Source organism: Myotis daubentonii, chromosome 17 (assembly GCF_963259705.1).
Source record: "Myotis daubentonii chromosome 17, mMyoDau2.1, whole genome shotgun sequence".
Taxonomy (NCBI): Eukaryota; Metazoa; Chordata; class Mammalia; order Chiroptera; family Vespertilionidae; genus Myotis; species Myotis daubentonii.
In genome coordinates, this window is record NC_081856.1 from 46,595,291 (window position 1) to 46,667,379 (window position 72,089).

The window sequence follows — 72,089 nt, forward strand, 5'->3', positions numbered from 1 at the left end:
AAGGCAATCGAATGTGCCAGCAAACAGGAGAGCTCTCTCTCTAGTCCTGACACCATCAGCTGTGATGTTAGCAACCTGCTATTAGGGGCGCCTCTTTCTTTGACTCCTCTTTCTTCTTTGGGAGGAATAGATACTCTAGAGAAGGGCCCTGCTGAGTGGAATTCCCCATTTTGACTGCAATTAGGGGTTGTGACTTGATTGATTTGGAGGCTCTCTGAAATGGAGCAGGATCAACACAGTTGCACACAAAACAAGGCATAATCCATTGGGTTAAATTAACGTTAAATCAGAGATGATTGGATTAATTGCTATTACATTTTATCTTCCGTGCACATGTGCAGTTGGCAGGCTTTCAGAGCCTTTTAAAAATTATCTTGGAACGAGACGGAAATGGTACAGGTGCAAATGATTTGTGCACTGGGTCTTTCAAGTACACAGTGGGCTCATAAGAAGGTGCGGTTTTTTTTCCAAATCATATTTTGGATGTGATTTACGAAAAAAAAAACAAAAAACTGTGCCGAGAATAAACTTGGCATCACTACACAGAAGCTATAGATCTGTTCAATGGCAAAAGGACCCTGTTGGCTAAAAGATAACTTGGAAAAGGAATCTCCTTTGCGTTGTGGCCTTGGCACTGTCCCTCTGTTCCGTTTGGGTCCCTTACATGTTTTTCTGCCCTCGTGGGAGTCTGACGGGGGCTGGAGAGCAATGCAAACAGATTACTTAGTGGTGGCATCTGACGCCTGGAATATAGTCATCAAGAGCTACAGCCCTTCAACAAATTCTTAAAGGTAAAATGTTGACATGTCGGTTGTGAACAGGATGAATCCGTTTTATAGAAGTAGTGTGGGATATGGGACTGAGACCTCAGTGGAATGATCAAATCCGGGCCACAACGCCAAGATAGCCAAAGGCTAGATCTCCTTAGGCCCTCATTTGCCCGTCAGCCAGTGGCTCAGGCTCCCTGCCAAGCTGATGGTTTTATAAAAACCTCGGAGTCACTTGGAGGAAAGATGAGGTTTTTATGCTTTAGGAAACAGGGTGAATCGACGGCTCTTTAAAAACAACCGTGTGGCCCTAGCTGGTTTGGTTCAGTGGTTAGAGCCTCAGCCTATGGACCAAAGGGTGTCGGGTTATCCGGTCAAGGGCACGTACCTTGGTTGCAGTCTCCTCCCCCGCCTGGGCCCTGGTCAGGGCTCATGCAGGAGGCCACCCATCCATGTGTTTCTCTTATATCCATGTTTCTCTCCGTTTTTCCCTCTCTCTTCCAGTCTCCCTAAAAATCAATGGAAATATAGCCTCCAGGGAGGATTAACAAAAAAAAAAATACAATAAATAAAAACCACTGTGTGCACAGGTAATGTGGAGGCGACAAAGACTTTGTTCCTGGGGCTGGCCATCTTTTGGATCCACACAGAGAAATGGGCACACGCACATTTATTGCCCTTGTCTTGTCTTCTTGTCCTTGGTTTGCTCCACTCTGCAGCAGTGCCCTGCTCGTGAGAGCAAGCCGAGACCATCGTCAGCACGCCCCCTCCTGGGCAGTCTCCCTTCTGCAGGGTCTTGGCATTTCATGTGCTCGTTTTTGCCTGGTGTCCCGGAGCTCACTTGCTTGGCTTCTTCTCTGGTCCCATCACCCCCGCGGCTGGCCCTGTGGAGATGGGTGACGCTCTGCACCGGCCCTGGCTGGCTGAGCCTTTTTCTTCTTGCTCCTTGTGAGTCAGCATGCCCTGTTATCCTCATGGACGCTGGTTTCTCAGCCTTCATCACAGGCTCTCGCTGGATTACATAAATATTGTAAACTTGTGTTTTCATTTTCACTTGCCTCCAGGTCGTTTTGTATTTTCTATGTCATTTCCTCTTTGATCCATTGGTGGTTTAACCTCCACATGTTTTGTTCAGTTTTCTTCCTGCAGTGGATTTCTAGTTTCATGTGATCGTGGTCTGAAAATATGCTTGATAGAATGTCAGCCTTTTAAAATTTATCGAGGCTCGTATTGTGGCCCAGCGTGTGATCTAGCCGGGAAAATGTTCCATATGCATTTGAGAAAAATGGGTCTCTACTGTTTTTTGGATAAAATGTTCTAAAATATCTATGAAGCCTAAACCGGTTTGGGTCAGTGGATAGAGCATCGGCTTGTGGACTGAAAGGTCCCAGGTTCGATTCCGGCCAAGGGCATGTACCTGGGTTGCGGGCACATCCCCAGTAGGAGATGTGCAGGAGGTAGCTGATCGATGTTTCTCTCTCATCGATGTTTCTAACTCTCTATCTCTCTCCCTTCCTCTCTGTAAAAAATCAATAAAATATATTTAAAAAAAATAAAATATCTATGAAGCCAAACGGGTCCAATGCGGCACTGAAGGCCATTATTTTCTTTCATTAGTTAGTTTGGTAATTAGAAAAATGAACCTAATCATGACCACTTCGTGGCCACATTGTCGGATCAGAGATAAGGTGTATAAGGTGTCCAACATTTAGTAGGCAGTCAGTGAGTAGTAGTTGTCAAGATTAGGTTGGAAACACTCCCCAAGTCCCTTTAGTGCAGAAGTTTATAAGCACAGCACGTTTTCACCCTTTCTCAGTCTGTATCAAATAGTCAACGTGGCCGCCAACACATTTACTGCTTTGAGAAGAAAAATAATATTCAAGTTGGGGTTATTTTTTTCTTCCCACATGTGGTTTCCCCATAGTTCTACATGTGTGGCTTGGTTCTTGGATTCCACTCGGCTATTATGCAACATCCTGATGTTCCAAAGATGCCGTGTTGAAGAGAGAGAGAGAGAGAGACATGAAAACAGACAGAAGTAACAGAGAGTCAAGCCTGCGGTGGTGGCGGGAGATGAACTCCACCAGATGTTCCCCAGACGCCCACAGGCTGTGACTCACAGGTGGCCCCCGGTGCCATGCGCAGCGGCTGGGGGGTAACCTGTTCTCCCAGCTGAGTTCTCCATCATGGTTGGGCCAGAGCCCGGATGTATGAGCCGCTGGCGAGGTGGAATGCTCATGGAGAATTTGAGCTTTTACGAGAGGATCAGGGGATACTTTTAGGAATCGTCAGTGCCACAACTGCTTAGAAAGTTTATGCTTCTGAGCCCTTCATCCTGCGAAGCTCCCCTCTGCTGCTGCTGTTTCCCATGCTGCCTTGCCACAATATCTGATTATGCCCCTGGATGGAACCCCGCTTCTTGGCATCCTTTGCTCTTCATCTTGGCCAGAAGCTTCTTCTTTTCTCTACCTTTCTGGATGGATATGAAATTCCACAGGCCAAGCGTATTCCCCATTGATGGCAGAAGTCTGAAACCGCATGACTCAGAGAGCTTGCCAGGGGAAGTTGTCTAAGCTTTCTCTCCCTTAGGGCCGTGACCATGGTCTTGTGCTAAGTGGGTTGCCCTTTTGGGTGTGCCTTTGAATGCTGATGAAGTGTTCTGGTATTTCTGTCTTGCATGCATTTCTGTTTTCTTTCTTTCTTTCTTTTTTTTGACATGCATTGGGTCTGGAGGAGAAGGGGGGAGAGGTAAGTAGAATGAAGAAAAGGCTCAAACTGAGAGGTAGGATTCACTTTCCACAAAATTCTGACATATCCTCTAGAAATGCTAGCTTTCTCAGCGCCTGACTCCCCGGCCTCTGTTCCAGCAGCTGGCGATTTTGCGATGAACCTCCCTTTAATTAATCAATTGGCGTCCACGTGGAGAAGGTCCGTATTTACTATGTCAAAATTGGACAAAAGCATGCGTGCAAAGGAATCAAGCATGTACAGAAAATCCAATTTATTTTTTACTGTATCCAGATAACAGAATACTGTATGTAAGACACATTCAATTGCCTTTGTAGAGACAATGAATGTGTCACTTTTTTTTTTTAAAGGGAGGCGTGTTTTGGTTATTAGAATAAACATAACAGCACTTTAAGGTCAAGAATAGAATAATATGTTCAGGGAAGAAGAACAAAGTTCATAAATTCAAGGGAATGGGAATAGCAGAGTTGTTAGAGACCAAGAATAAGCAGAAAATAGGTCTTGTTCCGGAAGTGCTGTTTACGTGGGATGGCTTTGCTGACCGAGAGTGAAAGACGGGGCATGTGGAGTGGAGGAGAATGAGCACACTCGTCTGAAAAGGCCCCAGGGGATGGGAGGGTCTCCTGTGAGAGCCAGATTTCAGTGAAGAGGGGTGTTCAGTGAGGAAGCTCAGGATGGAAGGGTGTTTGCTAACGTGGCTAGGGCTCCCAGAGGAGACAGCTACACCACGGAATGCATTTTCCTTTATTATTTGCCACATGCCATATGCCAATATATATTGCAATATATGTGTGACTGTGTATGTTGCCAATCTGGGTATGTAAAAATACACACACACACACACACCAGATCCTTACTACTTTGTCAGTTTATTAAAGCATAGTTTCCACAACCTCAAAACATTTGCAAAGGCCAGAAAATCTCTTTTACCAAGATACATTTTTGACCGTAAAATAGTTAAATTAAAATGAACAAACTGAAAAAGAAAAATATAACTGAATATGGTACAAGATACTCTCTGGATAAATTATATATATGTGTGTGTGTATATATATATATATATGTGTGTGTGTGTTATATGTGTGTGTATATATATACGTATATGTATATGCACGTATATATATATACACACACATATAAAATTATGTATAAATTATATATTTATGGTGTAATTTATGTCTATGAATTTTCATATGTGTATGATAATTCTGGCCCAAATTTTGAAAAGACAGAAAGTAGCGGGAGCTGTGTAGCATCGATCTAGATTTTCTAGGTCGGACAATCACATGGTTTCTACTTTATCTAACCCTTGGCCTCCAGGGTCCATCGGTGCCAATATCAGGGCCTCTCTGGGACTCTTGCTGCTGGAGGGAGTCAGGAGCGGGGAAGGTGCAGATGGCTGCCAGGATATTTAGGGGCTAGCTAGCCCAACTGGCTGGGTTTTGATTTTTTTGTCTTTTTCTTCTGCTTCGTATATTGTTTTCCCCTCGTGAGAAATGACACTGCTGGCGTTGTTCTTTCTCGGCTGTTTACATGCTACACAACGTGCTGCAGTTGTCTGGAGGCGTCCATGATGAGGGTAATTATCCTCCCAGACACGGGCCTCCTGCACCCGCCCTCCTCCAAGGCGACAGCAGCTCGAGCAGTGCTGGCCCTGCAGCCGGCGGGGCTGTCCGTTGCCTGCGTGCGAATGTGCAAGTGAGGGGCTTGGGAAGAGGGGCTGGAGATGAATCTTTCCTTACTACCCTGATATTGTCGCCTAATCCACTGGCTCCCGGCAGTCCATGAAGGCTTCTTAGATGAAGAGTAATGGGGCTATCTTACCGAGCAAGAGGAAAAACAGCCACTTAGCTCTCTAGCTAGGTAGGGACAGAAACGCGTCATATCCTGGTAGGAAGGATATGGAAGCTAGGTAGGAACCTTTTGTGGGCAGCACTCACTCCTATTTCCTGTGGAATGTCCTCAGAAACATCCCCCAGATTTTATTCCCAATAGGGAATGAGGCTGCCGCTTGGCACAGAGGCAGGCCATTAAACGCAGCGAGTAGTTATTGAGCCAATTGAGTGCTATCTCGTCTCAGACATATATGCCAGGGGAAGGACGAGCTCCTGCTTCCAGAAACTATCCAAAATAAGAGACAGGCACTTCTTTTCTACTGTTACCGAAAATATGTTCTCTAAGAATGAAGAGGAGGGTTCGTTGGCTGAAAGACAGGGGTTGGATGCCAGACCTGGAAGGAAAATCAGGATGTACACAGGTTCAGAGAAGGAAGGATCATGAGACAGTCCTGGATTTAACAATCGCCCAGCCCCTGTTGGATGATGTTGCAGTTAGGAACCGATGCTGAGTCATGAGTGCCTTTCCCCAAAATAGAATGGGCTGGGGCTGGAGCGAGGAACAGAGCAGAGGCTTAGGGAAGCGTTGCTGTATCATACATTTCCACTCCTGTGAAGACAACTCAAATGGTTGGAACAGATATGAAATGAGACAGGAAGAGGGGAGATAATGAGCTAGATGAAGGGGGTAAGGAGAGGGGGCTAATTACTGTGCAAAGGAGAAATTAATTCTTGTGATTCTGTGTTGTTTTTTGAAGGCTTGAGTAAATGTTACTCCAGTGTTTAACAGGTGTCATTTCACCTGCTTGAGCTGGAAAGATTCCTAAAAAGCGGTGCCTGTACTGGAAAGAAGGAAAGAAAAAGAGAAAATGAGGAAATTGCTTTACTGGGAATGGCCTCCCTCTTCGGTTCTGAGGCTTTTAAAAAACCGCTTGTGTATTGCTTTGTATTGGCATTTTTAAAAGTTAATTGAGCATTGCGTTGTTTTGTTGTAGTAAAGAATACCTTTCCCTATTTAAAAAAAGCTAGTGAGTGGGCTGTATGGTCTAAAGCTACTACTGTTCCGTTAAGGAAATGTACATTTCCCGGTCTCTGTTAAGGGGGTGGCAGGTACTGAGCTCACCTGTGGCCGATGGGAAAGCATCCTCCCAGCGCCCTACTCGCCCTGTTTTACTTTTCCCTCTCATTGCCCTGCATCTAGTAGATATTCTTTCTTTTTTTTATTAAATATATTTTATTGATTTTTTTATGGAGAGGAAGAGAGAGGGATAGTTAGAAACATCTATCAGCTGCCTCCTGCACCCCCCCACCCCCCCGGCCACTGGGGTTGTGCCCGCAACCAAGGTACATGCCCTTGATCGGAATCGAACCTGGGACCCAATGCTCTGTCCACCATGCCAAACCGGTTAGGGCCAGATACTCTTTCTGTTGCCTCTCACACCTGCTTCTCTCCACGCCCTGGGCAGTGATGCATCCTGAAGTCCCCCTGCCTTTCACCTGGACGTTGCGTATTCGTTCCAAACACTGTCATTTGAGCATAAAAGTAGGCGTTGGGATGACATGTGCGCGAGACACTCCCTGCTTCGAAGTTGTCCCCAGTTTGGTTACGGAGCAGGACAAGTTGACAGTGTAAGTGGTACTTTAAAGCAAAGAAGCTAGGCATCTCTAGCAGACACAGATGGTTCCCCCCACCCCACCAGGCAGAGGTTCAGGGATGCTTTTCTGGAGAAGGGAGGGACGCCAAAGTAGTCAGAGAAAGCAGGGTGGGGAGGGAGTGACCCATGAAATGGCGTAGAGCCCTGAGTGAGCATGACACACTTAGGGAACTGGAAGGAGTGCACGATGACCTATCCCCAGGAAAAGGGGGATCATGGCCAGGCAGTCGAGAGCAAGTAGACAAGACCAGGCTGTGAGGGGGTCTGTGTTTCATTCATTTGTCATGCAGTCATTCATCTGTTCACGGTTTGAAGTGTTTTTCATGCACTAAGTCAGAGACTACACACTGAATGTTTAAGGAAGATAAAATAATTTTAAAAATTTGTTGATGAAAGAGATCACAGGGGAGGTGCAGCTGGAGCTGGATGCAGAGAGGAGAAAGGGTTGGTACCCGACTAATATCCTCACCAGTGCTGTCCTTATGTCCCTGCTGTTCCCCAGACCCGGCTGCAGAACACAGCCTCTGTATCTATATGTCTGGTTAACTTTGCTCTTCCCTGGACTAAAACTGTAAGTGTCGGAGGATGATGGGGCATTTAGCAGTCAGGATATGAGTCAGAGACTAAGTAGAAGCAAGCTAGTTTGGTTGAGCAATTTTCTTAAATGGTATATGAAAGGAGAACCTTGAATAGAGACAGGGCTGGACTTGACTTTATATATTAAGGACTCAAAAATGCCAGCCAGTGTGCACTCAGCAGAGCGTTAGTGCATTAGGAGTCAGAATCTAGTTGAGTTTCTGCAAAGTAACTCCAACCAAGAGATGAAAAATGAAGGTGTACAATTTCTGCAGCATCAACTTTTGAAAAAAAAAAAAAAAAGTAGTGAGTAACGGGTGCAATAAAATGGACTAACTGAATACTACAACGGGAAGGAATTAGGAGCCAAAAAAGGAAAAGGGAGTGCTCAAAGATAATCTCATCCATGGCAAAGGGTTATAAACTACCATTTTAGCAATAAAGGTACTTTTGGACAAGGGAAAAGAATAAGAAAAATAAAAAGTAATTTAATACGAAAAAGGGGAGAGTGTGAAATATGAAACACTTGGCCTGTGCCATATGGAAAACACAGAGCAAAATTAAAATAATATATAAATTTTGACAGTTTCTACTTTCTAAAAAGCCATGTTGCCACAGCCTGGCTCTCACACTTCCTGGTGGTCCTTGCTCCACGCCTTTAGGCAGCCCACTCACCCTTTCTCTCTTCCCCCACCATGCCAGCCACTCAGTTGGATACGTTCCTGTGACATTTCAGGTGCTGCTCTGCTTTGGGGGCGCCCTGGGATAAAAGAGAGCGCCTGCTCTTAAGAGAGGGAGGCCAGGTTCTAGAGATGAAGCGAAGTGCACTAGTGGAAAATGAGCTCTAGAAAGAGGTGTGACCCTCTTCGTCTGGAACATGTATGTCCTGGTGTCAAAAAAAATCCCCCTGACTCCTTGGCATCTTTTCTCTCAGAGGCTTCCTCTACTCAGAGGTCCTGTACTTCCCAGAGCAGCAGCAGCAGCAGCATAACCTGGGAACCTATTAGCAATGCACATTTTCAAGCCCTATTCCAGACCTGCTAAACCGGAAACGGATTCTGAGTGAGGCCAGACATCTGTGTTTGGAGGATTTTGATGTATATCAAGTGTGAGAGCTTCTGCTCTGTCTTTTGGTCCAGGCAATCCTGATCACACACACCGCCCCCCCCCCCCCGCCCCCCGCCACTGTAGCCCAGGTCAGAGCTAAGCCTCTCACACACATGCTCTTTCTTAATCCTCAACACGACCTTCTAGAGCAGCGGTTCTCAACCTGTGGGTCGCGACCTCTTTGGGGGTGGAAGGACCCTTTCACAGGGGTCGCCTAAACACATCCTGCATATCAGATATTTACATTATGATTCATAACAGTAGCAACATTACAGTTATGAGGTAGCAACGAAAATAATTTTATGGTTAGGGGTCACCACAACATGAGGAACTGTATTAAAGGGTCGGGGCATTAGGAAGGTTGAGGATCACTGTTCTAGAGCATTTCTTTGTTACTGGCCATTTCCACAAAGGAAACACTGAGGCTCAACTCGCTAAAGGTGCTTGGCCAAGGTCTCAGTGATAAGAAGTGTGAGAGTTGGGATTTGAATCCAGGTCTAGTCAGCTCTAAAGCCCATGCTTTCCTTCTCCACAGGCTGTTTTCTCTGAGCATCGCCACCTTTTCTATCCAGCTTTTCATACTTTCGATCAATAGCTTTCCTCTCTTTTAGATCTACTGTATCTTATCCCAAAATATGTCTGTACTTGTCTACTCTTTATTGCCTCCTGCTTCCAAGAGCAGGAGGCTTACTTCCAAGTGTGACTCTTCCAATCCCTGCTCTTTCTCCTCCTCCTCCTCCTCCTCCTCCTCCTCCTCCTCCTCCTCCTCCTCCCCCTCATGTTTTTTTTATCTTTTCCTCTCCTTCATTTTCTTCTCATGAGCTCTTCTGATCCTGTTTATTTCTCCCCCAAATTGTTTAGTCTCTTCTTTTCTTCTTTCCCCTTTAACCAGCAGTCTCCCTTGTCGTCCCTTCTTGTTTCATGTTCTCGCACTGAGTATTTCATCCCCTGGATTTGCCTTTGGATGATTTTCAAACCTGAATCTCCAGTCTTGGCCTCTTTCCCATGCTCTGAACCTGTGGATCAAGCTTCTTGTTGGATATCTTACTCAACCTCAGCTCAATGTGCCTAAAACAGCGGACTTCTCTCCAAATCTGCTTCCGATCTGGTTAGTGGTATCATTCTCCATCTCATCTGCCAGGAAAGAAAACCTTGCACTCTCCCCTCTCTTTCACACTCTGACTCAAATCAGTCCCCAAGACTTAAAAATTCTTCCTTAAACTAGCGCTCAGGGCTGATCCTCTTAGATATATTCCCCACTTAGATGATCAACTCTTCGAGGATGGACAGGATCTGATCCCCTACACCTAGCTCATTGCTTTGCATGTTATACATGCTCACAAATACTAAGTGAATACATAGAGAAACCGTGAGGAATAAAAAAAGTAATAACTGTTATTCTCTTAGGAAGAGGAGAGAAATAGAAAATACCCTAAAGGTAAATTAAAATAATTTATTGACAGCCAGGGTGACCGTTAAAATGCTTGCTGAATTATTAGTCCCAGAGGAGCAAGAGGATAGAGACCTGAAAAACTTATCAAATAATGAATCAAAGGATGGTCCCTGTAGCCGCCTGTTAAGAGGCAGAGATATTTCAACATCTCAAGAATCAAGTACTATGATCTTTTATGAGACTAGCAAATCATCGCAGGTCTCATAAATTTCCCTCTTCTCATTGTTCCAGAGGCTTAATTTAGGATGAGTCACTCCATAAATCTAGGCAAAGATAACTAATGATTATAATAACAATATCATAAATTATACAGTGCTTTTTCTCCAAAGGAAAACTGTGTGTAATTTATTCTCACAGTAGTCCTCATTGGTTGCTAGGACCAGGGATCATAATCTCTATTTTCAGCTGCCCGGGCCTGGAAATGTGCCTACCCACTCATCCTCGCTGCCATATAGCCTGCGGCTGCATCTTCATGTTCACCAGGCTTTCCTCCCAGTGGATTCCTACTCCCACCTCACCTCCTTCAGACTCTAAGTCATTGCTTAGTTTTTTTCCCCCTTCTACTGACATAGCACACTGCCAACCTTTTATAAGAAAAAAAATTTAACTTATTAACTAACATATTGCCCCAGAAATTTAGAGAACCTAACCAAAAGGGAATAGAAAAGGTTAAAAAACACTATGCAAAATAAACTGGAGGCCAGTTTTCTGGTAATAATTGCAATGCTACCTAACTCCTCTCCCATAAGAGATATTTAAAGTTACTGCAATTGCAGATTTCCTCTTTGGTATATTCATTGCATTTGGTATATTCATAGACTAGCATATTCTTTCTATTGGTGGTTAACGCATAAAACAGGAAATGGGCATATTTTTAATATATTCTCAATTGCTCTTTATCAGATTATACAAGATAGGAACTAAACACATAGTTATTTACTAAGTGACTTATTTAAGTTAGTTATAGGTTCAATAATGCTGTAACCATAGTGTTTGAGTCATCAGAATATGAATTCACATATTTAGATAGTAAGTTTATATAAGCAGAACTTTAAAATATTTCCCCCAGTAAAACCCTACTGATGAATTGATCTATGAACAATTTCCTTGAGAATATAATGGCAAAAAATAATGCCCTGGATTAAAAAAAACATTTCTTCATGAACGCATATTGTTTTGTGTTTAAGTGACTTCATAAGATGGTAAGGAAGAGAGCTCTGGTATTCCTGTCTTTCTCTTCATAGATGGAGTTGATCATACTTTTCATCCACCCATTCATTTATTCCACAAATATTGGTTGATTAGCCACCATATGCCAGGAACTCTGCTGGGTGCTGGATACAGTATATAGTGATGAACAAATCAAACTGTCCTATTCCTTGAGAATACAGACATAAACAAGATACAGACATAAACAAGGAGACACGTAAAGGGATGCATATTTTCAGATTATGACGTGTTACAAGGAAGAATCCAAGAAAGCTTCTTTGGAGAGACACTGTTGTGGGGTTGGAAGGGAAGAGTGACAGGCTGGGGGGCATGCAGATGAATGAGCGCCCGGGAATGACCAGAATGCAGCTGAGAACCTGCAAAGAAGAGGGTGTGGGCTGATGGTAGTAGGAGGGGAGCGTGTTACAAAAGGAGGGAGGGGAAGGAGGCAGGGAGAGCCTGGCCAGATGGTGCACCATGTTCTTGTCCACGTGAAGGATTTGAGATGTTATTTTAAGTTCAAAGGGAAACTATTGAAAGGTTTTAAGCAGAGGAATAATTAGGGGCAAATTTTTATTTTCAAAGAACCACTCTAGCTTTTTTGTGGGAGAATGGGCTGGAGAGGTGAGTCAAGTGCCAAGTAGGAGTTCTTGAGTTGGTCCAGGTGAGCGCATGTCACTGTGATCAACGTAGAGGTGAACAGATCTAAAATATATTTTAGGGTCAAATCTGTCGGACGGATTGATGAATTGGATGGAGCCAGGGTAAGGGGTAAGGAATGTGGTTCAAGACCAAAAGGACAAGCCAATAGACTTAGAGTCTATTTATATTGAATTCTTACCCATGAGAAAAAATACCTGGAATAACTATCCTGAGAAATTTGCCATTTATTTTATGAATATTTGCAATGATTCTGAGCATGTAGGGAAAAGTTTCTAGCTCCCTTTCCTGTGTGTTTTAGGGACTCGTCCGTTAGGACAGTCACCTCACCTTGTGGTCAGTCTCAGAGTCTAATGACACTGTCAACTGGTTCCTGGATATTCAGCCCAAGTTTTCACCCCTTCTAATGTGAGACAGTATATTTTATTTGAAAATGTAACAAAAAACCCCCAATATTTTCCGATCTGCCCCTAAAAATAAGATACGGAGCTTTCTTCTTTAAGTGAAATATGTCCATGCATGCAATTTTTAATATTTTTGTTTATTTTTTACTGATGCAGAAAGAATTGGCTGCTAAGAAATGAGTCACAGTCCTTACCCCTGCTTTTGTTGATGCAAAGTATTCTTTAAAAGTCTGATTATTTGTTCACATAAATAACTTAATCATTCTCTTAAAAGAATGAATGAGGGTGATATTTAATGATAATTATGTTTTAATAATGACAGCTAATACCTACGAAGCCATTTCCTATAGGCTGGGCACTGTCCCAGTGCACATGCACTATTTTCCCAGAGTCAAACGGCTAGTGGTGACAAAGCTGAGATTCAAACCCACTTTATCTGATGACAGAGCCCATGTTCAAAGCCATGCTCCTGTATACCCATCCTTCCATTCCATAAATGCCAAGCGTTTGGATACCAGAACTTTTCCAAGAACTGGAAATGTAGCAGTAAACAAAATGGACAAAATTCCTGCTTTCATGAACGTATTATATTTCGGGGTAGGAAAGGGTAAGCTACTGAAGCCTGGCCAATAACAACAGTATACAGCGTGCTAGAAAATGATAAGTGCTGTGGAGAAAAGTACATGCGAGTAAAAGGAGGCGTTGCAATTGGAAATAGGAAGGCATTGACATTTGAGTGGAGACTGGGGCCTAAGCTCTGCGGCGATTGAGGGGAAGAGCATTGCAAGCAGAGGGAATAGCAATGCAAAGCCTCTTTTCCAGAAGCTGCCTGGCATATCCGAGGACCAGCAGGGAGGCCAGGGAGGCAGCCGTGGAAGGAGGGGGGCGGGTAGTAGATGCCGTCAATGATGGCAGGCCAGATGGTCTGGTAGGATTTCTCAAGCCTGCGTACGTTTATTTTTGTTTTCAAATATGTTTTTATCGATTTCAGAGAGGAAAAGGGAGAGGAAGAGAGAGATAGAAACACCAATGATGAGAGAGAATCATCGATCGGCTTCCTCCTGCATGTCCCCTACTGGGGATGGAGCCACAACCCGGGCATGTGCCCTCACCGGGAATCGAACGGGGACCTCCTGGTTCATGGGTCGAAGCTCAACCACTGAGCCACTCCAGCCCGGCTGTTGTTGTTTTTATGTATAAGCCATACAGTCACACATCTTGCACCAGAATTCTATTTGCCGTAGCATTAGGGGAGGCAAGCCTTATTCATATTGTGTTGGGTGTCCCCAGGAATTGACACAGTGTTGCTGCCCCCTGGGAATGTCAGCCTCACAGAGGAGGCAGGGCTGGCGGGGAAAGTCAGTTGTGTGACTGCAAGCTTGGTAGCCAGGAGTCAGATGGGTTTTATTCAACTTTGCAACGAATCTGTAAACCCATTTGTATAGAGCTTCGGAGCTGTGTTTCTCCAACTCGAATGCGCCTCTTAATGACCTGGGGGATGGTGTTCAAGGTGGGCCCAGAAGGGGCAGGTCAAGTCAGTGCTGCTGTCCCGGGGCCCACGCCTCGAAAAGAAGGGCCTGCGGGTTCGAGGAACACGTCCCTCTAGCCCTCTCATGGCGGTTTGGCTCTTCATCAGAAGCCCGAGTTAATTGGTTTAGATAATATCATCTTCGTTTACAAATGACGAAACCGAAGCTCAGAGGGGGACGAGGACTTGGCAGAGGCCCTGTGGCCGAATGACAGAGCTGCGCCTCGAATGTCGTTCACTGGCTTCCAGACAACAGCTGCCCTGTTGGCTTTTAAGCTCTAATACCTAAAAGCATGCTAATTACTGTTTTTGGCTGGTGCATGCATGGGCACACACACACGCACACACACATGCACACACGCACACGCACATGCACCAGGGCTGGGCGGGAGGGAGGGGGCGGCAATGAGCCTGCAGCTGCCCAGAGGCCGCCTTGGCACTGGTTTCTGGAAACGATCCAGCCCTCACCGCAGGCCCTGGAAACGTCTCCCTCGCGTTGCACCAGCGCCACGCCGGCCCCACCTCGGGTGGGAGCATTTTCTTCCCACGTGCTCCGCACATGAGCTCAGCGGCGTTTCACCCCCCCCGCCCCCGCCAGGTCATCTGGGCCCGAGCTTTTGCCCAAGTCAGAGCGTTATTTACTGTCACGCTGCAGAGCCCTGCGCTCCTCGCCCAAGGAGAAGGCTGCTCCGAGAGATGAAACACATCGCTTCCCGCTGCGCTCCAGCTTGCTGGGGCAAGCAGGAATCTTTGAAGCATTTCCAACCGAATCCTCGGAGAGGGAAACATATTTTTTAGCTGCAGGATTCCAGGTTACAGAAGTGTGTCCCCCACTTGTTTACAAAGCAGCACAGCAGCTGTTCAGGGGCCCCCACCCCGCTGGACAGGCAGGCATTGGGACAATAACCGCGCCTCCCAGACAGTCTGCTCCGCGGCCCCTGGGGGAGACCTCGTCACCCCCCCCCCCCCCGCCTCCCCCCCCCCCCCCCCTTACTAGCGGCTCAGTGCAGGGATGGCACTGAAGACAAGCCCGACTTTACTGATTCGGTTTGTTGTGCTGTTTTCATTAACGTTAAAGTAGTTATTGCACAGTTCCTACGTTCCAGACCTTGTGCTGGCCACTGAGACTCGGTAGTGAAAAAATTCGTCTACAGCTACCTTTATGGAGTCTACCTTGGAAGTCTACACAGGCTGCCTGATGACTAAGCCTGGGGGAGGTCACGCGCCCGGTTTTCAGGACGTCGGCCACCTCTCAGGAATCCTTTTCTCTTTAGGGCAGCACCTGGGTGTAGCCCACAGGCCTGGAAAAAATGGGTTGACTTGAGAGAACTTTGCTTAGATGCTGAAGCTTCTCTTTAGTTATTTTTTTTTTTTAAATTCTCATCATGCAAAAGGAACTTCTCTGTGTTCTCTGAAAATAATTTAATGGCGGGTTTCATGTGTCAAGGCACAATTTCATCCGCTAGGGCAGTGGTTCTCAACCTTCTGGCCCTTTAAATACAGTTCCTCATGTTGTGACCCAACCATAAAATTATTTTCGTTGCTACTTCATAACTGTCATGTTGCTGCTGTTATGAATCGTCATGTAAATATCTGATATGCAGGATGGTCTTAGGCGACCCCTGTGAAAGGGTCGTTTGACCGCCAAAGGGGTCGTGACCCACAGGTTGAGAACCGCTGCACTAGGGGCAGGAGGAGCCTGTAAGGTCATATTGTCACATATTTGGGTCCCACAAACTGTCAGCTCATTGTATCCAGACTTTTCTGTGGAACTTGGTACAAAATAGAAAGCATTTCAGCCCCTAGAGACTGGGAAACACCTTCATGGGCATCGTCGAGGATCGTAACAGCTAGAGGGTCCCCCGAAAGTGTCCATGACACAACACGGTTGCCGTGCCCACGTTATGCCAGGTGCTGGGAGGCTTTTGGAAGCATAGAGTCTGCTCAGTTCTCCAGGAAGAGACTCAGTTGCGTGAGAGCAGTGCTGTTTAGTGAGTTTACATGATTGCAAAAAAAGCCCAAACCCTTTAATGGGACTGTGTTCCTCATTTCCAAAAAGTGCTGCGTCGCGATTGCAGTAAAACATCAAGGAATCGAAGGGCTTACAAACCCGGGCTCCTGTGTCTCCGGATCTGTTCTGACTCAATTCCATCGTAGATGACCGAAGTATGCAACGGCCATACAGCAACAGGGCACACACACAGAATTCTCCGTTCACCTTAGTTCCTTGCACTTTCGTAGATATTTATTGAGTCCCACGTCCCACGAAGTACCAGGAGCAATAGTGTACATTTAGACGAATTATTTTATGTCCTTCTCACAACATTGCTCTCTACAGGTAAATACTCTATTTATTGCCATTTTGCAGGTGAGGTTTTAGGAATCAAAGGGTCACAATGCCCATCCCCGGAGGAGGCTATAAGAAGAGGATAGAGCTGAATTGCATGTGGGTGTGTCTGACCCCAAAGCCCACTCTTTAAACCACTCTACCTGAGGGCAGGAGGGCACCTTCAGTGGCTTTATAGTCTCTTCAATGTTTTTTCCATGGTTCTCAATAAGCACTGGTCAGCGTTATGTTTGAGGCTCAATGGCAGAATGGGGTGCGGAATGGGAGAGTTGAGCTTTAATTCAAATTAAAAAGAAAAAAATATATATATATTGGAATCCCAATGCACGAAATTCGTGCAAAGGGCTTGGCCCTCACAGCCCTGGCTTCGTCTGGAAGCTGGTCCAGAAGGTTGTTTGGCTGTCAGGTCTAATTAGCATATTATGCTTTTATTATATATATATTTGGTGCCCACTTGATCCCACTGTGACCTGCCATTTCTCTATACCTTTGAACCGCAGATAAACTAGGTTGGAGTCACCAGCTTTGTGTTTTGGTTAACATCTCTTCTGATTCCAAGCTTTTTCTTCCTGCCTTCGCACGGGTTCTGTTTCTGAGGTGACTTGAATTTACTCCTTGCAAGTTTATTTATTTATTTTTTATTGTTAATATTCTTTTTCTTTTTTTTTAAAAAAATTGTTGACCTGCAAGTGTCCATAGACATGCGACCTCACAAGATCATGTTTTCCAGTGCTTTTCCTGACGGTTTGGGGGCCACATTGGCAGTTGACAGTGTTTTGCGAGTATCCTGCTGGCAGTGGGCCCTCAAACTCACTGTCTCCTCCCACGGGTCCCTAGCCTCGGGCACCCACAAGTGCACGCACACTTCCTGCGTCTTCTAAAGGCCAAGTTTGAGTCCCGATGGGATATCCTCTTCTCGCAGCTTCCCCAGGAAGCAGTGTCCATTCTCCTTCTCTGTTTTTCTTTCTTGGGAAATCTGGTGAACAAAATCCTCTCCATTTCTACACTCATAGGTACTCAACAATTTTATAGACGTTGTCATTTAATCCTTAACAATGACTCTATGAATTAGATGATTTGTTGTCATTTTATGAAGAAAAAAAAAAAAAGCCTGGGAACACTGTGATTTGTCCAAGTCCAGTTGTCACTGAAGGAGCAGCGTAGGAAGTCTACTTAGAGAGGAGGAAGGGATTCTCAGTGGAGTGCTGTTGACATTTTGGGTGGGACGATTAGCTGCAGGGAATGGTCCTGGGTATCGCTGGGTGTCTGGCATTCCTGGTCCTCATGAAATGCTGTGCGTATGTGCTCTGGTCATTGTTGCAAACAATGAAATACCCCTATGCGTACCCGAAGGTCACCATTGGGGAGGGGTGTCCATGGAGATGAGCAGATAATATCAGTGAATTGATGAATCCTCTTTTTTTAAATGAATCAATTAGTTTGAAGGCTGGTGTGAATATACTAGCAGCCCCTACTAATGCTAAGATGGCATTATGAAGCAAATTGGTCAGGGGAGAAGAGAAGACAGTAGGAAAACAGCAATCCCCTCCTTCCTCCCACCCCCCGCCATGGAACACATAAATCCCATGGAAGGCCCAGATTACCAGGTCATCCTGGAATTAGGCTGAGGAGAAACCAAGACAACATGGAAAACAAGGCTAGAAAGTGGTGCTTTGGAAAGCAGCGGAAGGGGTAGAAGCAGAGTTTAGTGGTAGAGCAGGGGGAGGGAGGTCTGGAGCTAGTCTCTGCTGGGCCACAAGTAACCGCGTAATCTTAGCACGCTCTCCTCACCTGCAGAAGGAAAGGATTGGATCGGGGATGGCTGTTTTCTTAGCCACGTTTCTCAGTTCGGGCACCTCAGAGGCAGTGTGTGTGTGTGTGTGTGTGTGTGTGTGTGTGTGTGTGTGTGTGTGTGTGTGTGTGTGAAATGCTGGTCATTTTGTTTACGAGAGTTCTTAGTACTTTGGTTGTTGTGTACAGCTGAGCTTGCTAATGATTTCCATGTTTCTCAGCTGCTTCATCCTGAATCATCTTTATCCCTCGGGAGGAAGAAAAGTCCAAGTCCATGATTTGATTCTGTACATAAACCATAACCCTCAGGGCCAGGCTTAGGGACCGCGCCGGCCTATTGGTTCCTGCGGGCGAGTCAAAGGGTCTACGTTAGGGAGTGCCTGCTCTTAAATGTTAGCAGTCAGATGTGCTCCGTGGAAACAGTCTGGCTAACTCGCAACAGATTCTCAGCCCTCTTGGCTGCCCTCCAGAAATCACGTCTGCGAGGATTTCTGCAACAAATCTGATAGTTGCTGACTTGGAGAACTTGTAAGCTGTTTGTGAATTCATGGTGAATGGTCTTAATTTCAGACACAGATTCTCACTGACAGTAATAGACTAGAATTTTACAAAATATGCATTGAAGGTGTGGACAAAAAAGAAATAAGGGGTTCTATTGAAAGTAACCTCAGGGTGATCTGATCAGAAATTCCTAACTGGGCAGGTCATGGTGGGAAGCCAACTCCCAGACACACTACTTTTTAGTAAGAGGTTTATCTTTGCCTTAAACAAATCCTGTCCACTGGTTAGTAGTGAACACGTTTATGTAGACTAAGTTAATAACACCTAAATGAAAATTTAATGGCCTGGAATTAAAATCACTCCTTCTATTGTTCAATCAATGAACCTATTGCACACAGACTGGCTACTCTTGAGTCAGTAGAAAAAACATCTAGTAAATAAAAACAAGAACAACGAATCAGGAGTGTCTTAATGCTTGTTCTGGTTATCTCATGTCATGTGCTAACCATCCCTAAATGTAGTGGTTGAGGCCCTAACCGGTTTGGCCCAGTGGATAGAGCATCAGCCTGCAGACTCAAGGGTCCCAGGTTCGATTCCGGTCAAGGGCATGTACCTTGGTTGCGGGCACATCCCCAGTAGGGAGTGTGCAGGAGGCAGCTGATGGATGTTTCTCTCTCATCGATGTTTCTAACTCTCTATCCCTCTCCCTTCCTCTCTGTAAAAAATCAATAAAATATATTTTAAAAATGTAGTGGTTGAGGATAATCTATTATTCTTTTTTCAAGTTCTGTGGGTTGACTTGGGTCAGTGGAAGATTTTCGCTTGAGCTTCTCCCATCTGGAGACTTGACCAGGATGACTCACCAGTGTCGATGGTGGCCACTGACGGGGAGTGCAGCTTGGATTGTTGACTGGGGCACCTCCAGTTGTTCTAGCAGCCTCTCCATGTGTCTTGAGTTTCTCACAGCCATGGGAGTTGAGCTCCCCAACGCCAGCATTTCAAGACACAACAGCTGCAAGTCCCTTCTGGTCTTTCCTCTTTAGTCTCAGGATGTCACTTTAGCTGCTTCATATTGGCCAAAGGCAAGCCAGTAAGGCCAGCCTGAGTGTAAGGCAAGGAAAATCCCAACCTCTTCCCCCCTTGCCCAGTGATTTCTCTACCACTAAAGCGGTTTATTCCCTTTCCGCTGCTTTCCAAAGCACCACTTTCCAGCCTTGTTTTCCGTGTTGTCTTGGTTTCTACTCACAGCCTAATTCCAGGGGTGAGAATCCAGGTTGCATCTATAAGGTACCCCTGGTCATGGGGCATAACCCCTCTGAGGCTCAAATTGAAAATAATACTATCTGCCATGTAGTATGTTTATTAAAAAACAATGAGAAACTATGTTATGTGACAGTGCTTATTAAACCCCTCAATATGCGTACCAAGCTTATTTAGGTCACGCTAGGTACTTAATAAATAACAGTATTAAAAAGGTAGTAGTAGTAAGTTGAATTAATACATAAATGTGAATTTATTTAGGGGACTTACATCAAGATTTTTTTTTGTTAGGGGGAATTATTTTGCTAAGTAATCTTACTTTTGCTCTTGATTTTTTAAAAAAATTGATATTAGTCTCTTGATCAAAGAAATAAGAGCTTGGTTGCAGGTCAGTGTGTGCCATAAATATCTGTCTGGATAAAAAGATATGAAATTCAGAGAAATGCTTCACTTACATACTCAGTCATTGATTGTATAATAGTTGTAATGATGAAAATGTTCACTCTGATACTTTCAAACTTGAGTAGAATGTCTTTTACACTGAGCACACTGAGTACTATGGACAAGCAAGGTTCCACGTTTCAAAATTAGATACTTTAGTTACTTGCATTATTAAAAAGAATATTTTATACCCAAAGCAGAAATTGAATATTTCTCTTTAATATTTAATAGCTGAAATGATTTAAGCTCAAATCTCATCTTCAAACTCCCAAAACACCTTGGCAAGAAATAAAAACTTTTCATTCTAAAGAACATTTAAAAAAGTTATGAGTTAATTAAAACGGTACCAGTTATATTCTGAAGACAATTCCTTTGACATGTTTTCCTTCGCTGAAAAACAGTTGTTGAGAAGTCATAGTTTGAAGGTGAGATATCTGTTATATTTCCATTTCCCTAGTGAGCTATCAAGACAATGTTTCAGACCAAATTACTGAAAATTTACTACATTATTCAAATTTCGTTATTAGGGATGGAAGGGGATAAATCCTATGAAGTGATTGTATTTTCTTCCCTTTCATGGCAAACTCGTTCTCTCTGTCCCCCTCTCCTTCCCTACTGCTGCCCTCATAATTTGGGGTTTCTAATGATCTCCAGTGAGAGTGTCAAATGTATCTCTGGTAATGTCACCTCTGATTCATAATGGGGCTTTCAAAAACTGGTCAAGAATCCACATATCAGTTTTCTGCCCTCTGCCAGGAAGGCCCAGAAGACAAATACCTCCATGAAATGAATTGTGAGGGTTTTAAAGGAACCGCCTACCTCGTTCATGGAGGATCAAATCCTCCGCATGAAGATGCCCAACCCCCAGAGACACAAACCCTATTGACTCTGGGTAGATAAGCATGAACTTATCTGGCCTGTGTAACCAACCCTACCCTACAAGGGGTTGACTAAAAAACATCTAAGCCAGGGAAAACGGAAGTCTATTAAAATTCCTGATCTTTATTAAAAAGACTCCTGAGTCTTTCTGTATCGCATCAGAGCTTAGCTCTAGGTCAGCCGTGGGCAAACTATGGCCCTCGGGCCGCGTTGGAAATGAATAAAACTAAAAAAAAAAAAAAAAAAAAAAAAAAAATACCGTACCCTTTTATGTAATGATGTTTACTTTGAATTCACACAAACACTCCATCCATGCTTTTGTTCCGGCCCTCCGGTCCAGTTTAAGAACCCATTGTGGCCCTCGAGTCAAAAAGTTTGCCCACCCCCTGCTCTAGGTTGTCCACTGATACTGTCTGGGACCCCAAGTCTGTCTTTCCAGTTGGTAACCGCTCATCCCGTTGCCTGCTTCCACTTGAGCTCTGCCAGTGGTTCTTGCCCTCCTGTGCCTGGCCTTGCCCGTGGACATGATACCCACACCTGTGCCACATACCTGGCAATCTTCGCCTTCACCCCAGATCCTGCTGACCTGAGCTCCCTTCACTGGAACAACACCTGGCCATTTCCCCTCAGACTAGTGAGAACTTTTTATTCCCAATGCACTGGCCAGGCGGGTTCCTCAAAGGGCCTGTTATGAGTGGCATCGTGTCCCACCCCAAATTCATATGCCCAAGTCCTCATCCCTGGTGCCTTAGAAGGTGACCTTGTCTATAGATAAGGTCATTGTAGGGACCATCAAGTTATAATGAGATCATCAGGGTGGACTCTAATCCAATATGACCAATGTCCTTAAAAGAGGGGGACATTTGGAGATAGACTCATATGCAAGGAGAACGCCAGGTGTCCACGAAGATGGCCATCTGCAAGCTGAGGAGAGAGCGTTTAGAAGGACCAAACCTGTGAACTCCTTGATTTCAGACCTCTAGCCTCCAGGACTGTGAGACAATACATTTCTGGTACTTTGTTAGGGCAGCCTGAGCAAATGAAACAGGGGCCCTTTCCAAGACCACTCTCTACTCCTTTCCCTGGTTCTTCATCAGGACTCAAAGCTTCAAAGCCTGTGGGGTGACGATCACCCTTTCTGTGCCCGAGAGTGCGTTGCCTTCCACGTGGGCAGGTTGACTTCCACGTCCACAGCGAACAGCCTTCTGAAATGTTTGGCCTGTGCCTTGCACACGTCTTTGCTTTCCTGAAACCCACATTTCGGAAAGGGGCTCTGGGACTGATGTCCGCATCTCCAGTTACTCGTCAGACCTGGCCTTTCACTGAGTACAGAGTATTCAGTTAATGTCTCCAGGCTATCTTTCCCTCTCTTCACCCGCTTCCTCCTAAGGGGAGTGAGTGAAAGCCAGTCAGCCATAATGCCCTCCAGCGAGGACAGTTGCCAGCGTCTGGCTCTGCTGCTTTATCACGAAGGGCGACAGTTGGACCAGTCATGTCATCAGGGCCACACATCAAATGTCGCCGATTCCTTGCAGTCAGATACAATATTGTTTCCTCTGCCCTCCGTAGGAGCCAGTGGTCGGAGCCATAATTACTCCTGATGGCAGGTGGCAGGTCTACATTACATCTTGACATTAGCTTTCAGCTATTTTTTTTTTTTTATAGCTGCCCGTGTGCTCAGTCAAATACCTGTCTGTCATCACAACCAGACAGGCCTTAATGCCTCTGCATTACAGAAGAGGACCTCGGCTCCCCTCCAGCCCATTTATTACGGTCCCAGCGAAGCATTTTATCACACATGCCTTACGCGCGGCCTCCTCTCCACCAGCACCAAAATCTTCCAAGTTGGCAGCTTTAGTGTCTCCCGCCATTAATCTTCACTAGGCTGGCATCGCAGGGCAAGGGATGATTTATGGCAATTACCTGCCGGAGAGCAGAGCGCAGGTGAGCTGGGCTCACGTGCATTTACTGGGCCCCCTCCCCTTCTCCCACAGCCAAGGAGTTCGGCGTGCCTGCTTTGTTTCTTCGTATATGTCTTCTTGCATTTAGCCCAGCAGATGTGCCTTGATGAGTCAAGAAGTCGAAAAATAGATTTGATCATCTTTGGGTTTTGTACCGATAGGGGGAAGCCCCGCTGGCTGTTCCAAGCCGGGACGGACACTGACTTGTGACAGTCCATTGGGTTTCCTTATTGTCTCTGCGTTTTCAGAAACATCCGAAGGAAATTCCAAATTGCACGCTCCTGCCACTTCCTGCGTCGTGTGTTCCAGGTGCTGCAGCCCAATCTGCATGTAGCCTGTTTCATTTCCAGTGTCTGGCTCCCTGGGATGATGGCAGGGGCCGTGACGTGGCGAGAATGGGAGAGGGGTTCTACCAGCGATGGAGAAAGAAGGGGTGGGGTGGAAGGAAAAGGGAAGAGCAAGTTCCATGATAAGCTTTTTTTTTTTTTTTTTGCAGCAGAAACAAACGTGTTCCTAAAACTAGCCTGTTGCTTTTCCACGACCAGTGGTGATGGCACCTTCTTGTCTGCTCTAAACTAAAAAGGCCCCATACGTTATGTCCCTGGCCTGGTGGGAAAGTGACAATTTTCAGGCTAGATGAATGGAATGAAAAAGCTTCTTTTTTTTTTTTTTTTTTTTTTTTGCTTTTGTACCTGGGATCTGATTCATTCACAAGTTGTAGGTCATCTGTAGGAGATATCATGTGATGTCTCTGTTATGAACAGTAAGTTGGGTGTTTCATGGTGAGTGGGTGGGGGAGTAGGTTTGATCTAAATGACTCCTCTCCATCTCCCCCTCCTCCTTTCCCTCTTCCTCTCCCCCTCTCTCCACCCTCTTACCCTTTTCCCTCCACCCCCAGCCCCCACTCACTCTCTGATGAAGCCAGCTGCCACGCTGTGAGCCACCCTGTGGACAGGTCCACATGGCGAGGAACCGAGGGTGTCCTCCGGCCAGTAGCCAAGGAGGAGCTGAGGCTCTTTTACCAAAAACCTGCGAGGAGCTGAATCCTGCCAACAGTGTGAGCGTGGGAACAGATTCTCCTGCAGCTGAGTTTTGCGATGCCTGCAGCCCTGGCTGGTGCCTGGTGCCGTGCTGTGAGACCCTCAGCCAGAGCATCCAGCTGAGCCACACCCAGATGCCCAACACCCAGAGCCTGCAATAGAAGTGTAGTTCTCACCCACTCTATTTGAGGGCAGAGACTATGAATATAACCTGGAAAACTTAAACACACAGGAATCTTTCCAGAATTCTGCTTGCTATAGAGAGGAATTGGGGGAAACGGCCCATTTGTGTTGGGATCCTGTAAGGAGTACTAAATGGGGCCGATGAAGAGAGAATGATAAAACATATCTAATGAGTCTGGATGGCACAGACATCGACCACCCAGAAAGTAGCCTCATCACTGAGCAGGCGCTAGAGGCATGCAACGGTGCCAGGGCCGCGGAGGCCCGAGCTGCTGGATTGTGGAGGGCTCAGATTGTTCTGGGAGAAAAGGTGGGGCAGCATACGATGCAAGTGGAGCTCAGGGAAGAGGCGGATCATCAGCTGTGTACGTCCATCTTTTCACAGTCAGCATCCCACCTGAATGTCAGCCTTAGGCCAGTTCAGAGGAGCTGTTTTCGGGAAGTAGCAGCTGAATGACAAGGCACGGACCCTGGTGTGGGAGTAGGGAGGTGGAAATCCCTTATTGTTCTCCCCTTTGACTTCCGGAAGAGCTAGCCAGGAATCTAAGGCTCCCAAGGCCCACAGTCAGCTGCCTTTCCATCTACTGCTCAGTAAGTAGTCCATCACAAGCCCTAAGGTTTTAGTCACCGTTCCCTCTTGAAGCCAAAAGCCCAGGTTTGCTTTGACATCCGTTCTTCAGCGTTCATGCGTTTGCGAATGCATTTCTACACGACGCAGGGGCCCGGGCAAAGGCAGGCCTTTTAAACATTCAGCTGTGGGTCTGAACCAGGGAGGTCACAGCTGCTCCGCGCTTTTGATAATGCCAGGGAAATTGGCAAATAAATAAATAACCGGGGCCCAGCGTTCATTTACTAACTACCCCGAGAGGTGCAAGCAAGCCACACCAGGCATATCAAAGGAAAATCAAAGCATAATTTAGTAATGGCGTGGTCTCCTGCAGCCTCCTGCTTAACTCAGGTGTTAAGTTAAAAGAGGTAAATCAGGGATTTTGAAGCACAATTTTAGACTTAGTCTTCTTTTTCCTCCTAAAAGAACAGGATCTGGGACCATTTCTATGTCAGCAGGATCTGGCAGATTTTCCTTCCTGTGAAAGGGAAGACGTTAACAATTATTATTATTGTTCTTTTTAATTCTTGAGGATATTTTTTTCCATTGATTTTTAGGGAGAGTGGAAGAGAGAGGGAAAGAGAGAGAGAAACATCGACGTGAGAGAAACACATCGATTGGTTGCCTCCTGCACACGCCCTGCCCCGGCCAGGACTGGGTCGGGGAGGAGCCTGCAACCAAGGTATGTGCCCTTGGCTGGAATCGAACTGGGGATGCTTTGGTCCTCAGGCCAATGCTCTATTAATAATTATCTTTTATTTATCCTTCAATTAGAGAATCTCTTTTCATGGAAGAAGCATGCCCATGTTTAGAGTGTTTGCAAGTATTTGAGGGACTTTGCATTCTCCATGATAGGCCTGGGTTTTCAGTTTGGGTGTGGAAGACAGTGCCGAGCTCCTGCCCTGACCAGGGAAACTAACCTGAGACATGTGCTGGGGAAGCAAGAGAGATGCAGTGTCCCCAGGGACTCCCTCCAAATTGTCTGAGTATTCTCAGGGACGTCTCGGTCTTTGACCACCTGATATCAGGAAACAGACATCATAGAGATGGTAGTGGGCATGCCCATGGTCAGCCTTTATTTCCTCACTAGAGGCCCGGTACACGAAATTCGTGCAGGGTAGGGTCCCTAGGCCTGGCCAGTGATCAGGGCTGATCTGTGGGGCAACCAGCAGGGCGATCAGGGGTCGGGAGGGCCCGCTGGCACCTGCCTTGGCTGGCCTGGCGCTGCGTGCTCACTGGCCTCATCCCCCACCGCCACTGCTGATTGGGGCCTGCAGGCTGGGGGCAGCTCCTGCATTGAGCGTCTGCCCCTGGTAGTCAGTGCACGTCATAGCGACCAGTTGTTCTGCTCTTTGGTCGATTTGCATATTAGGCTTTTATTATATAGGATAATCAGCCATGGTTGGTGCACTGTCCCTTCCATCACGTTGGACAGTTCACTGTCCTCAGGCTTCTCACCTCAGCCACAGATATTCCCCATCCTGGGAAGTGTTCCTGGGTTCATCATGATGGAAGGGACAGTGCACCAACCATGGCTGATTATCCTATATAATAAAAGCCTAATATGCAAATCGACCGAACAACCGGTCGCCATGATGCGCACTGACCACCAGGGAGCAGACGCTTAATGCAAGAGCTGCCCCCAGCATTCACTCACTTTAAGGGCCCGTATTGTTGGCATCTGGCAGAATCACTATCAACAGGGATGTGCCTAAATATATGTGTTGACTTCTCAACTCTCTCTATTCTTTTGCTTGGGTAAACCTTTGGAAACTCAAACACCTCATCAGCTCTTGGCCAAAATGATCATCAAAAGAGAGAGAAAATCTTCTTCATCATTTTAAGAGAACCTGGAGGCAGGTTCTGGATTCAGACCTGATCACCACTTACCCGGCCCCCGCTGTCGGCCAGGCGGAGGAATCAGTGGCAGCTCCATGGTGCTCCAGGCAATCTCTTCAGGAGAGGGATTTGTGAAGAGCGAAATGCGTATCAAGTGTAATCACGATGAGAGGATGCCATGTTCAAGGTGAAAAACATCAGTACACATGCCTCCTCTGGCACATAAGCCCTGTGGACTCTCGCAATCATAGGTAGGGGCATCCGCTGCTTTCTACATAAACACCTATAGTTAGACTCCGGAAAAGCTTGAAGCAGTAGATGCTTGAGTCCTTGTGGGACTCATCCTCTGTTAACTGGTATCTGGTTGTGTTGAGTGGAGTAACAGTTTGACCACCATGAAGTTTTCAGTAACCCTGGTGCTTGCAGCAGCTCTGGCATTGCTGATTAGAGAGCAATTATGCTTCAGTGGAGGGTGTGCTATCTCTCCATGCTTTTGTTTCTTGTTGTTTTTTTTTTCCCCTTTGCTTTGGGCCATCATGCTGGACATGCTAATGGGTGTCTTGTTAGACAGAAATTTAACCAGTATTGCCCAGTGTCCTGCTGTGAATGTGGAAGGCCTTGAACACTTTGCTGCTAGACTAGGAACCAGTGCATCATTGTGGTTAAGAACATGACCTCAGTGTTAGGTGGACCTGTGTTGAATTCCATCTTTGACAGTGAATGGCTGTGTGACTTTGGGCTTGTTAATTAACCTTTCTGAGGGTCAGTTTCAAGGACTAATGTAGTAACCCACTCTGTAGTATTAGCATGATGATGATGATGAAATAAGATGCTTAAAAAACTTAGTATAATATTTGGGTATGTAGTAAATACTCTATTAGTAATAATCTTATTTTATTTATTTATTTTTATATTTTATTGATTTTTTTACAGAGAGGAAGGGAGAGGGATAGAGAGTCAGAAACATCAATGAGAGAGACACATCGATCAGCTGCCTTCTGCACACTCCCTACTGGGGATGTGCCCACAACCAAGGTACATGCCCTTGACCGGAATCAAACCTGGGACCTTTCAGTCTGCAGGCCGACACTCTATCCACTGAGCCAAACCGGTTAGGGCAATAATCTTATTTTAAATATGATGAGGAGCAGATGGAGAAAACGTGTGGGTTTCTTTTACCTTCGAACTGTCAATACTTCTTTGATTCCAAGTAACCTTTGATTGTAATATCCTCAAAGTCATAACTCTCGGGGAGACAAAAACACACAGACACATCGCACCAGTCATAAAGTACATCTTGATTGCAGGTATAAAAGTATAAAAAATGTCTTAGGATCACGTAAATGTGACGTATCAAGTCTGAGAGGTACCTGACCAAAAAGACTTTGCTCAGATACATCCAGGATAATACTCAAGGGAACGGAGCCTAACTGAAGACCTTGTCCGTGTGTGCTGCGCCCTCGCTCATTCTGTTTCACACACTGTGGCGTAGCAGAAAGAAACGAGCCCGTCCTGTTTATGGATTCTTTGTCTTGACGAGCCTCACTTTTTCCGTCCACTAAATGGGATACTGCCCATTTCATAGGGTTGTTGTGAGAATTAATTAAATGAGACAAGATAAACAGGTCTCACAGCCTAATTCCTCATACAGGAAAAGAACTCCATATAATCTTGTCTGGTTCTTGTTGCTTTCACACAACAGACTGTGTGCTACACCGATTAGAGGCAAATGACTTGCACCCGAGGGAAAGGCATGGGATGACATGGAGCATAATTGAATTTTTAAAAATTTACAATGTTGAGAATTCTTAGCATGCGTTTGGCCAGAATTCACTGTGTCATGAACACCGATGGGATAAGCTGGCTGCAAAGCCCCCAAATTAATGATGCTAGCTGTTGGGAGATAGCCTAGAGAATGTGTTTCTGGAAGGGTCTACCTGGGATCAGCAGAAAGAGGCCCCTCTGATGAAGTGATGATTTTATAAAGGCTCTGAGAGGCCAACACAAGCATGAGAAATGGCACTCTTGCTCTTCCCAGAGAGTCAGACTTTTTATTCATTTGTCCAACTGTCCTATATAATAAAAGCCTAATGTGCAAATCAACCGAACGGTGGAATGACTGGTTGCTATGATGCACACTGGCCACCAGGGGGCAGACACTCAATGCAGGAGTTGGTGGCATTTTGTTATAGCAATCCAAATTAGATGCAGACACTAGGTATTAGATAAAAAGGTCTATTAAAAAATAAGTTTGGGAAATCTTGGGGGGTGGGGGAGGTAAATAATGTTAGCAATTACTTTATTTCAGGGCTTCCTGGAGCCTTTCATAGACTTGAATTTCCTCAAATATTCTAATGTGTTTAAAAATGATATTTAAATTAAAAAAATAAGATATTGAGAAAAGGCCCAATTTATTTAACACATGCCAGAATCAAAATCAACAGCCTTAGACAATTGGGAGTGCAAAGCGATTATATTTCACAGTCTAAGAAATTAAATGGTATGAAATTGAAGCTGGGACATTAAAGGAAACTGCAGTTTTAAATTAATTCCCTTCAGAAATAAACTACACAAGTCATGGTCAGCAAGATACATCTCAGTGAATGTGCGAATGCAAAAAAATTGCTCCTGTAGCCGGAACCCCGGATACCTTTGTAAGGATGGGTATTTTGAGGGAGAGCCTATAAATCAATGCCCTCCAGGAAAACAGGGTGAATTGGACAGCAAGGGAGATGGAATTATCAAGAGAGAGGGTGGAGTTGAGCCATATGGTTCGTGCCACAGCGGGGCGAGCCTGTCAGGGGTGGGCACATCCGGAATGCAGGCAAAAGGGGACTGTCCCCAGGAAACCCGTACGTTCTGCCCACAGGGCCGCGGGCAAGAATCTGCTCAGTGACTGACACTTGTGCTGATCGGAGGCAGCACTGGACGTTGCATCGCGTCCACACAAAGCTGATTAGGATGGATGGGAGCCTTCTCCTGCCCTGAAAACATTCACCCCAGGGCCAAAGTGCCACCCACCAGAGTAGCTTCTGTTTTGCAATGTTTTGCAATGCACATGACTAAACTTACCCAGCTGCTTAGAGGCAGATGAATAGAACTTCTAAGAGATTCCTCTCAGAAGTCTCCCTAGAGCAGTGATGGCGAACCTTTTGAGCTCGGCATGTCAGCATTTTGAAAAACCCTAACTTAACTCTTGTGCTGTGTCACATAGAGAAATTTTTTGGTATTTGCAACCATAGTAAAACAAAGATTTATATTTTTGATATTTATTTTATATATTTAAATGCCATGTAACAAAGAAAAATCAACCAAAAAAATGAGTTTGCGTGTCACCTCTGTTCGCCATCACTGCCCTAGAGCTACCATTAAAGAATAATGTTGGTTATATTAAAATGGCAAGCTTTCTGGATCAGAGGAAACACGATGTTAAATTTAGTTATCTTTCTTTGTCTAGGCAGGATCTGAATCTTGTTGCTATGACGAGGTTAGAATTTGGTATCAATATTGGTGAAAAGACATTGTTTGCCCTTAGCTTCGCTTCCCATCAGCAGGACGTAAGCATGGTTACAATAGACTTGGAAGTTGACCATCCCTCCAATCTCTGTCATGCTTGCTGCACCCAATGTTGATGGAAATGCAGCGAGATATCTTTAGAAAACTACAAACAAATGGCATAATTGGGTTTTCCAAACTAAGCCGCTCTGTCGGAGGCATATTGATTTTGATGCCATCCATTCAAACGTCTATCATGAAAAGCTGAAAAAAGTTTCTATGTCCCTCAAGCTTTGCTTTGCTCCTTATATTCCCACCTCCACTCACTGTGCTAGATGTGGCCCGTCCGTGTCCAATCACCTACCCTCCGAGATTCTTGAGGAAACCTAATGGGCTTGGCATCGTGGGTGAATTAGTCTCTCTCGCTCACACATTACGATCTTTTAATGTTCTGCTGGAAGCATTACTTAAAGTTTTTGCACAAAAGAATAATTATCACAGTGATGGGTGTATTATAATACAAATGACCTTAATGTCGTGTAAAAATGTATATGCATAGGGAAAAAAATCTTGTTTCAAATCCTAATAGCAAAATTGATATTGTGAAACAAGGTATTTTATAACATAATAATAGATTAATTTCCTTACAACATCCTATAAACAGTTGCTAAAATTAAATCATTCTTTCACTAGTAACAGTGGTTTAAAATATCGTGCCTAAAATATTTTGTTATATTAAGAGTATGTAATGTCTGGCATATTTTCCTAGGGACTTGAGTAATTTTCTTTTATATACAGGTAGCAATACATTTTTTTAGCAGCAAAGTATAGCTCTTCTCCTTGGATTTAGAATTCTGACATGTGGTGCTCAGAGGTGGATCATGTTCTTATATTCCATTTCCCCCCCTCTGATGTCTAACATGTCTTCTTAAACGAAGACCCAAGGAAGGACATAGTTTAGTATGATGTAAAGTACTCAGAGTGGTCTTAGGTAATGCTCTATGCTCATATACTTTAAGATAATAAGTTGTGCCCTGGCTGGTTTGGCTCAGTGGATGGAGTGTCGGCCTGTGGACTGAAGGGTTCCAGGTTCGATTCTGGTCAAGGGCATGTACCTTGGTTGCGAGCACATCCCCAGTGGGGAGTGTGCAGGAGGCAGCTGATTGATGTTTCTCTCTCATCGATGTTTCCGACTCTCTATCCCTTTCCCTTCCTCTCTGTAAAGGATTAATAAAATATATTAAAAAAAAATAAGTTGTATCCTGGAGTTTGGACAGGATGGCAGAGCAGTCCTGGGTGGTGAAAGTGTGTCTCTTCTGTCTTCCTTGTCTTTCCCTTTTCCTTCTGTTCAGGAAACCGTCTCCCATACTTCCTTGCTTATAAAGTCCTTCTGGTTCTCAGCGACACATGGTTTTAGCAGGCTTTACACTGATGCTCCTTCAGCGTTAGGTGAATTCTTGTGTCTGAATAAAAATCTTAAAAATTGACTTAAGCAACACATAGCCACACATGGGAGTCTGGGATTCCTATTTGAGTCTAGATAATTCCCTGACTCTTAAAGGTAAAAACAGAACAAAACAAAACAGAAAAACCCACAACGTTCTGAGACTGGGACCTGGTTTGTATGTCTCTGAACCCAGTACTTTATCTACATTGTGGAGGGCCCCCAAATTGTGGACTCTAGTTACAGAATTGATAAAACTTTGGAGAAGACACTCCAGAAATTTTGAGAAAAGTACAGCTCCCTTCTAAGTTATGAAAGCTATATGTTCTCCATTTTGCATTTCCAATGTAGGCATCTAAGACTTTTGGTCTTGAATTCTCCACTGAGCACGCTTTCTTTCTTTCTTTTTCTTTCTGGCTATTCTGTGTTTCCGGGGAGTGGCTTTATAAAAGTGCCCGACGGGAACAATAATAAAGAATTAATGCTGGGGTTCTCTACTTATTCTTTATTTCCAACCTGAAATCTAGAAGTCATTGCTGTTTTACGTTGACTTACTCAGTTCCATTTGTGTTTGTAAAACAGCAGCTGTATCTCCAGCCCTTCGTGATGTGAGTCCCCAAAGGCACCCCAACGAGGTCTCTGGGAATTTACAGTCAAGTTGGGAGGCAAGACACTTACATTAAAGAACCAAGAGATCGTCGCTACAATGTGGTACCAACGCATAATACAGTGACTTTAGTCCTCCAGGCGAGAAACGTGTACCAGCAGTGTCCGCATCCCCTGGGAATTTGCTAGAAATGTAATCTGCATTTTAATAAGAGCTGCGCATTGAAGTTTGAGAAATTCACATATAAACAGTGATGAGCACCAGGGGAAACTGGCTCTGACTGGTCGGCGGCGACTGGAGTTATGGGAAAGGTTTGGTGGCGGACGACAGAGGTGCTCAGGAAGAGGGTAGAATCTGGGTCACAGGGGCCAGTCGGTCTTCAGTTGTCACCTGCAGGAAAGCCACTCGCCAGGGGTACTTGCTTAAAATTCGGATTCCTGAACCTCTCTCCTCACTCCTGACAGAGTGAGAATCCATAGGGTGGGCCCTAGAAAAATGTATTTTTTAACAAGCTCCACAGGGAACTTTCTAGACTGAATTTGAGATGCCAAGATGAAAGGGAATGTGTTCAAGGCAGGAATGTTTGCACATGGAAGCCTCGCCTGTTTCGTTGGCGATGTCTTTTCCTGCTGCCCTGGCCCACATCATTTCTCATCAGTCTTCATTGTGGTTTATCTTCCTTACTGTGGCTGGAGGGAACCATCTGGAAAGAAGACAGCACACATCTCACCAATCGCAAGACTCCGCTGTTCCCTGATAGACTGCGTGTCGCATAGAGCACCCTTTCTTTCCTCCTTTCTTTCCTCCCTTCCTCCCTCCCTTCCTTCCTTCCTTCCTTCCTTCCTTCCTTCCTTCCTTCCTTCCTTCCTTCCTTCCTCCTTCCTTCCTTCCTTTCTTCCCTCCTTCCTTCCTTCCTTCCTTCCTTCCTTCCTTCCTTCCTTCCTTCCTTCCTTCCTTCCTTCCCTCCCTCCCTCCCTCCCTCCCTCCCCCCTCCCTCCCTCCCTCCCTCCCTCCCTTTCCATCCTTCCTTCCTTCCTTCCTTCCTTCCTTCCTTCTTTCTTTACTCATAAAATGTCCATGTTCCACCTAACGATTTTCATAGAATTTGTTGAAATGTTCAGCATTTTATTTCATTTATTTTTTGTTAATCCTCACACGAGGATATTTCTCCGTTGATTTTTAGAGAGAGTGGAAGGGAAGGGGAGACACACACACAGAGAAACATTAATGTGAGTGAGACACATCGACTGATTGTCTCCTACATGTGCCCCGACCTTGGCCAGAGATCGAGCCTATAACTGAGGTACATGCTCTTGACCAGAATCAAACCTGGGACCCTTCAGTCCACGAGCCGACACTCTGTCCACTGAGCCAAACCAGCCAGGGCTTGAGGACCCTTTAAATGCTGCTCCTGCCTTGGCCCTCCATCTCATCTCCTGCTGGTGTGTGTTTCTCGGCATCAGGAAGGGTTCAGGAATCTGGAGAAGGCGCTGTGTGTAAATTAATCAAGAGTCCAGAGAGGAAACATAATTCTGAAAGGCATTTTGGGGAGTCAGAGAAGCCTTAGATAAAGGAACTAAGTCCTCCCTTATCTCAGGACCCCTTGCTTTTTATTAACACAAATTGTCCTAAGGCAAGGTAGATATACATCAAAGGCCAGGGTTTAGTATACAGAATCCATTGTCAGATTGGAGGAATTGCCTTTGGCTGTTCAGGTGTTTGGCCAGCAGGAGGCAATAACATGTAGATTGAAATGCCCTTAGCTGTCTGGCAGTAATCAATCATTTTATGCATCCTTTTCAGGTTTGGGGAAATGCCTTCGGCCATTTCCAGATGATTCAGCCCTGGAATTGCTGGAATTGGCTTCCGGCAATCTCCTAGCACTTCACCCCTATGAATCTAAAGTCAAGGCAAAATGAACTTCTCACCTTTCTGGGACACACTGGGCACTTTCATACATACCTGAGGATATTTCCAACTTCATCAGAGAAATCCCTCTGTAGCCACACCTACTTCTTTTTTTTTTTTTTAAATATATTTTATTGATTTTTAACAGAGAGGAAGGGAGAGAGATAGAGAGCTCGAAACATCGGTCAGCTGCCTCCTGCACACCTCCCACCAGGGATGTGCCCGCAACCAAGGTACATGCCCTTGACCGGAATCGAACCTGGGACCTTTCAGTCCGCTGGCCAACGCTCTATCCATTGAGCCAAACCGGTTATGTCAACACACCTACTTCTTTATTTCCTCCCTCGCCTGTTTCCCCCTTTAACCATATTTAACTTTACTGTCAGAAATTTGATTATAGTCTTCCACCCATAGACTCTAATGTCCATGGTAACAGATCTCTTCCCCTTCTCCCAACCCCTGCCCAAACATTGACATTTTCTCACAACAAATCAAAGATATGTTGAAATCTGCTCACCTAAAGTCAAGGATACACTTATGATTATGTTCTTTTTTTATTATAAGTGTTTTATTATATGTTTTTTTTTTTTACTTAGTTCTTTTTATTATAATTCAAACACGTTGTCGACATAGCCATTTTCTTACCATGTTCAACACTCCACACTACGGACAAGGTCTCCACGGTGAGGCTCCCACTCGGCGGGAGGCCGTATGTTATGGTGGCCACAGCACGGCTCTGCCTCTCAGGAGCTGTGTGACCTCCCTCAGCCTCAGTGATGTTTCTGATTTGTAAAATGCAGACAACATCTACCTTGTGGGGTTTTTGTGGCAATTACACGAGAAATGCTTTTAGCAGAGGGCCTGTTATGACGGAGGAGTTCTATCAAAGGCAGCCAATCGCGTCTTTTAGGACATAAATCTTTCAGCGGAGGAAATGAGTGCACCAGATGCTTCACTTTTAGCAGAAGGAGAAGAAAGTTCTCAGTGTCTGATGATAAAGAAGATGACGGTGGTGATGACTCCAGCTACCACTTCCTGGAGCGTTCATTCTGTGCCACTGTTCACTTCTAACAGCAGCCCTGTCAGGGCCCATTATTAATCCCAAAGGCTCAGCAACGTGCTCAGAGTGGCAGAGTCCAGACTCAAAAGTACTTGACTGTGAAGTCTGTGCTTTGGATGTTTGATAACCCCCAACACTTGTCCATGCCAGGCCAGCCACCACTCTTGGCGCCTGCCCACACGATCCATCGGAAGGTCTGTGTTACACCCACAGTGACGCAGCTTCCACGCCTCCGTCCATTAGCCCAACCCATTTTTGATGTCTTATCTCTCTGCTCCTTAGCTTCAGTTTGCTTTACTATGTAGTTGCTTTATAAGCACGCTAAGATAAATAGTTGAAACATGTATAGATATCTCCTGATCCAATTCTGTTCCTCTTCCTTCATTCTCTGATAACTATATAAGTGGAGGGAGGGGAAGATTCAGAGATGATTTCAAAGGTTTAATCCTGGGCAAATAGATGAGGTGCAATGTGGAAAGTTGAGAACTAAAGGATGGATGATTTTTTTTTTTGGCAAGTTAAGTCTAAGGTCAGAAGGCATTTAAGAAAAAACTGATTAATGCATACACACACACACACACACACACACACACACACACGGTAGATACTTAAAAAAAAGTTTCATTTTGAAGAACTCAAAAAATTTGTAAATTCAAATTTCTGTACATGGAAGTGTGGTACCACCGTATACTGAAGCAATGTACTATATTCGCCTTTTGGAAATACTGATATTAACCACTGAGCATATTTATAAATATATATTTTGAGGAGCAAGTGTCAGTGTCAAGGGGGTGGGGCCTAAAACATTGTAAATACCATGCCATTTTAATTGGACATTTTGCAATGAAAACATGTCATTTTTTCCCCCAAAATGTTTTTTGTTACTTGTTTATGAAGTTTACATATCTGATATTTATAAAGTGCTTTCTCACTATAGGTTCATGGACCCTTGTCAGCCCAGCATGGAGAAAAGATAGAGGACACATGGGCAAATCCCCATTGCTCAGCTAACCTGGGGACATTCCATGACCCTGCAAAATCGGAGCTTCCTATACAGCAACTCTTTGAAGCTGAGATCAAGTCCTTAGTTCCCTTGGCCCAAGCATGTCAAACTCACGGCCCGCGGGCCGCATGTGGCCCACAACAAATATTTTTTTCGGCCCAGCCAATATAACGGTATGTAAGAAACGTTTTAATAAAAATTCCGTAACTTAATTTTTACAATATCCTGTTACACATAATTATTAATAACGAACTACACATCCGCTAATGACTGATGACTATAATCGTGTTGCATTCATTTCCCTTACTTACCTTACGTGCAGGCGCACCATTTCTCTCCACTAACACTAGCAGCGAATATTTTAGCAGCCAATGGCCACGTCGTTAATCTTGAGCTGACTTGTTGGGTGTGCGCAACAGGAAATATTTTGCTTTCAGAGAACAAGAAAAAATAGGTTTATTTGCGTTACGCTTATTAACTTGTGCAGTTATTCAGTGTCTGGTAAGTTAATGTTCAAGAAAAAAATATTAACTTTTATTAAAATGTTCTATTTCATGTTAACGATGACTCATTTATTTCAGCCCTTTGTATTAGTGTCTCTAGCGAAATAAATCTACGTTTCTATGAAAATTGAGGCTTTTTTTTTTTTTTTGCGGCCCACATACACTTAAACCTTGTTTATTTGGCCCGTGTGAGCCTTTGAGTTTGACATGCTTGCTTTGGCCTCTGTATGCTCCTCGCTGCTCCCCTGCCAAGACCTCTCCTTGCCACACACGTGCCCATTGATGGTTGAAATGCTGGACAGCAAGCAAAGGAACGCGAGTTTTGACTTAATCTGAGGGGAAGGCCTTTGGCCCCAGGAAAGTTAACCAGTCTGAGTTTATCTTACTCATTTAGCTTGGTCAGAATCTGCAAATGTCACCCAGCAGCAGTGAGGGGCCCATTCCCTGGGTAGCATATCTGTAAGCATACACCCCGAAAGTATTGGTTGTGCACGTCTAGTTCTCTAAAAGAAAAAAGGAAAAGAAAGCCTCCCACGCCACACAGTAGTACGAGGCAAAATATCTGATTACAGAGTCTAAAGCTGCTTTGTGCATGTCATTTTCGAAGAGAGAGAGAGAAAAAAAAATTAAAAGCCAGCAGCAATGAAGTGCTTAGTGCAAGATTTCAGTTTTCAACCTCGCAGCTCTTGCATTTCAATCGGGGCAGCAGGAAGATTTCCGCTGATCCTAAAGCTAACGAATGGCGAGAGGGAAGCGCTTGCTGGCTTCGTTAGGCAGGTGGTTATTGTTTTAAAAACGGAGAGCCGCCAACCTGGCTGGAATCCAAGGCGCGTCACCTAATCCCGATCCAGAGCTATGCAGCCAGAGTCCCCAGCCCGCAAATATTTGATTAGCGCATATGTAAATTGTCCTGTGTTCCTGGCACAGGCCGAGTCAGGAATGACAATGTGGATTGTGATGTTCTTATCCAGTCAGAGGTTCTTATCCCTGTGTTTTTCCCTGTAAGGAAGTAAAACATGTGTATTCAGGAGGTCTGAAGCTTGTGGTATGGCAGATAACCTGCTGCTGATATTCAATAAGGAAACAAACAATGAATGTAACCGCTCATGCCATTGTCTAAATGTAACAGATCTCTTTAATAATGAAATAGCATAGCGGACACGGAACTGCGCAGTCGCTCAAATGACTCTCAGCAATTTTCTTTATTGACCCCAGTTTCTGAGGCCTAGAGTCACTGACCCTGGGCCCCAAATTAGAAAATTAGATTTCGGAGCCTCCACTGTGTATCAGAATCATTCAGGAACAGCGTAGAAGCCAAAATATGAGACACATTTTCTTATTACATAATCAGTTGACAAGACATTTCAGCACTTTATCTGCTATGTGTACAGAGTGGCAGCTGGAGAAGTAAAAATTGCTGTAATAAATGCTGAAAATCAAGGGTTTGCCATGCTCTCATTAACGTCCCTGGTACGAAGTCATGGATCTGGCTAACCCCAATCCAAATATAGTTTAAATAATGCTAGGTAATTCTTACTATTCATATTGATAAAGACATACAAGAGACTGGAATTTGCCAAGAAATATTGTTGCTGTGATTTAACACACAGAAGAAGAATGGTATTTTATGTATTTTATATAACTTACAATCTACAGAGAATTACTGTTTATCTAGAGAGCAAATCCTGGGAGTATGGATTTCATGTTTATGTCCTGTAGGATTTGAATAAAAACCACAAATAAATTTATCTCCCAAGCTTGCCAGTTAAAAAACAAAAAAGGATGCAGGTAAAATTTTTCTGAATTATCTCCAGAGGTAATTAAATTATTGAGTTAAAAGGGTTTCTTACTTATAAGAATGAAAATGGGGAAGGGATAGAAGCAGAGGGCAGACAAGGGCCAGTCTTGCCTGGAGCTAGAAATGTATGCAATGCCTCAGAACAGACAATAGGAAACTAATGAGGTAAAAAGCCTGGCATGATTGTGATCTGATTTTCACAGATTAAACCAATGTCAGTGAGGAGAAGAGTGAATGAGTCTAAAATGGCTTTGAGACACCTGCAAATGTATTTTCAGTGCAATAGTGTTTAGGCATTGTTTTATATGGCAATTTACGACAGAAGGAATGGAACAGGGATTTAGAAAGAGGGGGTACTGTACTCTTCCTTCACAACCCCCCACGCTCAATTGCACCCCCCTCCCTTAAGTTCCTTTGGCAGCGATGTCCCAGGAAGGAGTTGCCTGCTGATTCCTCTGCCTGTTTTATAAGTGATAGAATTCGACTGATAAGAATTGAAGCTGGAGGCTGAACCCCAATTTTTAAAACGGAAGAACACTTTACGGCCACTTGTACAGTATATGGGTTGCAATTTTTGGCAGAAACCTAGGGGCTATTTTTGATTCATTTATTTTATATTCTCTTCTTTGGGACCTTGATCTGATATTTCTGGGTATATATTGTACTCAGAATTCAATTTAAGTGACCTCTTGTAGCCAAAATGAAATTTTTTACTGACAGCTCCATATAATGGGACATTTTCCCATACCTATTGGGCAACACCTATAAAACAAAGTTATGCACCATTCTCTAGGGCAGCGGTTCTCAACCTGTGGGTCGCGACCCCTTTGGGGGTCGAACGACCCTTTCACAGGGGTCGCCTAAATACATCCTGCATATCAGATATTTACATTACGATTCATAACAGTAGCAAAATTACAGTTATGAAGTAGCAACAAAAATAATTTTATGGTTGGGGGTTACCACAACATGAGGAACTGTATTAAAGGGTCGAGGCATTAGGAATGCTGAGAACCACTGCTGTAGGGGCTAGGTGAGGATGGAGGAGACCTATAAACTATGCTTCACACTTGAAATCTTTTGCTACCATTTAGAAAACAATAAAAATGAAATGGTGACCATTGTAAGACAAATACAAAAATATATGGACTCTCTGATAATTAATCATGAATGTGGTCAATGTGAAAATTTTATTTCCACGTTTAACCACATTCAGTTAAGTGTCTGATCAGCTTAGTTGGACTTCATCGTGCCAGAAAAGTTCGATTCCGCTGGAACTGCAATTTGACTTTAAAGAAAGAAGCACAATGGAAGCAAGAGAACAAGCCCATTTTTATTTTTTCCTGATTTGTCTTCTTTTAAGGTCAGGATCATTGAGCTATAATTTGCGTAAAGTAAAATCCCCCCTTTGAGTGTGAGCTTTGACAAACACATGGAATCATGTAACTGCCACAGTCAAGATAGGGCCCAGTTCCCTCACCTGCAAGTTTCCTCCATCCCCTCTGTCCTCCTCCTCTCTCTTTCAGCACAGCCCCTGGCAACTGCTTTTCTGTTTTCTGTCCTATGGTCCTATAGTTTTGCATTTTCTAGCGTGTCTTATCAATGAAATGACCCAAGCCTTGTGAGTTTAGCTTCTTTTATTTAGTATGAATATATTTGAGATTTACCTATGTTGTGTGTATCAGTAATTTATTTCTTTTTGTTGCTAAAGTAGAGGCCTGGTGCATGAAATTCGTGCAAGGGGCTTGGCCCCACTGCGGCGGCGGCTCCATTGGCCCTTACCGCTGTGGCTTCGTCTGGAAGGTTGTCTGGAAGGACGTTCGGTCTAATTAGCATATCACACATTTATTATTATAGATAGTATTCCATATGGTTGCACTTATAAAATGGGAAACAAACTTTGGTGGCTATTCCTTCCATTTTGCTTATGGTAGAGTCAAGGGCAGACAGAGCTTCTATCTAGTGGCATTGGGACCCTCTCTGCAAATTATCCAATGAAAAGCCCTTGGACTACACCTTTCAGCCTAGGAAAACCCAAACCAAAGAAACCAAAGGAGCATGATGTTTTTATATATATGGACCGTGTTCTCATACCACTGGGGGACAATTCTGATGAGAGAAGAGTGGCTGGGACTGATTCCAAACTAAATTCCCACGGGTACCAGGGGTTGTTTTTTTTGTTCATTTGTTTTTTAGTGTTGTGTTTTTCAAAAATAAATCTGTGTAGATAAAAAAATTCAACATTTATGGTTTTCTGAAAGAAAAAGAAAGAAAAGGAAGAACCTTAGAGAAATCATTGGGAGAAAGTCTTAAAAGATGATTACACAGGTCATTAATTAAGATATTACTTTTCAAAATAGCAGTGCATATATTTTTCTAGCACTTTCTAATATGTAAAGCACTTACGACACATACTATCTCATTTGATTCCCATAGTGACCCATGGAGCTTGAAAGGAGATGTTAACCATAATTTACAGATGAGGAAGCTGAGTCTAAGGACACAATGGCTGCTCAAGGTCAATAGTGGGTAGTTGTCAACACTGGCTTGGAAGCCTGAGATTTTTGAATTCCCAACTAGTGGAAACAGCAGCACCAAATTCTGAGTAATGAATTTCAGTAGGAGTCAATATTGTCAGAGGTCAGTATTTAGGAAGGTTGTAGCTAAACTCATATGAAAATTCAGCTGTAAATACCTTGTTAATTCATGAAAGATTGGAATTTTCTTTAAAAAGTACAATCTCACCACGTTATTAGGTTAAGCACTTCTAAAAAACAACAACAACAAGGAAACTACAATGTATTATAAATTAGACCATTTTGGAATTTGTGCAATTTAAATGGTTGACTTATTTTATGTTCGGAAAGCGACTGCACGATATTCATTAGCTAATTTTCATGATTTTTTTTTTTTAAACACATTGGGCCAAATTACACTCTCAGAGATGCCCGCAGAATTTTAATTAACTTAATAGGTCTAATTTCAGTTCTTTATATAGCGGCTTCCTGTTGATTCAGGGAGGTGTTAAGATTATAATTCCCCCTTTGTAAGGGAAGAAAATCAGTCTTCAAAGGCTGAGTTATACACCCACAGTTTCACAATGAATTGTAGAGGAGTTCATCATTGGTGAGGGTTTTAGGAAAGTGAAGTTTCTGGACTCATCATTTGGCCAATGGTGGTAAAATTGGTGACATCTACATTTATCCCATTGAATGGCTTAGTGCTGTCTTCCCCATCACCTCACCTATACCCCAATCACCTCACCTATTTTCTTTTTGTCTGGTAGAGGTGTAAGAATCATGGAAAGAACAAAGATCTGAGTATATTATATGAACTTATTAAAATACCAACTAGAAAATATTGTAATAAAACAAAAAAGTATTGTTTATATTTATATGAATGTGTGTGTCTCACTAAAGCTTTCCTTTTTTTAAAAAAATATATATTTTTATTGATTTCAGAGAGGAAGGGAGAGGAAGATAGAAACATCAGTGATGAGAGAGAATCATCAGCTACCTCCTGCATGCAACCCAGGCATGTGCCCTTGACCTGGAATTGAACCCAGGACCCTTTAGTCCACAGGCCGATGCTCTATCTACTGAACCAAACCAGCTAAGGCTCACTAAAGCTTTTCAAAGGCTTTAGCATTAACTGTCGCCATCCTCCTCAGAGGTAAGTAGTAGTATTTATGAGCCAATGGATTTATTCAAATTTAGTTTTCCATATGCACATGATTTTTACTCAGAGGAGCTTGATGACAAAAAGTGACACTCCCTAAAAAAATAACCTATCCTGTGTCGTTTTGATGTCTGAGGGTTTCAGGGTTTGCATATAAACATATAGCATCTCACAAACTGCATTCAGGTTTAAAAACTCCCAGGGAAACAGGTCACCTTTGTCATCTTAGAGCTATTATTCCTGGTCTTGTGCATCTGTAGTTTAAGAAAAAAAAACAACACATATTAGCAGGAGCTAGGGAGAACTAGATGCTTAACACCCGCAGCAGTTACTTATAAAATGGCCATCATTTGCATTTTGCTGAAAATCTTGATATGGCTTTCAAAGAATTTTTAGTAAAACATTAAATCCCTTTCATCTCTGCATCTGATTTCTACATTTGCTCCCTTCTTTCCCCCAAGGAATGCCTGTTCTTCCTTCTGAGCCCTATCAAGACTCATAAAACCAATGAACGATCTTTTTGGAGGGAGCCAAAATGTATTTGAAGGAATTAAGGTTGATCTGGGAGATGCAATGCTGTTGTTATAGCAAATTAGTTCCGTTAACTATGAGTAGGATGAGTGTTCTGTTTATTGTTCTTCAATACAATATACGGGCATGTGTATGCATGCGTACAACTGCAGGGCACTTCCGTAGAAGGCTGCTTGCATGTATTAGTAGGTGTTTAATCACAACAGGGCTTCAGCAACAATAAAAGACTGGCCCAGGACAATAGGCTTTTTTCCTGTAGAAGCTGAAGACACCAGTACAGTAGAAGATGTTATTTCTCAGATGTAAGCCTGTCTTATTTTGTTTACACAACCAAGTTATTATGCTAATTACATGATAATATGCTGCCCCCGAGGACTTTCTATGTTGATAGCATCTACTTCAGGATGCAGATTTGGAGCCGATATGTGATTATTACCATTCCAAAATGATATGATCAGAATGACAGTTTTGCCTTGTAAGGGAGACTTCACTAATGCTGGGTGTGGGGTTTAACAATGAATAGGTGGAAAAATCCAGGAGAGTTTGGGGATTCCCCCCCCCCCATGTCTTTTTAGAAGAATGTGGGACTGCACATCATTTTGGACTAAAGAGTCCAGTCTAAGTGTGTGTGTGTGTGTGTGTGTGTGTGTGTGTGTGTGTGTGTGTGTGTGTGTATGAGAATAGGTGGGAGTTCACACTATTATGCATGTAACCTCACTAGGGGGAGCTCTTGGCTGGCTGTTCAGAGGCTTGGCCATTGTCTGTAAAAGACAATTTTTCTTTGTTTGAAAATTTACAAATCATCAATGAAAATGCCACAGATCTGACAGCAGCTTTGAGGCTAAGCCACTGGCTTCCCAGTTTGCCTTCAGGTGGGGACGGTGGTGGGTAACGGGTCTGTCCTCCTTGTCCGCTGCCCAGCAATTATTCTTGTACGTTGCTATCAATTAACAGATTTCAGAGCTACTGTAAACATTTCTTTTCACCCAGAAATAGAGCTTTTTTGTAACCCATTCCTTCTGCAAGACTCTCCACTAAAGCTTGATGATAACAATACAAATGTATAAATGTGCAAACCCCCCCCCCCCAAATCAGAACTCAGATCAATTACTTAAATGATGATAGAAACAGGGTTACCATGAAGAACATCAACATGTTGGTTTAAAAATTGAGAACGCTGTGACTACAAATGCGCCTGCTTAAAAGAGTCACCGGGGGCAAAAGGATCAGCGGAAGAGAAAGAAAACTTACTTGAAAATCTTTATAATAATCACTTTTAGAAGGAAAAGAGAGTATGTCAGCCCTAAGATAATGATGAAACTGGCGTGGACAATTCTGGAATAATTTTATTGTCCTTATTCTTTAGATGTTCTCCTCCTACCCCTTACCAGTTCTTTTTTTTTTTCTTTTTAAATTGGAGGAAAAAATAATAAAGCAAAGCAAATTTCCCCCCCCCTACCATATCCCTTTCCTTTTTTCTTTAAATTGGAGGGGGAATAAGCCAAGTGCTTCTCTCCCGACCGTGTTCCTTTCCTTTTTTCTCCATTCTAATGACATTTGGCAGGCTCTGCTGTGTAATGCTCGACTGGTTTTATTGTTGTCTGTTCCCAGTGGGGAATAGTTGACACTGCTCTCTGTTTTCAATTGATATCCATTTTCAACAATATTGCTTTCTATTAGATTCCTGCACAGTTTGTGCCAAGCAAACTGAATATTTACTGGGCTGACCGCAAAGCGCTCAAATCAACAAACACAAGAATAAGCAAAATATGCGTTCTTAAGATCCAATGTTTTCAAATGTCCCTTTCGAAATCATTATTTTTAAGTGCACCGTGAACTGCAGATGAAAGGATATTATATTGCCACCTTTGTTAGCTCGTTTTATTTATTTATTTTCACACATTGAATAGTGGATTAAACATGGAAAGAGTCGTTGTTGGCTACACTACCTAGGGAAGGTTAAAAGCAATTCAATTTTTCTCATTTAGCAATCCATCCTTCTAAGCAATAAAGCATGTTTGTTCATTGCTTTTTAATGTAAGGGTAGCTGTAGTATCATATGGAGCAGAGTAACTGAGTCTGACAGACCAGAAGACAGACAACCATTTCAAGGCTTCCCCAGTGGGCAGGGGCTCTGCATTAGAATAAAGGGGTAAAAGATGGACGTTAGCCATAAAGAAAGTCAAATGGCCAATGAAGCACATGAATTTTTCTAACATCTTTCCTCCAATTTGCTAAGCAGAGTTTTATCATCCTAATCGTAGGCCCTACATACATCAGACTGAATCTGCCGGTCGTGGGCATAAATAAAAAGATGTTTGATTTTGGGAGATAGTCAAGAAAAGGATTAAAAAAATAGAAAAAGTACCTCGGGCACTACTGCAATATAGTTAAATGTATTTAGTTAATTTTTAAAATGCTTGTAATTCTTTTACACTAAAGTTGAAACCAACCACGATAGATAGAATATGTCTGCGTAAAATTTACTGGTTAGGTTGAGGTAACTATTGGCAATTCAAACAAAGAAATCTGTACATTGAGGTGGAGTTGACTTCCATGAAAGGCACCGTTAAAAAATGTTACAGCCAAAATATACATTTTAAAATGACATTTAGATCACCAAATCCCCATATTACAGAAGATAAAAAAACACACACCATTTCACAAGACTAACAAGCCACAGGAAAAGGACAGCGAGCCACATTTTCCATTTAAAAAGTTTTCTTTCTCACTTTTCTTTTTTCCCCTTCGCTTCTCCCATAAATATTTAAGTATCTACATCAGCAGCCTCATTTTTTTTTTTTTTTTTTTTTTTTTTTTTTTTTTTTTAGGCAGAGACTAATTTCTGTTACCATTTCTTATGTCCATGCTACCCGTTAGCTACTCTTGCCAAGCACTTTGCATACATACTGTTTGCCCCTCACAACATCCCCACACTCTGAACTCTTTATTTTCCTACTTCTTAAAGAATGTGTGCATTGCAAATTAAAACAGAGTTTTTAATGATAATCTGCCATTGGAAGTATCTTAACTTAAAAAATGTGGTCAAATGGAGAGGCCTGGAAAACAGTGGCCCGGGTCTGCTCTGTCGAGTGGTTCTGGGAAATCTCTTCCTCAGCTTCACTTTCCACCATCTGTGTTTCGGTTTTTCTATTTGTGTGCCAGGCGTAATGAAAACTGCCCACGGGGCCCTTCCTAGGCATGTTGGGAGGATTAGCTAGTGGCTGCGGACTTTCCTCAGCTCTTTGAAAGAGAGGTGCTACAAGAAATTCAATGCAGGAGCCTTTCATGCAAGACATTAGATCTATTTACATTTAAACGTCCATTTTATTGAAATTATAGTTTTGTTTTGTTTGGCTCATACCCAGAGCACAATGAATCAGTAAGATCGCAATTAAAAATTTAATTTTTATCGATTCTAAGGAATGCCTGGAAGATGATGACGAGTATGGAAGTAGCATAAAAGGCTGGTGTGAATCTGGGTGTCCTGGACGAATGTTCAGCCAATTCAGGTTTCCATCCAATGCTGTCACCAACCAGCTATGTCAAACTTGGCAGAAGATTTTTCTCTCCCAGCTCACTCACTTGCAAAAATAATGTACTATCCAACTGCCTCCCAAGGTTGTGGAGAGAATAATACTAAGAATGTATAAAAATGTTTAGATTAATATAAAACATTATTCTTATGTATTCTGTGCTATATTGGTGATTTTTGAAAGTGGGATGAGATATTCCCAAACTTTCTTCTTTCCAAACTTTGGGATTGGGATTCAGTGAAACAATGCAATGCAGATTATTTAAAGAGTCAAGAACCCTATCCTCCTAATGATTCCCTACCCAGCTTTTTTAAAATTAAAATTTTATTGTCTTCCTGGTTGGGTGTTGAGGCAGCGATGAGACAGCTATTTTTCCCAATGCTTTGCTGCTGCAAAGCACCCGAGATGGAGGATGTGTTTTACTCTTAATGGAAAATGTGCCTGATTTCTGACCCCAGAGTGGTTTCTCTCATGAACCTTGTCGAGATAAAACATACAGTGTGCTCGCTACACAAATGATTTTCCTAGTGTTCCTTGCACCATCGCAGCCCTCTCACAGCCATGACTCTATTTCCCAAGTGGTTTCAGAATTCAATTAGGCTTTACTTGATTCTCCCTCTTTCCAAATGTGAATGATTGTTTATCAGAGCCGTGACCTACCAATGACAAAAGAGAGATCAATTTAATTGAGATTGATTGCTTTTGGAGAATATTTCATTTCAGTTGGATTAGTAAGATGAAACTTCCATCTTCCTCCCACGAGGCGAAGGCCATCCTTGGGAAATAGACTTGAAGCAAGGTCACCTGGGAAGGTTGGTGGCTCATGGGATCTGAGATGGTCTTGGTGATGGATATTGTAGGTGTAGGTGCAGGGGTGTAAGTATTGAAAAGATAAGAAGAGATGCATGAGGCCAGAAAATAGACAGTGGAAGAAATCGCAGTGTGTTCTGGAGTATACCGCCATGTAATAGGACGCACTGTAGCCCAGCGAACATGAGGCACAGTGGTAGGAGCAGCAAGAGACCAAGGCTGTGGTTGTGGAGATGGCATTGTGGGGGCTTGGAATGGAGATCTGAAGGTGCTGGTGGCAGGGGTCAGAGCAGAATCAGGAGGTTGAGGAATTGGCACAGGAGGAAGAATCAGGAAGCTGGTCTGAACCAGCCCCTCACTTGTTTGTCACGCTAACTAAGGCAAGTAACTCAACCTGTCAAAAGTTCAGGCTATCCATCTACCAAAGGAGAGTTTAAAGAAAAGGGCGACCTACAGGAAAGTTTGAAATAACAAGTTACATGGAAGAATATGCCAAAGCATTTTGTCCAAGTCATCAAACAATGTGCAAACATAAAGTCCTTTTAAGGCTGAATGTGAAGTTGGTGCAACTACAGAAGTGGGAAAGGCCGGCTGAAAGGGCCTTAGGTTTGTGGTCATGGCAACCCTCCTCAGTCCGTAGTCCTTAGGCGCCTCTGTGGGCAGCGGGCAGTTGGTGTCTAGGCGGCCCACCCCGGCATCCCCTTGGTGGGCGCTGACCCTGTGGAGCCCGTTAAGGAGAAAGCGACCGTGGACACCTCATTCATGAAAAAACAAACAAACACAAAACTGCTTCGGAATAGAGCTTCTGAGATCTCACCTCAGAACCTTAGCCTCAGGAAAGCAATCCGGGGGAGTCCACCCCCCATAAAGTGCCTTGAGAAAGAGGCAGACTATAAAATGTTTCCACCAAGGAAGAAAATATTACCAGCCTGGAGACAGATTCTGTGAAGCCCTAGTTTCGTTTCCGCAGTTGGCTGGATTTCATAAAATGCAGACAATCAAACCAGAGGCCTGTTTGTGGAGTTGAGGCGTGACTGCGTTCTTAGTTCTCTTAACTAAATAAATCCATCAGTTGACAAAGAGGAGAGAGTAGTGGATCTGACAGAGAAGGTATGATTGAAGACTTGAAGACAGGGTCAGTTCGAGATACATTGATCATAGTCTCATTAGGCTTGGACCAGAAAGAAAAATGAATTTTAAATGTAGGAGTGGGAGGGGCAGGATAGAAAGGGGTCCAAAGAGAAATATTGGTACATTTTTCCAACAGGGTGATGCTTATCACACAGATGAACTCAGACACTGAGATGCAATTCATTGGTTAAATTCCTGACAAATACTGAGCCAGGGTACAATGTTTCTATCACACTGTCTGCCTCTCTTTGTTCTCCTTATTAAAGCACCGTGAACTAACTTTTTATCATATAAAAAAGGGGTTCTACTCCTGGTATTTTTTTTAAAATATATTTTATTGATTTTTTACAGAGAGGAAGGGAGAGGGATAGAGAGCTAGAAACATCGATGAGAGAGAGACATCGATCAACCGCCTCCTGCATACTCCCCACTGGGGATGTGCCTGCAACCAAGGTACATGCCCTTGACCGGAATCGAACCTGGGACCCTTGAGTCCGCAGGCCAACGCTTTATCCACTGAGCCAAACTGGTTAGGGCCTGATAAGTACTTTTAATATTGTAAGGCAGCATAACATATTCTAAGTAAAGTCAAATAAAGTAAGGTTGCTGGAAGGGACCCTTACAAATCAGAGTATGTGACCATTATTACATTGATAGTTCATCTCTCTGACTTAGTTGCTAAGAAGCATATATAAGCAATAAAAGAGCCAATTGCACATTTCATTAAATTGGAATTAAAGATGATCATCAAATTTAATTTTAGGAGAAAGCATAATAATCGACACAAAATTAGAATAACTTGTTAAAAACTTATATTTAGTCTTGAAGGCCCATCAGGTGCCTCACTGTTCTGTTCCTTGTCACATTCCATCCCTCATTATTTCTCCTTTACACACTTAACAACTCAATTCCATTCCTCAAACGAATCTTCCTTCACCTGCCTGCTGAATCATTCCTTTGCTCATATTGTCTTCCTCGTCTGCCTTCTCATTTCTCTTTTATTCTGTTCCCATTACCTCTTTCAAGAGCTGGTGGAAAGCTTTCTCAGGCAGCTCTCCTTGAGTAATCTGTTCTGGGGCCCCAGGGAGCCCACATGAAGCACTTCTCTTCCCCGGCTGATTTCCGAACCAGTTGAGAAATATACAGAAATAGGGCAGAGGAAGCCCCCAGATGTGCGGACATAATACTGCCTTACAGTATTAAAAATACTTATCAGGCCCTAACCAGTTTGGCTCAGTGGATAGAGCGTCGGCCTGCGGACTCCAGGGGGCTTCCTCAGAATAAAGCCCCCTTTATTCTGAGAAGGCTGGAGAAGGTGTCAAGTGGCTCTCATCACCCAGCATTGGAAGAGCTGGCCCACTGCAGAGAGCGCCCCGTCAGAGTGGCAGAATGCACGCTCTTGTGGGCAGGCTCCCTCCCAGGGGGAGGCGGAAAGGACAGCTGCACAGTCCCACTTCCTTATCCCAGGCTCACCAACTGGGAGAGAGACTGGGGGTGGAGAGAGGCCAGGAGAGTTTCGTTGATGGAGCTCCCCCTACTCAGCGGTTCTCAACCTGTGGGTCGTGAACAATGAAAATACATCCCGCATATCAGATATTTACATGACGATTCATGACAGTAGCAACATTACAGTGATGAAGTAGCAATGAAAATAATGTTATGGTTGGGGGTCACCACAGCATGAGGAACTGTATTAAAGGGTCGCGGCATTAGGAAGGTTGAGAACCGCTGTAACATCGGGAGTGGGGGTGTGTAGTACTCCTCAATAGCAAGCCCACTTAGAAGATTTTCTTAGGAGCTTATCCTGTGATGTCATATTCTGACATACTTTGATTCTGTTGGGGTTCAGCCAGGGAAGCAGAGCCATTGTGAGTATTGGGGGATAAGAGATTTATTATAGAAATTAGGCCGTACGCAGTTGTGGGGGATTACGGTAGCCATGGGCGAGCTGGACAATCTACGAATCAGTAACCATTCATCCTGAAGCACTGGACTGGGTGGACAATCTGAGAAGCCAACCCCTTACATGTCTACTCCCTTAATCAATATAAATAAACAAATAAAAGCATGAGACCAAAGATTCTCTGTGGCTTGTCCCATAAAGAGATGGAGCTGGCTCTCCACCTCTTGAATTAGGGCCGGTTCGTGACTTGATTTGACCATCAGAATGTGCCCGTATAATGTGCAAGTTGTAAATTTATCCTGGAGGCCTAGCAGCCTCTCCCTGGCCTTTCCACTCTTACAATGTCTCCACTCTATGAACATGCCAGCCCTCGTTCTCCTGTGGAGCAAAAGGTGTATCCAATATCGACTTGCCAGCTAGCTGTCCTGGCTGAGGCCCTAGACCAGCCGTGGGCAAACTATGGCCCGCGGGCCGGATCCGGCCTGTTTGAAATGAATAAAACTAAAAAAAAAAAAAAAAGACCGTACCCTTTTATGTAATGATGTTTACTTTGAATTTATATTAGTTCACACAAACACTCCATCCATGCTTTTGTTCCGGCCCTCTGGTCCAGTTTAAGAACCCATTGTGGCCCTCGAGTCAAAAAGTTTGCCCACCCCTGGTCTAGATATTAGAGTGCAACTTACATCATCAATCCACAGAATAGTAAGCAAATAGAGGATTCGTTTAAGCCATGAAGTTTTGGTGTGGTTTGTTACCTAGTAAAATCCAGTTGAAACATACCTGCATTTGCAGCTTCATCCATAAATTTCCTGTCTTTCTACTGAGATTGTAAAAGCCTTTGGAGCAGGGACTGTATTTTGCAACTTTCCTGACTTCTACAATACTTACCTCAGGGCTGGATTCAGATGGATGCTGTATGAATGCTTTTTATGTCCTGGAAGCTCATAGTCCCCTGTTTGGAAACACGGGGCTTGAATGTAAAGGAATAACAGAAGAAAAGCTTCCGGGTAGCTTAGACATATTACAGGGTCCACTGCTCCCCTCTTACCTTTTTTTCCCCAACAGGGGAAAGAGTTTTTGGTCTTTAACCACTGGCCTTCAGGATCAGAGAGAATCAAATTTTTCATCTGTTTCACTGTTAGACTCTCAATGGGTAGTAAAGAAGTACCTATAACTTAAAGAGGTGACAATTAAAAAAAATAATTAAGAGTTTTCGAAAGCAGTCAACATTGGCCCCTGTTCTGTACCTTTCAGCCAATCACCTCCATCTATGGGCCCGATAACCCAAGTGGATGAGTCACCGAGGCCAGTGAGATGCAGGACCGCCGCCTGGCATTACCTTGCTTACTTCCTGATCAGATTCCGCTCTCCTCCCGTATCCTCCTGGATCTTGACCTCTGATTTGATTTCCCCTCTGCAACCGACTTTTCCCTTTGAACTTGGCATTAGCCGTGAGGACCCTTAGCCATTTGGACATAGGTTGGACCCTTAGCAGTGTGGACATACATTGGCTTAGGCTCACCCTTTGGATATTTTTCTTCAGAGTTTTCTTTGATAGGATGCCCTGACCTAATTCTAGCTCCTCATGGACTTGCCACAGGGTCAGGATTTCCCCGAGTGAGAGGAATTCAGAATATCAGTAGTTTTGCCCACAGAAATGATGGGCAGTGGTGGGAGGGTGAAGAGGAAATGAGACGGAACAGGGAGGGATGAGGAAGGCCCTGACAGGGCCCTGTAGCAGCGGTTCTCAACCTGTGGGTCGCGAACAATGAAAATACACCCTGCATATCAGATATTTACATGACGATTCATCACAGTAGCAACATTACAGTGATGAAGTAGCACCGAAAATAATTTTATGGTTGGGTCACAACATGAGGAACTGTATTAAAGGGTCGCGGCATTAGGAAGGTTGAGAACCACTGTAACTAAGGGCTCCAGGGAAACCACCTCCAGGGAAAATTCTTGGAGCTGGAATTGGATGTAGCCAGAAGAGCTTTCTTTCTTTTCAATCCACATTCTTATTCTCCTTCCCAAGGGCTATTCAGACTCTGAAGGAAGGGATGTCCCTTCCAGGTCTGTCTTGTTCTTTCTGTGAGAGGAACCTCAGGACATAATGGAAGAGGGAGCTGATGGGAGGGTGATCACCTAAGGGAATTGACTTCACGCCAACTGCAGTGTTTTCCAGGTTGTCACATCTTGGCGGTAGTTGGCTCAAGTCAACGCTGGCTAACAAGACAAAGGGAAAGAAATAAGACCTTCCGCTAACATTCAAAAACGAGCAATGTAACATGTCCCTCATGAAATTATTGTGTAACATGTTTCAGGATTTTTCTCTGGCTGGGGTTCAGGCTCTGCATGCAGGCTGAGCGGCAGGGGTTTACAGAGCTGTTCTGAGGGTTCCTGCCCCGCATCACAACCAGGCAGCTTTGGTTCAATCTGCTTTAAATGCGGGTGATGCATAAAAAGACCCCCTAAAAGGATTTTGCTGGCTGGTAGAATCCAGTGTAAGGTAAGGTGTAGGTATGAGTTCACATCATCTTGATCTTAATTTTAATCCTCACCTGAGGATATGTTTTTATTGGAGAGAGAGAGAGAGAGAGAGAGAGAGAGAGAGAGAGAGAGAGAGAGAGAGAGAGAGAGAAGAAGAAGAAGAAGAAGAAGAAGAAGAAGAAGAAGAAGAAGAAGAAGGAGGAGGAGGAGGAGGAGGAGGAGGAGGAGGAGGAGGAGGAGGAGGAGGAGGAGGAGGAGGAGGAGGAGGAGGAGGAGGAGGAGGAGGAAAGAGAAGAGAAGAGAAGAGAAGAGAAGAGAAGAGAAGAGAAGAGAAGAGAAGAGAAGAGAAACATTGATTAGTTGCCTCACATATGCACCCTGACTGGGGATCGAACTTGAAACCTAGGTATATGCCCTGGCCAGGAATCGAACCAGTAACCCTTTGGTGTACATGACAACACTCCATCCAACTGGGCCACCCAGTCAGGGTATCATCTTTGTTTTTGAAGCCCAGTACAAGAGGTCACCATAAGAAACTTGCTCAGTGAATGTTTGGAGACCAATTGACTGAATGTCGCCTCACTACAAGACAACACAGTTATTTTAAATGTCATGTTATAACTTTTACGTTTGCAGTGAGATCAGAATGTGGCTCGTTCCCTTTATGCTGGAACTTAAATGACAATGCTGCCTTTTTGTGTGTGAGGTTTTCTTAATACTTCAACATTCATCTAAAGGGGGCAGGACACGTGTTCCCCAGGCCCCTTGCTTCCCATTCTGTTTTTGCTGGATTACTGCAGGTGTGCGAAAAGCCTCTTCCATGTGAACCCATGTCTCTGCATAGAAGCTTGGGGTTTGGTAGTGAATTATCAGATGCGTGCCAACTCCTGCCAAACTCTCTAAGAACATTGTAGAACACCTGCGCACTAATGGTTTTTATTGTTGGAATTATTTTATTGCATAAGCAAAACCCTACAATTATATCATAGAAACATGCTACAGGATTCCAAGTACAAAAACTGCCTGTGAACGTCACTGCTGACACTTTATTTCTTATGATTAAACTTGTATTTCACTTATTTTATCCCATAAAATAGGAAAAAAAAAACTGTGGAGGAAACCACAGGATGATGTGCTTTATTCCATGTTTTGGTATTTTTTAACTTTTCTAATGAACCTAAAGATCTGAAACTTATAGTTGAAGTGTCTAAAAGAGAAATTCATTAATTAAGGAATATTGAAGAGCTGGCTACATATTTAGAATCTTTTCTATTTCCTTAGCTTGCAGAAATCCAACAACCCACAATTGTCTGTGTTTTCTTTCCCCTTTGAAACCACTTCTGCTCCAAAGACCAGGAACCTGAACTGAGGAAACGAGTCTTTCCTGCTGGCGTGAGATAATTTAGCCTCTATGACGTCTTAATCCTGGGCCTCCCTTAATTGACTTCTAACTGTGCTAGGAGTTGCAGTGTGGATTGCAATTTACAAGGCACTGGGATTGTTCCTCGTCCTCCAATTAGTCCTGAGCTATACTTTAAAACGATAGGAAAAAAAAGCCTTTATCTTCCTGGCTGTCTTACCACCTCAAGTGAGACTTCCTTACCATCTCAGAATGGATGGTTGCCTTCGAACGATCTCATTAGGTAAAGAAAGTAAAAACACTTAGGGCTCTTGATGCTTTGTTAATTTTGTCTTAATAGAGTTGCATCCCATGGCCTACCTTGTCCAGGGGAAATGGAAAACGATTTGCTTTTCGATTTTCATGAGGGGTGGTGGTTATTTTAAAACCCTCTTCTGTGGGGAATCCAAGGTAGAGCGAGAATCACCTTCTTCTTTCCCGTGACTTTCTGTGGAATTTCTTTATTCATGAAGCGTTCTAGATCTGAGCAGCAGGGAAAAACAGCAGGAAGTTATTTCCTCGATGGTCCCTTATGGTCATGTACCATTTACTTCTACCTGTCTTACCTCGTTTCTTCCTTTCCATCCTGGGACCCGAATTTAGAAAGCCATGATATGCACACACATACACATCAGAGGGTATAGGCACTCTGATATGGCGAGAGTCCCCACGAATTCACAGTCCAAATAGGAGATGGATATGTAAGTGATAGTGATGATGAGTGATGATGCAATTCGGGAACATCTGTATGAAGAGTGCTTATGGGACCCTAGAGGAGAGACGCCTGTCACTGGGGCCGGGAGAGTGAAAGGTAGTTTTGTGGAGATGCTGACTAAATCAACTCTTTGAGAGCGAGTCAGAATCAGCCAGGAAAATAATGTCCAGTGAATTGTAGGCAGAGGGAATCAGTGAGAAAAGCATGGGAAGGTGAAACATGATGTGTATGCATGAATCATAAGCAGTTTTATGTCACCGAGGACTGCAGACAGAGAGGTAGGGGGAGAATCAAGGCCAGGAGGTAGGCAGGAGCTCGTTATGAGTGGCCTTACATGCCATGGCAATGGACTTGGACTTCCTCAAGTAGAGGATGAAGAAGATCTTAGCAGGAAATAGAATGGGTCAGGTGCGTGCTTTGTGTGTGTTATCCCGGCAGCTGGGCACAGGGTGAATTCCAGCACAGGAGAACTAAAGCTGGAGGTCAGATGGGAGGTTATATGCTTATTCAGGACAAATCCCTCCCTGACAGGTAGTGAGAACAAGACATGGAGGGGGTAAGGTTGAGAAATAACTAATGGGTTAAATTGGAAGGACTTAGATTGATGAAGGGCATAAAAGGTGACTGGGAGGTCCGTTAAGCCGACAGAATTGCCACAAAGGGCACCCTGGCTTTGAAGATCCTTGATCTTCCAAGACCTGCAGATCCTCCATCACGCAGGTCTGATCGTATGCCTGTAGTTGCATGGTGAAGCTGGTCGGGCTGGCATTACCAAAGTCAGGGTTGTGAGGGGTATTCGGGCATGCAATAAATTCTTATAAGACGCCCATGAAGTACGGTTCTTCTCATTCTCAGGATCCTGGGGACATTTGTGAGATCAGGATTATGGAGAACTGAGATGAATACAGCTGGGAAGATTGGGGCCAGGTTTTAACTATGAAGCCCAGGATTCCCATTTCTAAGTGGCTTCTGATTGAGAGCCATGTCTTTTGCCATTTGGCTCCTAGAATGGTTCCTTAAAGCTTTTAGGAGTGAAGCCAGCATGCTAAGCTTTGTACTCAAGGTCCCTTGATGGTCTTCCCCCTATCTGCCTTCATTTTGTCTGCCACCACTTGGCATATGCATGCTTTCTCCACGGTTGGCATTTAATAGACCTTTGCAATTTTTGTTCCTACTTCTGAAATTTTCTTCCACAGTTTTTCATCTAAATCCCTTTTACTCACCTTTGAAAAGAATCTTGTTCTTTGAAAACCCTTTCAAAGTCTTCAGTCTGATTTATTTCTGTTTCTGTGCTGAGCCTGTCCACACCCTGTTGTTGTGCTTATTACACTGCTGTGTTTTTCTCTAGTTTTCATGTCAGTTCTAATAGATGGCCAGGCCTTTAAGGGAAAAGGTGTGTACATATGTGTGTACTTATTTCCAGTGGCTAGCACAGGGCTTAGCAAATAGTTTAAATGAATGTGGCGAGACGTTTCTTTTGTCCTCTATCAGGCTCAGATTGCCAGGGATTTGTAAATCAAAAGAATAACTTAAAACACCCAACAATAACAACCACTGAAGAATAAGGCATGTGGCAATGCTTTCAAAAACATTAAGATGAATTACCAAAGTATACAATTAGTTTAATGAATGCCATGTTTACCTACTTATTTATTTAGCTAATATTCTGTGCAAAACCCATGAGCCAAGCACAAAGAGAAGCGGTAAGGCATGATTAAGAGTCGTATCTGACTGAAGGAGGACTAAAAATTCAAGTATAACATCAATTGTTTCACTGGCCTCCGTGTATTGTGTGTGGCTGAGGTGGTGGGAAGCACTAAGCCTATTGGGAGGAGATTTGAGCTCTAACCAGCTATTGACCTCAGTAAACCTCTCAACTTCAATGGCCATCTATAAAGCCGAGATAATGGCACACAACTATTGTCCAGTTCAGTCAGAGAATGGGAGCTAATATGACTGTGAACCTGGCTGGCATCAGGGTCAACTTTATGAGCCCGTGACCTGTACAGTTGCTCAGGGTCCTGCCCTTGGTTTAATGCTCTGTTGTTGTCATCTTGAAACTCTTTGTAATAATTGAACAAGGTGCCTTGCAATTTCAGTTTGCTCTGGACCCCTTAACATATGTAGCCAGTTCTGTCTGACCAATAATAGGCACATATTAGTGCTCTCAAAAGAACCCAGAATTCTCAACTTGCAATTACAAGTGAAAATGAGGGGCCACTTCTAATGAATGTCTTTGTGAATATCTGCACATGGTTCTTCCACTGAAGGGGAACTATTGCTCCGCCTTCTGCTCCCATACCTGCTTCCTGTGGAGTACATAGATTTTTAATTCTGCCATCGAGTTTATCTCATTTATTTTAAAGTTTCATACACAGATTATTCTATCCTTTTTTATTCCCTACCCCCTGCTCCCTTTCCATACCATGCTGTAAAAAACAAAACAAAAAACCCCACACATTTAAAAAATATATATTTTTATTGATTTCAGAGCAGAAGGGAGAGAGAGATAGAAACATCAATGATGAGAGGGAATCATTGATTGACTGCCTCCTGCATGCCCCACACTGGGGGTCGAGCCTGCAACCCATGCATATTTGATAGGGAATGTAACTATGACCTCCTGGTTCATAGGTCGACGCTCAACCACAAAGCCATGCTGACTGGGCACAAATTTGTTTTTTATTCCATCAAAATTTGAGTTGTAGTTTTTTTTATTCTGTTAAAATACTTTTAAAAATGAAAACTAAGTCACTGAGATCATTTCACTTTGCCACTCATCATACAACTTTAATATTTTGATATTTGGTGGGCCATAATTGACTATGAGTTTTGCTCTGATGAAAATTGTGCCAGAAAGCTACACGTGGCTGAAATCTTACGCCACAGCAACCCCTATGGAGTAGAGTACGCTGAAGCACAACCATGGGAAACAGAATGCTTCTTTGAAACCACTGAGTCAACAAATGAGGTCATTTGATGTTGACGGATTGTGACCATCCACAAAGGCGCCCGCTCGCCAGTTACATTAAACTGGTTTGGACTGATCCATTCCTTAGTTGGTGGCAGAAGTAGTAGGGTTTATTTTCCCATCAACCCTTCTTTGCTTTGACATTCTTCCAACTTACGAGCTTTCAGATAACTAATTACAAGGTCGTTGAATCTCTACGTGTCTAAAACAAAGTCAACTTTTGTACAGACTCTATTTCCTCTTACATTTTCTGTCTAAACAACTTTAAAAATGGCAATGTGTTAGGCATCGTAAAGGAAGATTTCAGGTGCCATTGCTTAATGACAGTTCAGAAATATGTACTTTGCATCCCTCCAAACACTCTGAGGTGGAAAACTGAATGAAAAGTAAAAATGGGAAAACAAATTGGAGTCATGCCTGGCTTGTTTACTTTAGGAAATCTCCTACCACTCATTTTAATCAATTGAAAAGAGATGGTTCATCAGATCACAGAATTTTAGCGCTGAAAGGAGTCTCAGAGATCATCTTATCCAACTCTCTCGTGTTATGGATGAGGAAACGGGGACCCAGCCAGGTGAAGATGCCAGTCCTAGAATCCCATGGCTAATTAGCAGCTGGGCAGAGAACCCAGGTCTCGGAAGGCCCAACCTGGTATCTTTTCCAGTCTGGATGGCTGCTTCATCTTCATACCGATGTAAAGTCTTTCCATATTTCCAAATTCAAAAAGGCTTATAAAATTAACTAAGCACAGGAAGAATATATTTTTTTGAATCCAATGAGAGCTCTCAAGTATTGAAAGGGTTTAGAGAAAAGAAGAGGCAGTTAGGGAAGGGTCCATCGGAAAGGAATGCATACGCGATGGGCGGAGACAGTTCCAAACCTCTAGAATGTTTAATTTACAGGCACAGAAAAAAGGAGAATCTTACAAGAGGAGGGGCAGCCCCCGGGGAGTTTTGAAACTTTGAAACTGATACCAGCGAGGGAAGGGAAAACCGGCCACTTTGGAAAAAAACGTGGGGGACATAAAACGAGGAAGGGTCCAATTAGCAGCATGTATAGACAAAGAAGCTGCCAGCACTCATAAATCCTTGGGCAAAGAGACTCATTGGATTTTTTCCATTTTGGGGACCCCACCATTTTGGTGTCCCCGTTTGGGGATTCTTTCCCAGGGGTGAGTTTGTATAAGCTTGCAATAAGTTTCTGTACTTTTGCCCACGAATTTTTATTCTTCAGACTTCATAGGGCAAGAACCCGGAATCCAGCTTGCCATTCGGGGTATCAGTATGTTTCTTTCTTTTTTTTTTTTTAAATATATTTTTATTGATTTTAGAGAGGAAGGGAGCGGGAGAGAGAGACAGAAACATCAAGGATGTTTGTATACCTGCAGGCCTTTGCAAATCCCCAGCCCTCATTACCTGTAAACTGCCCATTTGGCATACCCTTTTGCCAGCTTCCCCATGTAATCTTCGTTCCAATGTAAACAGCTGGCTTATGGTGGGGAGCAGAGCAGGTTTTTGTGGATGACCAGCTGCTATCCCATCCCGCCAGCAGTATTGGGAAAAAATGCTTATATAGGACACAACCCTGTCTCTGCTTAATTGGCTCAAGTAGTGACAGGCAACCTGGACCCATTGATTGTCCAATTACATCGATAAGCCAAAGCTACAAATCATCTACAAGGAGAGAGGCCTGGAACGGACTCTCACTGGTGCCTTCTGAAGGTGCATGGCCCTGCCTTCTTCTTGATTTTAAACTCTTGGCCTCTGTAACTGTAAGACGATACATTTCTGCTATTCTAGGACACCCATTTGTGAGACCTTGTTACAGCAACCCTAGAACACTAATATACATGCTCTCCCACATTTCAGCAGGTAGGAACTTACTCCTGGGTAACCAGCTATGTCTTCTATCTTCTTCTGTAACTGTGGCTAGTGCAGGTAGAGACAGGTAGAGACAATCCAGGCCCGAAGTGGCTGAGATGGAGCACCAGCCAGTTGAACCCATCTCCAGGCTGCATGACTGAGGTAGACCCCTGGATGTCCTACTCTTAGCAGAGTCATATGTGGATAGTCTTTCTCTGTTGCTAGTGGGAATGGGGTTCTTGGCATACCGCTGGAATAAGAATTTCTGGAGGCCCTCACAGGAGGATGAGATGTGGTAGAAAGTTTTATTTTTATAGAATTATATCCCTCCGTTTCCAAAGTCCCGTTTCCCTTAATCCAGTCCTGGAAGATGCACAGCTGGGGATGCAGCAGAGCTGGAAGCAAAACCAGAGTTTCCCAGGGCCTACACTTGGCTCTTAACTAACCACTCTGCTAGGCAATCTTGGAAGATTCTCTTGGATTTATTTCAATATTGAATGGATCCAGCTCTCTCAATTTGCTTGTCATTGTTTGCAGTGCCTCTGCAGAGAGCTGGGAAGGGTGCCTAGATAACTCTTTTGGGTTTTAGACAATGCTTTAAGTAATACCTACAGGCTGCATCCGGTTTAGCATCAGGCTAGTTGCGGTCCATTAGTCCATTGTGTGTGGGGTGCAACATGGCCATGAGCCATGTGGGCAAATGCAGGAATACGAGAGCCCCGCAAGCCAGGAGTTAAGGGCGATGTGCCAAGAGGCGAGAGCCCTAACTCCTTTGTTTAGGAACTTCCGTCTCTCAAATCTTCCTGCTCGTGCAGTGGCCACATCTACTCTGGTCAATGGCCCATTCCCAGATGTGACTGACAGACAAGTACCTTCCCTTGGTCACCCAGGTTAATTACAATGCTACCACTACCAGGGACACTGGTGGGAGGGAGGAGAGATGGCCTGTGTGGTGGCTCTAATCTGTCACCTCTCAGATGCAGACAACAGCAGTTCCAAGAAAACTCCCCTTTCTCGCTCTCCTATCCTCCGTGGTTTCTAACACTCATTCTAGTGGCACTAATTGCTGGGAGAGTGATCTGTCACAGCTCTGAATAATGCACATGTTGACGATTTCTTAATAACGTAAAAAGCTATTACGATGGGGTGAGGAGAAGGAATAAAATAGTCCTCACCTCTTGCAAAAGCGGGGGGAAAAGCCTTTATTAAATTCTTTAATAGGAGGCTCCGTAAACTGCTAGCTGAGACCCGATCACCAGTTTCTAGGGGAAGTAAACTGTTTGTTTTTTAAATCAAACTCACTACTACCTCTAAGTGCAACCAGAAACACAACTCTAATATTAGCTAGGAATAATAAAATACTCAGTAAGCCAAAAATTATAAAGACCAGACCAGCAAACCCCCCAAAACACTCATATGTACAGCACACCCGGCAAGTATTTTTACAGTCAGCATCACATCTGCCCTTTTAAATAGCACCGGATTGGTGGCGCAGCAGACTTACGCCCTGTAAGCTATATGCCAGAGTCTGCAGAGTTTACAACTCTTTGTTATCATATGAAAGTTTAGAATAGAAAGGATAGTTTGACAAGCTGTAAAGGTCCAAACAAAGACCTTCTATTTCATCTGAAGAAGAGAAAGCTGAAAGGGGACTAAGTATTGTTTAAAAATTCTTAGGCCCAGGGGAAAAAAAAGAGACCTTAGATCAGACAAATTTCGTTGTCTCTTTGATTTGTTCTACGGAATGGAGGAAAAACTTCTAAAGAAGAAACATGTTGTTAAAGCATGTGTTGGAATAGCGGTAGCCCATGGTAGTTGTTAAATCATGTGTCTGAATCGTGGTAGCCTAGGTTAGTTGGCATTTCATCACGGGTAGGGCCATGTGGGTGGAGGTGACTCTGGCCTCTCTCTCTCTCTCTCTCTCTCTCTCTCTCTCTCTCTCTCTCTGCATTTCTGACATAGACTTGTACTATTTGGTGGGACTTCCTTGATTCTGAGAGCTTTCACACTCATGCCAAGCCACTGTGCATTCCGTCCTTGGCCCCTCTCCTCTCGGCCCACTTCCAACTCCACACAGTTTTCAGTCGTATTCAGTGACGCCTGGCCACCCACCGCTCCCGCAGATTTCCTCACGTTCCCTTTGGAGTCCTGGCAGTCTCTCTCCAGTGACCATCTTTGTTTTTCTGAAATCCAGGGATATTATTTTCATTGATTTTTAAAGACAGTGGAAAAGGGGGGAAAGGGAAAGAGAGAGAGAGGGAGAGGGAGAGAGAGAGAGAGAGAGAGAGAGAGAGAGAGAGAGAGAAACATTGATGTGAGAGAGAACCAGTTATTGGTTGACTCCCCCACCTGCAACCAGGTGCATGCCCTTGACCAGGAATCGAACTTGAGACCTCTCCATGGATGGGCAGACACTCTAATCACTGGGTACCACCCAGGGCTGAATTCATGTTTTATTGAGTTGTATACTTGAACCCTGTGTGGCTTTATTAACCACCCCAACAAATTCAATTAAAAAAAAGGGATCCCTCTTTAAAACAATGATCCCACACTGTATGTGAGTTCTATAAACGGAGAAGGACCATACGTATAGGGAGGTGTTGGGTATAGACTCTCGCGCTCTCCTTTATCTGAGTCCCCTCATCTAATTTCTGGGAGGATGCTGTTTTCTTGCCCAGTTAGTTGGGATCATGTGACTAGTGTGGCTGTTGCGCTGTGTCATGTCTTCCTTCCTGGAGGAAGCATTGAGTGACTTGTGAGACTAACACTTTCTTCCCCGCTGGATAGAGCAAGGGGACAATAGTCCTGCTGCGAAGAGAGCGGCAGCTGCATCAGCCTGGGGCACAGTGGCTCCGTGGGCAGGTTGCTCCAGAGTGTTGCCTGGACCGCCAGTAGATTTTGTGACCATGGGACATGAACTTTCGCTGGATTCAATCACAGAGATTGAGGAGTTGTTTGCTTTTGTGCAACACCGCGCCTACCTTGGATGATTATTATATAAGATTATAATGCCGTTCCTTCCCCTCATGTTCGTAAAATAGTAGCATTAGGCGGATGCCCTGGGTGGACAGAAAGGGCTTCCCAGCACTGAGCCCCCCGAGCGCTGCCAGGAGCTGGCCTGCTGTTCTGCGCCCACAGGAAGAGACGCCCCATTGTGATCGCTCGGGGTGGTTTCCCCTCTTTTAATGGGCAGTTTTGGTTATTGTACTTGAGAGGCAAAGCCGGAGGAGCAAAGGCCACGGCTTTAATGATAAATGCCTCCTCAAACATTTCTAACCTGAGAACAGAAGAACCTAAAACCTTGTAAATGAATGTGGCAGCGAGCTGCAAATGTCAATTCTGCTATTGTTAAAATCAAATATAAACAATGTTGGAGGAAACCTTGACCTGAACCGAGTCTCTCTTTTTCGCACATGAGTAATTAGTTCCCAGCAGCAAGCTCTGGCTGAAAGGAGGGTCAGGGCCCCATCTCCCCCAGAAAGCAGAGACAATCCTCCCTGTGGCCAGACCACAAGGCAAGATCCCTGGGGACACTGTCTGCTGTGGTCGCCACCTTGCCCACTGATGGTGAAAGGCAGCTCCCTGATGTTCAGGGCGCGGGTAGAAATCGTTTCTCGCTTCGGTGGGATCAGTAACTGGAGTGGAGAGGCTAAAATGTCAGAAATCAGATGGCAGACTTAACCAATATTGGGAGTATCAAAACCAAAAAGATAGTTTAATTTTTTTTGAAAAAGGTAAACAAATGGGCCTAGCTGGGTGGCTCAGTTGATTGAAGCATCTCCCATACACTGAAAGGCTTGGGGTTTGATTCCAGTCAGGGCACATAGCTAGGTTTTGGGTTTGATCCCAGTTGGGGCACGTATGGGAGGCAGCTGATCCATGTTTCTCTCTCACATTGATGTTTCTCTCTCTCACTCTCTTTCTCTCTCTCCCTCTCCCTCCCTCTCTCTCTCTCTCTCTCTCTCTCTCTCTCTCTCTCTCTCTCTCTCTCTCTCCCAATCAAGAAACATATCCTCCTGTGAGGACAAAAGAAAAAAAGTAAATGGATGTAATGTATGTGTCTTTTTCATATGCTGGAGCACAGAACTGACTAATGAAGTCAGTTTAGTTGAGGGCTTCTTCATTTGATTATTCTGCAACTTGAGGGTGGCGGTTGCTGAATCCTCTGCCACATCCCCTTTGATCTGCCTTGGATTTTCTTTTGTTATTACATCTATTTCTTTTTTCCTTCTTTTTTTTTTTTATCCCAGTGACAGAAAAAGAGGATTAATGATTTCTACGAAGCCAGCACTTCTTTTTTGTGTCAAAGTGCTGGCAAACGTAACACATTTATTTCAAGAAAGAGCATATCTCCGTCCGTTGTGATTTGGGGCTCTGTAACTTGGACGCCGGGATCACTGAGGGCAGGGTCCCTGTGAATTCTCTCGGCAGAGCCAGCTTAACAGCGACAGATATCTGCAGGTCCAATTCCTGAACAAACCTTCTTGTCTCTGACTTCATGCCTTCCCACTCATCCCAGAATAATCTTTCTGAAACACAGACGAGATCTGTTACTTCTCAGCCTCATGCTTTTCACGGTCTCTCCATTGTCTTCAGGAGAACCCCAAACTCTTTAGCATAAAAAACCACCTGGGTTTTTCCCCCACTGACTTTATTTTTTTCCATCTCCCTCCATCTGGTCTCCTATATTTTCATAATTACACTGAAATGGATGGGTTCCTAGAGGGGGAGCACTCTCTTCCATCTCTGGGCTTTTGAACCTGTTATTCCCTCTCTCGGTAACACCCTTCTCTCCCGTCTACTCGGCAAAGTCTGCCCACTTTTTAAGATCCAGCTCCAGGCCAGCCATCCTGGGAACCCCCTTAACTGTGTACCCAAGGCTCACAGTGTCCCTATCCTGTAGTGCTGCATGTTCACTCAGTGCTGTGCTTACCACATTCAATGTCTGTGTCTACTTGCCTGGATCGCCCACTACATTTTGACCTGTTTGAGGACAAAAATCTCTGTTTTTATTTATCTTTGGGATCTCCATGCCCTAATTAAAGCATCGCTAGGCTCCATGTGTGAACGTAGACAAATGCCTTTACCTCTGTGCCCATAGTTTCCTAACAAGTAAAAATTAAGGTCAAGATGTCTGGCCTCTTCATAAGAGACTGTTATGGGGATGAGTTCAGCAGACATGGGCTTCCTCGGGAATGTTTAAAGCAGTCTAATAATGGAGGACACTGTTATCATCTGGCTCCTCCCCAGGCTACAAGAGCAATTAGGAGACTGGGATAGTCATTCTATGGGGGCTGTCGCCTACAGTGGACTGTTCTAATCCAATGTTCACTCATTCATTGACTTATTTATTCAGTATTTCAGTGAATTTGTGTTGAAAACTGATTATGTGCTCAGGCTATGCAAGCCGTGCAGGATACAAGTGAATAAGCAGGCCCTATCTCATGGTGCTAACTGGGGAAGGAGATAAATGTGCTATCTGGCTTCCAGGATGGGAGTGCCCCGACTTCGATTCTCCCACCAGCCCCAAGGTCTCCACCTGTCTCTGGGGACACTCCCATACTCGTGCCAGGTGTGTGTGTGTTTATGTTTATGCGTGTGTGTGAATGGGTATGATGTGCCCCGAGATAGACGCGAGGATGCAGAATTCCTTGGGACTTTCACCTGGTGCAGACTTTTCCATGTTCCTCTTTCACTCATACTCATTCCCTGGGAGTCTCATGGAATGTGTGGTTCTTCTCTGGGATCTTAATCACATTCTCTGATTCTAGAACTCCGGCATATGGAAGTGCACCTGTCCAGATGAAAATTCCTAAGAGTTAAATGCATCAGCTGAACAAACTGCATGCAGTTCAGATGCTCTCTGTGTGAAACACATGGAGCTTGTTGTGTGTCCAAAGCCCAGGAGTCCCAGTATAAATAAACCCACTAGTATAATTCTCCAATATCATTATTTACCTAGCAACTTTAATTTTCTGGCCTTATGTGAAAGCAATTCTTAGAGAACATGTGTGTGTATAGCAAAAATGTTCTAAGGATTTATCATACTGCAACTGCCCTTTCAACTTGTTTTGATGATGTAAGTAAAATAGGGAAAAAAATTACAGACTTTCCTGGAAATTGCTTTGATGCAAGGTGTAAGTGGACATAGAACCCATCTTTTAAAAAAGCTACAAGAAAACATAATAATCATAAGAACCAAACCCTTCCCTTCACAGAGAAGGTCTAGAGCAGCGATTCTCAACCTGTGGGTCGTGACCCCTTTGGCGGTTGAACGACCCTTTCACAGGGGTCGCCTAAGACCATCCTGCATATCAGATATTTACATTATGATTCATAACAGTAGCAACATTACTATTATGAAGTAGCAATGAAAATAATTTTATGGTTGGGTCACAACATGAGGAACTGTATTTAAAGGGCCAGAAGGTTGAGAACCACTGGTCTAGAGTGATGAAATGGATACCCTAAGCTTTGGATTTTTTGTATGAAAATATAAAGCAATTTGATTAGGATACAATATATTTCACATTTCTTCCCCCTATCCTTCTTTTTATTTTCTCCGTTATCAGTTTGAAATGACTAATCTTCCATCCATTCATTCTTTCACGCATTCATTTACTACTAAGAGTGCGTTAGAAGCCTGTAGTATTTAAGGCTCTGTAAAATTCCTTTCCTGAAACATGTCCACTTGGGATCGATGAGGTAGCTATCCTGAGGAGTAGTATTTTCTGGGTGGTGTTTCAGTATTATATGTCTGCTAAATTCCAGTAGACTCATTCACTTTTATTAAAGGTTTCAAATATTTTCTCCAAGTCTGTTAAAGGTAAAAAAAAAAACCTTAGCCAAGTAGGGTTGGGGCTTCTGTTCTAATATCTGGTATGTTTAAAATGTTGCTCCTGGCTGCTGGCAGGATCATTAGAAAGTTCCGAGCATGGGCTCTGAAGTCAGATTGCCTGGATCCAAACTCTGGCTCTGCCACTTTCTATCTGTGTAACGTTAGGCAAGTTACTGAGCTCTTTTACATCTCAATTTTCTTGTCTAGAAAGCGTGAACGGTCATATCTGACTCGCAGGGCTCCTCTGGGTATTAAATGAAGACCCTATATAGTGCATCCTAAGCTTTAGATTGTTTGTATGAAAATAGAAAGCAATTTGATTAGGATACAATATATTTGAACCATATTTGACCATATGAAGTACTTGATAGTTGTCGGTTTTTGTTGGTGTTGTATAATGGAAGCCATGTGTTTGATTTCTAGACTGATTTGCTGGCGTGTTGGATAGTCTGTTTTTAGAAATTTCACCTTTCCACTAATATGGCACATGATGTTTGTTTGGATAATCTAGGGACCATGAGTTAACTATTTCTAAAGCTGAAGGGTGGAGCTATAGAATTGAAGGGCCCTGTATCCCACCATTGAAGACTGGAAGGGTTACTCCTTATAGCTGTAACTCTGGGAACAAATTTACTAAACTACAAAACCTACGAAACTTAAAAAATAATTCTGGTAGAAATTTTGCCTGTATTCTTAGATCAAGGAATATGCTGATGGTTTTTGCAAACTTAGCCTTGATCAGAATCACTTGATCAAAAGTTTTATAATAATACTAGAGGCTCGGTGCATGAATTTGTGCATGGGTGGGTCCCTTGGTCTGGCCGGCGATCAGGGCCATTGGGACTGATCAAGGCTGGCCGGCCGAGGGGAGGGACCGTGGGAGGTTGGCCAGCCACAGGAGGTTGGCTGTGAGAGTGCATTGACCATCAGGGGAGCAGCTCCTGTGTTGAGTGCCTGCCCCCTGGTGGTCAGTGCACATCATAGCTACTGGCCAGTTGTTGGGTCATCTGGTCGTAATGGTCGCTTAGGCTTTTATATATATAGATAAATTTCTGAGTTCCTAACAGGATAGAATAAATTAGAATTTCCTGGAATTTCTAATAAAAATGCATTCCATTTGGTAATTTGTATGTAGCTGGTCTGATACCAGTATGTGAGAAGCAGTGGCATACATTTCAGTTGGTGGTTGATGTCTGAATGCCATTATTAGGGAGACATTCTGGACCAGTTAGGAGAGATAACTTCCACCTTAATCTGATCTTCATTGAAGGCATCTTAGGGTCCACGTGCCCTCACTTTTGTGCTGGTGACATCAGGGGAGTGAGAGAAAAGAGATCCCTTGAAGGCTATTGTAATTCATGTGGATATCCACTGTCTGCTGTGAATCTCTTGGAACTTCATCTTGGAGCTTAGAAAAAGAGGTCTCACCTCTCACCTTTTAATCACAGTTCCTGGTTTTATATGTAAATGTTCCAGCAAACATGTGCTCATGGGGATCATACCTGCCTTGACAAAACAAAACAAAACAAAAATCCGATGGGTAACTGAAAAACATAAATAAAAATTCAAAACACAAGAACAAACCACCATTGCCTCAAGAAAACAGTTTGCTTGAATGTCTTAGACACTGCATTTTGCAATGGAGAATGTGGTCATCTTTGTTTTGACTACTGGAAAGTTCAGAGCCAAGTTTATGGCTCGCTTCTCACAGATAGAGGATAGGATGTTCTGCTGGTTGTTTTATGTACTCGTCTCACCCTTGTCCTCTTCACATAAATTTTCCTATCCCTCTTTACCCTTTGCTATTATTTTGTTCGTTATCTATTTTTTATCCGTTTGTACTCTATGTGGTACAAAGCATATAAAATCATTTTTGGAATAAGTTGGGATTTGAGCATACAGGCAAATCTATGGTAGGCATGTGGCACATAAGGTATTATTCCTGCCTTAATTTAGTAGCCAGAGAGTCATAGAAACACATAAAACAAATTGCAGTGCAGTTTTCTAAGTGCTGTGAAGGTGGTGTTGACAGATGCTACACGGGGCACAATGGAGGAAGCATCACCAACTTGCTTGGTAGCACATTTTGCGCCTGTTATGTGTTGACAATTCTTTTAGGCCCTGAAGATACAAACTTCCTTAACCCTGAGGAGTTCAAGTTGATGGGGAAGGCAAATATGAAATCAAATAATCCCTATCATTAGGTTGCTTGGTGTTTAAGGCCTTAATTCCTCAGTTACTTCCTTAATAAGATGTCAAAAATAGTGAATTATTGAACCTATAAGTATGCCTTTTTTTCCATTCAAAATCCACACCTCCTATACATCATTCATGTTGCTCTGATAATTTCCCCAATCTCATCTTATTGTACCTATATACCCACTGGAAACACCTCTAGGGGCTCTTATTGCTTACTAAATTATATGCAGCTTCATAGTTGCATTTCAATGCTCTCTATGTCTCTCCTATGTAGATGTCTAATCCTGTCAATAGCATCTCGATTGTTCCTCACCACAGACCCAAAGTCCTGAATCCTCTCTCAGTCCCACATGCCCCACGATGCTCCTCATACTGCCACTTCTTCGCAGTCTCCCAAGGCTGTCCCAGAACTCCTCACCCAGCGTGCTTCCTGGGCTGCGGTTGTTGTGTAAAAATGCTCCCAGTTAGGGATGGAGCTGAAGGGAAAGATGGCTGAGCTCAGCGCCCACAGATTGGTCACTAGAGGAGATGGCCACAGTGGTGTCAAAGGACATTCATGAATCTTAATGTGATGCTGGGCACTGGGGCTTACTCAACTATGCCCTGTTTGACCTCTCCCTAGAAGGTCTCTGTCCACACCTCAAATTCAGCATCTTCTGATCTGCTGTCTTTAGAGAAATGGGTGTGGTGGAACGGATGCCCAAGGATTTAGGATCCACAAGTCTAGCCTCTTCCTTGTAGTTACTGCCAGTCTCTTGCCTCAGCAGCACTGTCTGAAAAGTCTAAAATGCAGAGTTCCAGGCCTACAGCAGACCAGCCACAGCAGCATTTCCAGGAGGAAGGACAGAGTTCAGACACCTGCACTTGAAACAGTTACTCCGTGTAGGTGATTTGAGCCTGAGAACCAGGCTCCACAGATGGGCAGACAGCCTGTGAGAAAATCCTGGTAGCAGCCCTGTTAGTGCCACAATCAAGGGGAGGGTTCATTGGCATTATTTCTTTGTTTATTCACTTTAGTGACTGGCCTCCTGGCTGCCATGTGGATAGCAGGAAAGTGGAGCCTATGGAGTGGTAGAATGGGGGTAAGTCAGGATGGTACTCCCCATGGGTACCGTCCTTGACAATCACAAGGCAAGGAATAAAGTATTGTTTGAAGGGGTGGAAATTACACTGGTGTACTTCATATCCACTCACTACTTGCTTGAGCATTAGGTACTAGGCAGGCAAGCATAAAGTGTCTACGGTCCCTGATGCCTCCTACTTGTTGTCTGCCACCCCTACCCCAGTCCTATTTCTGTAACCTTCACCTCTCAATCTTTATAACCAGTGGTGAGTTGTTGGAAAAAATATAAAGAAACATACATATATTCATTGCTGCTTTCTAAGTTTTTCTTTTTGCATGTGCTTTATCATGTACACGATATATAGTACAACATATATATTTATAAATGATAATACATACATTCATGTAACACATTGCTCACTTTTCTTTAACCGATTGTATACACCTCCAGAAATTTTTATTATCATCTTGACATTGCAGCAACCTGATGCCCTCTTCCACCTATGGCCTAACTCAAGTTATTTTGTGTGCCCTTCTGGATTTGAGACACAGAATGTTTATATTCTTAGTTCTTGACCCTCTTCCAATTAAATATCAGAATATCCAGAAATCATTAAGCAGCCAATACCTTGTCTATACATATGAAGTGCAGTGTGTATAGGTACAATCCGGAGTCATTTAATTTCTATTTATGTTGGGCTCTTTTTGGTCCAAGGATCATTTTTTTAAAATAATTGATCTGAATTTATACCAGTTGGTTACGATTTCCAGGACAGCCTTGTCATCGACATAAATCATCTCATTTCAGCAGCTACAGTAAATAATTGGGCTCCTGAGACACTGTTTTCCATTTTCTCTGCAGAGAGCTCCCTGCAACCTCTGGGTCCTCCCCTGGGTGTGTGGAGCGACGGTGCCATTGCCTCTGGCCTTTTCATTTATTATTTATTTAATTTACTTCAGGACTCAGAACAAATTGGAATTGGCAAAAAGAAAAAAAAAAAAAGAGAGAGAGAGAGAAAGAGAGAGAGAGGCTGTGGAATGATAATGTTGCAGGTTCCCATGATTACCAGAAACTGTCGGAAGAGTAGAAAAGAGAAAGAGAACAAGAGAAACACAACATGAAATAAGGTTTCAACTCAGAACACATAAAAAAGTACTTCTGACCAAGCGAGTTTTCAGGTCTCAGTAACAAAGGCTTGGTTTAATTGTTTTGTTTTGTTTGTTTGTTTTGCTTTTATAAGTCAAAGCACAGCCCCAATAGCTAACAGGCCAGGGGAGTGCTGTGTGGGCCAGGAGTTCTCTCAGGAAGTGAAGACCTGCAGTGTGCCTCCCTGGGGCTAAGCTTCTGCCCGCTAAGCCGCCGTTTTGGGCAGTAAATTCGCGTGGATTGATTACCTTGCCTGGTCCCTGAGGTATAAAAGGGTTAGCTCACTACTAGGCTATAACAAAGCTTGTTGTTTGTTTGTTTCTGGTTGATGAAATGCTCTTCGGCTTTTGCACAAGTATTAATTTGCTGTAATAGAAACTGATTACAATCAGTAATTTTTATCATGACAACTTTCTTCTTGGACCAGTTCTTCCCTCCAGAAAGAGGGAGAGGCAGCACTTTTACATGATTTGATGCCAATTGATATCAAGTAATATTGTACCCAAAGGACGCCTTAAAGCTCCTATCGGGTCCAGTAATCATAAGAGACTAAAGCAGCCATGGGCAAACTACGGCCCGCGGGCCGGACCCGGCCCGATTGAAATGAATAAAACTAAAAAAAAAAAAAAAAAAGACCGCACCCTTTTATGTAATGATGTTTACTTTGAATTTATATTAGTTCACACAAACACTCCATCCATGCTTTTGTTCCGGCCCTCAGGTCCAGTTTAAGAACCCACTGTGGCCCTCGAGTCAAAAAGCTTGCCCACCCCTGAACTAAAGGCTTAATAAACTGTGTCTCTCCTCCTGTATCTCTCTCTCTCTCTCTCTCTCTCTCTCTCTCTCTCTCTCTCTCTCTCTCTCTCACACACACACACACACACACACACACATTATCCACAATTTTAGACTTTCAGTGGATCCTAGAGATCATGTAGCCTATAGCTGGGGTAGGCAACCTTTTTGTGAGTGCATGCCAAAACCAGCAAAATCTCTGACTCAAAATTCTTCTGCGTGCCAACCCTAATTTTTCGAGAATATGTTACGCCTACTTGATATCTCTTAAGGTGTATGTATGTGAAGAACCTTGAAGAAATAATAAAATTCATTTGAGAGACAAAAACACAGTATATGATGATGAAAAATACATTTATTTTTTAATGTATACATGTTATGCAAAATTATTTATTTATCTAAGATG